Genomic DNA, 72,089 nt, shown 5'->3' with positions numbered 1-72,089 from the left:
AGTTATATATATATATATATATATATATATATCATATATATATATGATGCTGAAAATTCAAGCATTGATCACAGAGAAAAGAAAATAAATGAACATTTTTTATACAAAAATATTCACATTAGGAAAAACAGCTGTTTAAATAGTAAAATATTTCACAAATATTACTGTTGTTTGCGTATTTCTGAATTTCCCAAAACACAAATGCAGGCTTGGTGAGCAGAACTGGTAGTGTATATATTTAAAAAAATTATATCTCGAAAAGTTTATATCTAGAAAATGTTCAAGAGAAAAAGTCTGAATTGTGAGATGCTGTTAAAACACTTATCACGCCACAGTTTACCCAGGTGAGATGCTTGTTAGGGAAAACCGAAATAATAACCAATAAAAGCAATCATCAAAACAGTCTCAGCGCTGCCTTAGTATTAAATTACCAGCAAAAATCATTCTGAAATATATTGGTTATGTATTGTCTCGTGCCTGTAGGGTTGCCAGGCGTTACTGATGTAAAATCCGCTTTTGGAAAGCAACCGTCCTCTCAGAGCCTGGGATGGGCTCTGTTAGCTCAGCTCCACACCCACGCCCTCACTTCCACCACCCCACGCTCCACCCACTCTGCTCTTGCGCCTGGATAGGGTCACCGGAAAAACCACATCCATCCCCTCCAGGAGGCGTGTGTCAGAGTGTGAGGGGCGGGGTTATGGGATCATAAACCGCAGGACACGGGGGCCCTCCCACTGATTGACACCAGCAGCCGCAGCATCAACCTGCATTCGGTTTGGTGTAAACTGATTTAACTTCATTTAAGGGCCATCAGCAGCAGATCTTTATTCCACAATAAAAAGCTCTTATGAATTGAAACATGGCGTCGAAGTTTATAAATGATAAATGGATGATTTTAGTATTGTACCCATCAAAGCTCTCTGGGTGTCCAACAGTGATGAAGACTTGCTATGGACTGGACAGGACACCTCCGTCCCGCAGAGAAATATAGGAAGGAAATGAACTTTGCTATAGGTGTTTCTCAAGTGCATCGAGCCACAGGACTCAGTGTACGATACCTGGAAAGAGAAGTGGAAGTGACCACGCAACCAATCAGATCGTGAGCCTCAGGGGTCACATGACAGTTTTAGCAAAACCACAGACATTAAAAGTACACATTCAAATTGAGAAATGTATTTTTTTTTACATCAATAAATAAAAAAAAGAAAATGTGGTATGGTATATATATATATATATATATAATTATATACAAACCACACACACATACATACATTTATAATCATATATAATTTTACACATTTATAAAAAAGTATGCAAATATATATAATGATATATAATAATAAATACTGAAAATATAAAATACTTTTATATTTAGTATATTTATTGGTATAATATATATACATATACTATAAAATAAAATTGTATACATTTTGGTTACATTTATATACATATTTTATAATTATATATATATGTAATATATAACAATATATAACAATAAAAAAAAAAAGTGGAAAATATATTATATTTAACTATTATATTATAATTGTATTGTAATAGAATTAGGTAATATCTATATATATACACTACACACTATTAAAATAAAAAGTACATTTTTGTTACATTTATATACATATTTCTATAATATGTAATATATAACTATATATTTAGAAATTCAGAAATTACATTTATTATATTATTAATGTTATTAAATTGTATTATTATAATTATATTATATTGTAAAATTATAATTAATTATATGTTAATACTGTAAAATTTAAATCACAAAATGTTATGTATATACACATATTTCTATAATATGTAATATATAACAATATATACTATATATATATTTTAAACTTTCATTAAATATAAAATCAATTATAAATGATAAAAAGTAATAAAAATTATACAATGTATAATTATATTATATATATAGATATATATATATAGATATATATATATATATATATATATATCATCTCACAGAAAAATGTAAAATGTAATCTATGCACTGACATTTTGCCCACAAACACACAGAGACTCTCACCGATACTGCCTCATCAAAGTGACTGAGGAGTTTCTGAACTCTGAGACGAGCGTCAGGGTCAGGAAGAGCGTCGCCCTGCAGGGATTCTGGGATACGCACATCCAGCTGCGACCCTCACAGACACAAGAAGAAATGCAACGAGGCTCTGGATTTAAAAGGAAAAATTGTTTCAGAGCATGTTTTATAAACTTTATAAAATTATATTATGATGAGAAACACTCTGTTCACTGTTGCACTGATGGAATAATTCACAAATAAACCCCTAAGCAATGTGCATTAAGAAAGTCCACAGAGCCTGTTTCCATGCAAGTATAACAGGGACATTTCTGTTCCACAAATCAAAGTGCAGGGCACAACAGGTACTCATTTGTAATTCAGTCAGTGATCATATATTCAATACCATCACCTTATTTAAGCAACAATTAACAACCTCATAGGACCTGTCTAACGAAGGTTATTGGCTTGATTCCAGCATTATGAGAGTCTCCCAGAAATACTCAAATCCAGAACCTTCTTAAAGGACCCCTTCATATTCATCAACCCCTCTGCAGAAGAAGAGATGTGACTTTAATGAAGCTTAAAATCTACGTTTCCAAAAAAAACAATTCTTAAAGAAGAAGTAGAAGAAAAAGAATGCATTGTTTCTATCCATATGTTTTAACTTCAAAATGCATTTTTATTTTTATCTTTTTATATATATATAAAACAATGATTTGGTGCATGATTTACTCCTGAAATTCTCTCAGACCCCCCTACACAGTAAATTTGATGAACAATTACAAAGAGAAAGTAACACGTTGAATTAAATGTGAACTTTTAAAGTAGAAAGGCCGGAAAAAATAAATAACATACTCCAAAAATCTTTGTATTTAATATTTATTTGACTCATTTGGGTGTCATTTTACTAAAGTTAATAAATAAAATAACTAGTATTATTACCATTGTGAATGCTACATATAATTTCAATATTAAAATAATAATCATCATTATCATTATTTTTATTAACTTATAATCAATTGGATTTTAGGATGAACATCTAAAAGTTGATACTGAAATGAAACTCTAAGTCATCAGAAGTTTAAAAATAATAATAATGTATTAAAATAATAATGTAATGTATAATAATAATAATGTCTAGATGCATTTTAATTAATTAATAATCAAATACAGCAAAAACTAACAACCGGTACACATTTCCAGTCTTATTATGTCATAAGCATAGTTCATGTAAACATTAAAACACCCATATGTACAAACAAACTAACTAATATTAAATGAAGAAGACATCAATATTTAAATCAAAAAAATTTATAATTCGATTACAAAGAGATTTTAAAAAACTATTTTAACATTAATAAAAATTTAATTGTAAATGCATGAAAGGAATAATTAAAATCAGGTCACACTCATTTTCAAGTGCAATTTCTATTTATGTATGACTTTTTTTCCCCTCAATAGATTTGCTGCTTATTAATAGTTAGTAAGGTATAGTTTGTTAAGTTTTATATAAAATATGGTCATGCAGAATAAGTATTAATATGTGCTTTATAAGTACATAAAATCAGGCAATATGCAAGTAATATGCATGCTAATTAGCAACAAGTCAATCAGTCCATAAACTAAAAGTGTTGTATTTTAATAAAAAACAGATTTCTCTAAAAAAGCTTCTTTCCAAAAACATTTTTTACAGTATTTTGAAATACAATTTCCCTGTATCTTACATCTTTTTGCATTATTTTTCCATTAAATCATTTAAATGACTATTTAGTGTGTTTTATTTCACCTGCTCTTCCTGAGTTGATGGAGGTCTGGTTATTTTCTGCAGATCAGACATGTCTTTAGACGTCCGGTCGGTGTGCTCCGTGAGTTCAGCTTTCATCTTCCTTTGGTAGTTTCAGTTTAAATGCATTTACTCAGTTAAACATTTACAGCACAGCAGTTCAAAGAGGATCACACAATCATGTAAATAAGTCACCAAAAATACCTTTATTAGTCTGTTACAATACACATCCACAATGTGCAAAAGCCAATGTACACAATCATATAATAAGCACTGAGTGTGTTTGACTCCGTGTTTAGTGTTTGGGAGGATTTCTGTAGACTTGATGTGTTGTTCATCTTGCGGTTTTCTCGGGACACTGGATTTTGTAGCCCACTCGATACGCCTGCAGATACACACGCGCCTGATTTATCCTGCAACCACAGGAAACACATCAAGTTATCAGAAAAATGAGAGTCAAGACATTTTTAATGCTAGAAAAGATTTCTATTTAAAATAAATGCTGTTCTTTTGAACTTTCTATTCATCTGTGAATCCTGAAAAATTAAAAGTGTCCCAGTTTCCACAAAAATATTGTGCGGCACAACTGTTTTCAACATTGATAATAATTATAAATGTTTTTTGAGCAGAAGATCAGCATATAAGAATGATTTCTGAAGATCATGTGACACTGAAGACTGGAGTAATGAATGCTGAAAATACAGCTGCACATCACAGAAATAAATTACAGTTTATTATATATTTACATAGAAGACAGCTTGTTTTAAATTGTAATAATATGTCACAATTTTTTCTGTATTTTGATCAAATAAAGGCAGCCTTGGGGAGCAGAAGAGCCTCAAAAATTTATTGAAAATTAATAGGGCTTGAGATAAAAATGGCATTAAAATGAACAAAAAATACCAAGAAATTCAAGATATGGGGCCAAAAATTAATCTAAATTAAAATACAAATTACAAGGATCTAAATTTGAAGTGAAACGTGAACGTGTGATTACAGCATTACATTCAGATCTGCTCACACTGCTTCAAAGATTATATTTTTCACATGTTTTGGCAGCATTATTACTGATCACAAGGTTTAAATGAAACATAATGTAACATTTTGTCATACTGTGACAGATTCTGTTGATTTGTGTGTGTGTGTGTGTGTGTGTGTGTGTGACCTGTATTTAGTACAGAGCTGGACTCCCAGCGGTCCGCAGCGGTCCACGTAACTCGCCCGAAAGCCTTTTTCGCACGGGCGCGGGCCCCATACTGACCACCGTCGTCACGACCGGGACACGTGCTGAAGGAGAGGAGGATTACAAACATGAGGACCGTGTGTGTGGTGTGTGTGTGTGGTGGGAGAGTAAGTAAGTGTATGTGTGTGGTGTGTGTGTGTGTGTGTGTGTGTGTGTGTGTGTGTGTGTTGTGTGTGTGAGTGTAAGGAAGTGTATGTGTGTATGTGTGTGTGTTGTGTGTGTGTGTGTGTTGTGTGTGTGTTGTGTGTGTGTGAGTGTGTGTGTGTGTTGTGAGAGTGTGTGTGTGTGTGTGTGAGTGTTGTGCGTGCGTGCGAGACTAAGGTAAGAGTATGTGTGAGTGTGTGTGTCCGTGTGTGTGTGTGTGTGTGTTTGTCTGTGTGTGTGTGTGTGTGTGTGTGTGTGTGAGTGTGTGTGTGTGCCTGAGACTAAGTAAGAGTATGTGTGAGTGTGTGTGTCCGTATGTGTGAGTGTGTGTGTCCGTGTGTGTGAGTGTGTGCGTGAGAGATTAAGTGTATGTTTGTGTGTGTGTGTGTGTGTGTGTGTGTGTGTGAGAGAGAGTTGAGTAGTGCATTGTGTGTGTGTGTGTGTGTGTGTGTGTGTGTGTGTTTGTCTGTGTGTGTGTGTGTGTGTGTGGTGTGTGTGTGTGTGTGTGTGTGAGTGTGTGTGTGTGTGAGACTAAGTAAGAGTATGTGTGTGTGTGTGTGTATGTATACATATGTGTGAGTGTGTGCGTGAGAGATTAAGTGTATGTTTGTGTGTGAGTGTGTGTGTGTGTGTGTGTGTGAGTGTGTGTGTGTGTGTGTGTGTGTGTGTGTGTGTGTGTGTGTGTGTGTGTGTGTGTGTGTGTGTGTTTGTCTGTGTGTGTGTGTGTTTGTGAGAGAGAGTAAGTAAGTGTATGTGTGTGTGTGTCTGTGTCTGTGTGTGTTTGTGAGAGAGGTGTGTTAAGTGCATGTGTGTGTGTGTGTGTGTGTGTGTGTGTGTGTGTGTGTGTGTGTGTGTGTGTGTGTGTGTGTGTGTGTGAGTGTGTGTGTGTGTGTGTCTGTGTCTGTGTGTGTTTGTGAGAGAGAGTAAGTAAGTGTATGTGTGAGTGTGTGCGTTTTTGTGTGAGTGTGTGTGTTCTCTTACAGTTTCTCACAGCGTATGCCGCTCGTCCCCGTCATACACACACAGGTGTTCAGAGGCCCGCAGGCGCCACCATGCTGACAGGGAGGAACACACGGCGTAGTGACGGCCTACACACACACACACACACACACACACAATTACATGAACACAAACTACACAGAATAATACTCAGTGAACTTAAACACAAACACACGATGAACAAAGGAAAATCGCTGCAGACTGAAAAACTGAACAGAAGAATCACTGCAGATGATGTCAACAAATGGTGGACTGAGTGAATGATGTCATGATGATGGATTATGATGATGATGATGTCACACAGTGAGTTGAATGCTGAATGATGTCATGCTGATGAGGTGAATGATGTCACATGCCTGTCTCACAGAGGCTTCCAGTAAAAATCCATCCACACACCGGCATCTGTTGAGTCCCACACACACACCACCGTTTTCTACACGCCGACACACACCTGACGGTTTCTGAGGAGGAAAACACACACACACACACACACACACACACACACACACACACAAACACACACACACACACACACACACACACACACACAGGCCAATCTGTGTTTGTGATCATAAAAATCATCATTAAAATGTGTATTTTAAAGTCTCTTCTGTTCATATTATTCTAATATAATATTATATTATATTCATAATCAAAAATCCATTAAAAAGTAACACATTACCTTCATATTTCTACGTGAATATCTGTTAAAATGTAATGTATTTCTGTGATGCGCAGCTGTATTTTCAGCATCATTACTCCAGTCTTCAGTGTCACATGATCTTCAGAATCATTCTGATATGATGATTTGCTGCTCAAGAAACATTTCTGATTATTATCAATGTTGAAAACAGTTGCTGATTTTGAGATATTTCTGTGGAAAACTATGAAGAACAAACATTTATTTGAAATCTTGTGTAATGTCTTCACGATCACTTTTGATGAAACTAAATGAATCCTTATTAAATAAAGGTATTAAAAATCTTACTGACCCCAAACTTTAGAACAGTAGTGTATATATTACTATATATTATTATTTACATAAGCAAATAAAAATAAAAATGATCTTTTAAATCATATAATAATTTTTTATTTAAATGTACGTTTCTTGGTTGGTTTATTTATTAATATTAGTTTAATTTAAAAAACAAAATCAGTCTATTTTAGTCCTCATTTAAACAGCAAACTCATGAACGTGTGTGTGTGTGACCTACTTAGTTGTACCTACTTAACCATATTTTGGGGACAGATTTGTACCCTGAAGTAAGCTAAACCTAAAAAATCTCCAAAAACTTCCTTTTTGAGAGACAACCTCATTTGTAAAAAACAGTTGTATAAAAATAAAGAGAATATTTGTACTTTTTTTTTTTTTTTTTTTGAATTTTAAAAATGCAGAAAGTTTTCTCTTAGGGTTATTGTCTAGGTTAGGTAAGGATTTATAATTAGCAGTATATAAAAGCAATAGCCATGTATGGAGTGTCCCCATATGGATATCAAAGGTAAAACAGAAAAGTGTGTATTTGTTGACCTCTCTGGACAGCGAGCTCCTGTCCATCCGTCTGAGCAGCTGCAGGTGTTGATGTCCACACACTTCCCTCCATTCACACACGGAGGAGAACACAGAGCTGCAAACACACACACACACACACCTTCAGTACACATCTACAGAAAACAATGTTTCAGATCACACACACACTCACGGGTGAGACACTGCGCTCCGCTGTAGTCGGAGGGACACTGGCAGGTGTTTGGAGCGACACACCGTCCACCGTTCGCACACGGCAGCTCACACACGGCTGAAACACACACATCAATCATCAGCATCAGTGTGTGTGTGTGTGTGTGTGTGTGTGTGTGTGTGTGTGAGATGCGGTCAGTGTTACCTGTGTGGCAGCCGTCCCCTGTCCAGCCCGGACGACACAGACAGACGTTCCACCGCATACAGGACCCTCCATGAGCGCAGGGTGGAGAACACATGGCTGAGACACACCACAATAAATACATAAACGCATACACATGCATGCATGAAAAACAGAGGCACAATTAAACAAAAATTAAAAATAAAACAATAATATCATAAAAAAAGATTTTTTAAATTGATCAAAAGTGACAGTTAAGACATTTATAGTGTAACAAAAGATTTTTATTTCAATTTCAAAACTTTCTATCCATCTGTGAATCCTGAAAAATAAAATGCATCACAGTTTACACAAAAAAAAATCATCATATTAGAATGATTTCTGAAGATCATGTGACACTGAAGACTGGAGTAATGATGCTGAAAATTCAGCTGCGCATCACAGAAATAAATGATAATTTAACAGCTATTCATATAGAAAAGAGTTATTTAAAATCACAATACTATTTCATAATTTTCACTGCATTTTTGATCAAATAAATGCAGCCTTGATGAAAATAAGAAATTTCTTCATGGGGAAGGCAATTCCAGAATGTTTCACACATTTTTCAAATATTATTATAAAAACTCAATACTAAAAACATCATAAAAAATAGTTCAATCCAAGAAGAAAACAGGATTATTTTATGTTCAGTGGGGAATAATTCATTATTCCACCATGTTATACATTCATTATTATAAACTGTAAGCCATTTTACATCGTATGTACAGAGTACTTTAAAAATGAATGCCCTGCTATTTGGGATAAAACTGTCTGTCAAATGTGTTAAAAAGTGTTAAAAAGTTCTGCATTAAAACTCAATCACACGACACATTACCCGAGCATCCTGGTCCAGGATATCCTGCAGGACAGTCGCAGGTGTTCGGAGCGACACACACTCCAGAGTTCAGACAGGCAGGTTCACACAGCGCTGGAAAATGATTTACGGCCATGAGGAGGGTGTTCTGGATGATCTAGTGTCATTGTGTCAGTGTGTGTGAAAACAGCCTTGACTCACGATGGCATTTCAGTCGGGTCGTCTTTACGCAACTCAAAGCCTGAGCGACAGCTGCAAATTAAAACCGCCAGCGTGATTCACACACACCTGCTCACAGCCGCCGTTAAAACTCACACACACTCGTCCCACATCTGCAGACAGAGACAGAGAAAGAAGTTACTCAGTATTTGAAAATAATAATAATAATTATTATTATTATTCAAAATATTGTTCTTATTTTATTAAATTAAAAACTTCTCTTTTGTTGATAATCAATATACAGATATAAAGTCACACCAAACATTTTTTTTCCAGATTTATGCAATTCATGTGGATCATATATATATATATATATATATATATCCCTGTGATATTGGATAATATGAACCAGTCAATAGTTTTTTTGTGTTTTACCAATGCAGGTTCTTTGGTCTGCACTGAGCTCCCATCCTGCTCTGCAGCTGCAATGGGATGTGACCCTCAGCACCAACGAGCAGGTGTGATCACATCCACCGTTCCTCAAGGCACATGAGGTCACATCTGTCAAAAGAGAGATGCACACATATGCATGCCTTAAATTAATGGAAAATGTATACATTAAAAAACATGTACAATGCATGCATTAGACAGGTAGAAAAAAATGCATGCATGGAAAGGATAAAAATGGCATCATGCAATAGATAGAAAATGTACCCGAGCAAAAAGATAGAAAGTGCATGGATGCAAAGGATAGAAAACGCATGCACGCAACAGATAGAAAATCAGCAGCCATGTGTAACAGATAGAAAAAGCATCCATGCAAGGATAGAAAAATGCATGCATGCAACAGATAGAAAATGCATCCATGCAAAAGATAGAAAATGCATGCATGCAACAGATAGAAAATGCATCCATGCAACAGATAGAAAAAGCATCCATGCAAATGATAGAAAAGGCTGCATCCATGCAACAGATATAAAAATGCATGGATGCAACAGACAAAAAATGCATCCATGCAACAGATAGAAAATGCATGGATGCAACAGACAGAAAATGATTCCATGCAAAAGGATAGAAAATGCATGCATGTAACAGATAGAAAATGAATGCATGCAACAGATAGAAAAAAATGCATCCATGCAAAGGATAGAAAATGCACGCATGCAACAGATATAAAAAGCATCAATGCAAAGGATAGAAAATGCATGCATGCAACAGATTAGAAAATGCATCCATGCAAATCAGATAGAAAAATGCATGCATGCAATAGATAGAAAATGCATCCATGTAAAACATAGAAAATGCATCCAGGCAAGGATAGAAAATGCATCCATGCAACGGAATTAGAAAATGCATGCATGCAACAGATAGAAAATGCATGCATGCAACAGATAGAAAATGCATCCATGCAACAGATAGAAAATGCATCCATGCAACAGATAGAAAATGCATGCATGCAACAGATAGAAAATGCATCCATGCAACAGATAGAAAATGCATCCATGCAAAGGATAGAAAAGGCAAGCATGCAACAGATAGAAAATGCATGCATGCAACAGATAGAAATGCATCCATGCAACAGATAGAAACTGCAAGCATGCAAAAGGATAGAAAATGCAAGCATGCAACAGATACAAATTTCATGCAAAGGATGGAAAACAGGATTTTCTTACATTTTTTTTTTTTTTTGAATTTAAAGTTACGTTATTAATATGATTCATGCAAAACAATAAAAACATACTTTACAACACACACACACAATCACACGTGTTATATTACGTAACTGACTGCAGGTGGGTGTTGCGGTGGTCCAGCAGCAGGGGGAAGGACAGTGACATTCGTGACCACCTGGTGTGTTTGTGCACTCGTGAGAACAGCCTCCGTTCTGTAGTTTACACTCGTCTAATGTCTATAAAACACACACACAGAGCTGTGAATGAGAGAAAATCCACTCTAGAACAGAAAAATAGACTCTTAACTGGCCAAAATTTGAGCCGGAAAGCGCACTGACCCACACAGCTGCGTCCATCGATGTGCAGCTGATATCGCGCGCGACACGAAGCAGAGAAATGAACCGCGCTGTGTTTGTGCAGGTCTGTTCACACGTGTCATTACTGCTCACACACTCGTCCACATCTACACAAAGACACACACGTGCAACCATTATTTATTTCACTACGGCACTATTTACTTCACTGCCCTGTTTATCCAAAAAATATGTTTTAAATGTTTTGGTAATACAAAATATACAGGTAGACGTCATGTTAATAAATGACATTAAATCAAATAAAAATTAAAATGATTTAAATGCTACTGAAGTGCAGAATTTCAGTTAAACTGAATCTAAGCGACTGAAGTGAACTGAGTTGCATTATACTGAATTCAATTCAGTTAAACTAAACTGAACTGAATGGAACTAAACTGAATTAATATGAACTGTAGCTGAACTGAAATGAAGAAAACATGAACAAAATTCAACCAAAACAGAAATTAATTGCATTGAAACAATGTAAAAAAAAGAAAAATGAATGAACCTGAATATATATGGAAAAACGTACAATTCACACTGAAGTAAATCACACCGAAGTGAATCACACACCAAAGTGATTCACACACAGAAGTGAATCACACCGAAGTAAATCACACCGAAGTGAATCACAGTGAAGTGAATCAGACTGAAGTGAATCACACCGAAGTGAATCACACTGAAGTGAATCACACTGAAGTGATATACACTGAAGTACAGTAAATCATATTGAAGTCAATGAACAGTGAAGTCAATCACACCGAAGTGAATCACACCGAAGTCAATCACACCACGGAACTGAATCACATTGAAGTGAATCACACTGAAGTAAATCACAGTGAAGTGAATCACACTGAAGTGAGTGTGGTGTATTGTGTGAGTGTGTACCTGTGCAGTTGTGCAGATCTGCAGTGATTGTGTATCCAGGGGCTGCAGACGCAGACTGTACGTCCCGGCTGATTCATGCAGTCGTGTTCACAGAGTCTGTTTTATCCTGAGTGCATTCATCCACATCTGAGCAAACCACAGACAGACGAGCATCAACATCATCATCATCATCATCATCATCATCATCATCATCATCACAGCATTCAGACTGCATGGATGGGGATCTCAGACTGACCGTAGCAGGAGTGTCCGTCTCCGCTTATCCCTGAAGACACTGGCAGAAATACGAGCCGATGATGTTCCCACAGCGAGCGTTAACATCACAGCCATGATCCCCGGACAAAACACTCGCTTATGTCTGACACGCACACATCAGTAATTGACTCATTTTAGCATCACTAAGACACTATTATAGTTTTTTTATTGTAGTTACTATAGTTCACTATTGTAGTTTATTCATTTTATTTTATTTTAGCTTTTTTCAATATTTTATTTCATGTATGTTTCATTTATGCTATTTCAAGTTACTTTTTTTTGTAGTTAACTATAATGATATAGAGAAGATATCTGAAGTGGCTTTGTGAATACCATGGTAAAGACAGTATTTTGTTTGTAAAAGGTGGCATTATAGCAAGGATTCCCAGATGTTTTTGTCAGGGCTCGATATCCTTTGACTTAAAATAATTTTAGTTTAAATCTTTTTATTATTGCTTTTCAACATATATACAGTACACACACAAATGCATATATATTATAAAAATTGCATATTCACATTTTCATATATTTAAATAAATCACATTAACATGTTCCAAGTTCTCTGATGTTGGTAAATGGTCACAAATAAAAAAAATAATTTTAATAATTCTAATAATGAACTATGCATTAGATGTAAGTGTGTGCGTGTGTATGTCACTCACCTGTGCAGTGTGTGCCGTTGCCACGGTAAACCGCGCTGACACACACACCTGTTAACTGCCCAGTGTGTTCTCACACTCGCCTTCGGCCGACACACACACATGCTGCTCCTCCACACACTCGTCCACATCGTGAGAACAACATCATCATCTGTTCACTGCATCTCTCTTCAGGTGAATTACACACTCTGTGATTTCTCTTTATTATAACATCTGGTGCTGTGTAGCTCGAGTCTAGGTTCAGACACAGAGCGAATGATAAAGCTACGATCACAGACAGACAGACTCGTACCCACACACGCGGCTCTGTGCTCTCTGAATCCAGCCTGACACACACACGTGTAGCTGCCGTCTGTATTCACACACACGTTACCCAGCTCCCTCCGGCAGCTGTCTTCGAAATTACACTCGTCAACATCTGCAGAGACACAGAAGAGCGTTCAAACATTCTCCTGACTCACCTGTCGCGCGCAGAGGAACTGACAGATACTCAACAAGTAAGGGTGAATTTAAGGGTGAATTTTCATTTCATGTCAACTTAAAAACTGAAATAAACAGAAAATATATAAAAATACAATAACTACGTAATCATTTTAGTTTATTTGGATGTAATAAAATAACTAAAACAAAAACTACACTTTTTTTTTTACATATTAAAAAAAAAGAAAGAGACAAAAACACACTACAAAATAAAACATTCAACTAAACTAAAAACAGAAAATATAAAAATAAAAACTAATTCAAAATTATTACTAAAATAATGTAAACATGCAGTCATGATGAATAATAAAAAATAAAAAAAAATCACAATAAGATCTATAATATGCATTTAGAAAACCGGGTGAATTTTCACTTCATGCTGACTTTAAAACTAAAATGAAAACAGAAAATACAAAAAAATAATCAAATAAATGAAAATAAAATAAAACAAAATCATTTAAATAATTTAACTGATTTTATTTCAGCTAGTTGCCATGGAAACATTTTTCAAATGAAAACAGAAAATTTAAAAATATAAATAATTTCAAAATTATTAATAAAAACAAAACAATTTTTTTTTACCATATACACTGATAAATAATAATAATATCATCACAATAAGATCTATAATACACTTTTATAGATCTATAATACACTTGAATTTTCATTTCAGATGTCAACAGAAAATATAAAAATGTATAAAATAAGATCAAATATAAAGAAAGCCTTTAAATACTTTTATTTCAGCAAGCTGCCAAGAAAACATTCCTCATTTTCATAGATTAACTAGATGTACTAAAATAACGAAAACCAAAACTTTAATAAAAAACATACAGACATACTGAGAAAAAGAAAAACGAATAAAAATGACAAAATTACTAAAACTTTCACAAACATGAAAACATAAAAACTAACAAAAAATAAAAACATGCACAAATTAAAAATAATAAAGAAAATAAAAAAAACTCATTCAAAACATTAATACAAAAAACTAAATTATACTAATATAACTCTGGTTGGATGACTAATCAATCAGTTTGACCATCCCTAAATGAAACACACACACACACACACACAGAGTGGACGTACCGACACAGTTGTGTCCGTGGAGCGCCAGCACGAATCCCGCCGGACACGAGCAGGTGAAAGATCCCGGTGTGTTTGTACACAAGGCTCCACTTCCACACACGCCTGCAGACCCGTAACTGCAGCTAACACACACTCATCTACATCTACAACACACACACAACACACACAATAACTAACTATTTATCACAGCCACATTCACAGTGTTTTAAACTCATAAACAGCTGAAAACGAAGAAGACGGCTTATGTAACAGGAATAGTTCACCCAAAAATGAAAATTGCTTGCAAATGTACTCATTCTTAGGGCATCCCAGATGTAGATGAGTTTGTTTCTTCATCAGATTTGGAGAAATGTAGCATTGCATCAGTGATTCAGCAATGGATGCTCTGCAGTGAATGGGTGCCGTCAGAATAAGAGTTGTATTTTAGCCGGCCCAGATGTTAACTGATGGACTGGAGTGCTGTGGATTATTATTGTGATGATTTTATCAGCTGTTTAGACTCTCATTCTGACGGCACCCATTCACTTGCAGTAAACGAGTGATGCAATGCTACATTTCTCCAAATCTTACGAAGAAACAAACTCATCCACATCTTCAATGCTCTGAGTTTTTGAGTAATGTTCATTTTTGAGTGTATTGTATCTGCTGAAGAATCTCGCTGAGAAAGTTAAAAAGTTTGTCCGTTGACATGTTTAAGTGTTTTCACAGGAGCTTGTGTTTATATCATGTACTTGCATTCGAGTTTCTCATGCACACCTTTACATCCTTCCGCACTCATCAGGTAACCACGGAAACAGCTGCACAGGTAGGATCCAGGTGTTGTTTGTGCAGTTTGGCATGGTAACCGCAAGGCCCCGGGTCGACCCTGGCGACACTCATCAACATCTGAAAGATAGGAAAAGTATATTTACCATAATAATGTATTGTTTATTAATTAATATTCATAATAATACAACACTTTTCAGTGAAGGTATACTGCTGAAGATCTCAGACTTTAATTAAAGACTTTATTTACAGGTTTGTCTGTTCTTGTGAGGGTCAAATGTACTAATATAGGAAGAAGACATTCTCATAAGTGTGTGTGTGTGTGTGTGTGTGTGTGTGTGTGTGTGTGTGTGTGTGTGTGTGTGTGTGTGTGTGTGTGTTTTGACCTGTTAATGAAGGTTTTGTGTGTCGTATCGCTCAAGTTGCCGATGGGGAATGTAACTTCAGTCTAAATACAAACACACATTAGAGTTAAATAAAGTAAAACTAAAGCATATACCAATTGTATGTTACTTGAAATAAAATAATTTAGTTAATAAAATATTAACTAAACTTAACCTAAATATATATTTAATTTTTTTATTTTATTTTAATTCAGCTATTTGCCAAGACCACATTTTGCATTTTCATTTAGTTTTTCTTGTTATACTAAAATAACTAAAACATGAAAACTAAATAAAAATACAAAAAAAAAAAACAAAAAAAAAGAAAAAAAAAAACAAAAAAAAAAAAAAAAAATTAACAAAACATTAAAAAAAATTAAAATGAAAACAGAAGATCTAAAAATAAATAAATGAATAAATAGCCTACTCAAAATATTAATAAAAACCAAATATTTCAATTTTATTTCAATTATCATTATTGTAATGCAGGGAAAATAAATGATTGATAAAAATGTTAATTATTTATAAATAAAATATTACAATAATTGATATAATAAAACATTTAGCAAATTGTAAAGAATATTTTAAGTGTATTTTAATATTTTAAAAGCAAGATTTTTGTGTCCTTTTCATTACTGTAATAATATAGAATTATGGATGTAAATGTGCTTAGTTGTCATGAAGACAATGAAATAGTGTATTAAAAGGTTATTATAAATGCATTATTTGGGTAAGTGTTGTAAAAAATAACAATATAATGTATATAAAAGAGGTGAGATCCACCATGAATCTAACCTGGTCTGTGGTCTGTTGTGTGTCGCTGTATTTCAGAACTTCATTCTCTTCTTGTTCAGCGCTGAGAGTCACAAACAACATGAGAAACACTGACAGAAACCGCCTGACTGACATCCTGCAGAAGAACATCATCAGAACCATCAAACATCGGAAGAAATGCAGCACAGCAGAGTCTGAAGAGCCCATAAAACACACTTCAAAGGGAACAACAGAGTTCAGACAAAGAGCTCCATAAAACTCTGCAGGCTTGGGGGTCGAGCTGATGTCAAGCCCAGACATGAAGCAGACAGTCATCATCCTTCTTTAGCAACACACACACACACACACACACACACACACACACTCACAGAGAGAGAGACACTCTCCCATACACACACACAACCTCTAAACGTTATATATATATGTGTGTATATTTGTATATTTGTCATAAAAACACAGCTCTGACTCTTTGGAAGTCGTGCAAACACTTTAGGACACAAATAGTTGAGTAATTAAAAACACAGCTTACTTACACATACGTTCTGTTACATTGCATCACAAAGCTGCGGCATACATTACAGCTGCACTCATGAAATGACTCGCGCAGCATAAAGAAACGCAAGCATCGACAAACAATACAGCAAAGCAGGCCACAAAAGAAAGATTCAAAATAATCTCTGTGTATTTAAATTATAAATGATTCCACTTAAAAACACACCTGAAATTGCGGAGATCTCGCGCAGCGCAAGGATCGCAGCGTGCAGATGTTGGATCTCTGAACGACTCTTTGACTGACTCGGGAATCACGACTCCCGAATGAATCCTGAAGGACTCGTTCGAATTAAAACGCCGGCTTCCGTTTAAATAATGTTGTAGTTTTAACGTTTACGCTGCTATTCTAAGGCACAAAAACACAACGGACATTTCTTAATGACTGAGTGACATAATATTTGTTCTTTTACTGATTCGTTCATTTGAATCACATACACGCGAGAATCCCGAGTCACTCCAGCTGAGTGAAATTGATTCCACATCCTGCAGTTTAACTCTTTCCTGTCCGTTCAGGGACAAACTATCAGAACAATAGACATTTATATGGTGCAACAAGAACAAAGTATTGTAATGTGTTAAAGAAAAAAAAAAATAAAAAAAAAAGAAAGAAAGAAAGAAAGACTTTTTAAATGTTAAATGAGTCCTTTAAAGCATCAGTCTCTTAAAAACAACTCTGCAATCACGATACCATCAATTTATAAATGACTGTAAATAGCAACAGTTCCTTTATGATACATAGTTTTCTATTTTGGTGTTTTATACTGTTCAAATGTTCTTTCTACATCTAAACAATGTTTAAATCTAATACATGTAAAAGCAATGAAATGAATATTATCAATCCATCTTAATAGCAATCTATTTTAATATATACTTAATGTGTACAATCTTAATATTTATCCATTAAATATCTATCTACCTATCTATCTTAATATCAATCTTTATGATAGATCTTGAGAACGAGAGCTTCTCTCAGATGCAGCTGTAAGAAATGCATTATGCTGTGCTGAAATGTGCCAAGAAGCTCGTAAAGATCTTAATTACACCTCAAACAGCGCTTTACCTCCGGTGTGGCTCGCCAAAAACACCAGCAATGGATCTCAGGATCACAAACACATAAAAGCGCTCTTAAACAGTGCCAACGTTGGCTGTGATTCTCATTTGTATCATAAACATGTTTAACAAGATGCATGAATATCAAAGACAGAGACCGAGACAAACAAATACATCTGAGCTGTTTTATTAACTGATGTTCATCCCGTTTTCATGTGTGTGTGTGTGTGTGTGTGTGTGTTAGATCTTGTTGAACGCCGCAACATCCACACTCTGAACCTGCAACACAAAACACACACGTCAAGCTTTACGTGACATTTGAAGACTGAAGCGCTCAGTTTATGGGGACGTTACTCACGTAGTCCTCAAACTTGGTGATCTCCTCCTCCAGGAAGTCTGTTCCCACCTTGTCGTCCTCCACCACGCAGTTGATCTGCAGTTTCTTGATGCCGTAACCCACGGGAACCAGTTTGGAGGCTCCCCACAGCAGCCCGTCCACCTGCACCGACCGCACACACTCCTCCAGCTTCGCCATATCCGTCTCGTCGTCCCACTGCGAACGCCGGGAACAAAAACATTAAAAACCTTGAGAAGCGTGGCCTGAAAGATTGAAGCAATTTAAGGTAATTCAGTCTATCAGACTAATGGATAGACTGCCATGCGGTTGCTAGGGTATTATGAATGGATGCTTAGTGGTTGCTAGGGGTGTTAAAGTGCTGTTTGGAAGTTCTGAGTTGTTGCTAGGTGGTTGCTAGGACATTGTAAGATGGTTACTTGGTGTTCTGTGTTGCTGTTGGTTTATAAGGGGTGTCCTGGGTGGTTGCTAGGGGGTTACGGATGGTTGCTAGGACATTGTAAGATGGTTACTTGGTGTTCTGTGTTGCTGTTGGGTTTATAAGGGGTGTCCTGGGTGGTTGCTAGGGGGTTACGGATGGTTGCTCGGGACATTGTAAGATGGTTTCTTGGTGTTCTGTGTTGCTGTTGGTTTATAAGGGGTGTCCCTGGGTGGTTGCTAGGGGGTTACGGATGGTTGCGAGGACATTGTAAGATGGTTACTTGGTGTTCTGTGTTGCTGTTGGTTTATAAGGGGTGTCCTGGGTGGTTGCTAGGGGGTTATGGTGGTTGCTAGGACATTGTAAGATGGTTACTTGGTGTTCTGTGTTGCCTGGTTGGTTTATAAGGGGCGTCCTGGGTGGTTGCTAGGGGGTTACGGATGGTTGCTAGGACATTGTAAGATGGTTACTTGGTGTTCTGTGTTGCTGTTGGTTTATAACGAGTTCTGAACATTTGCTAGGGTGTCCTGGGGGATTGCTAGGGGGATATGGATGGTTGCTAGGGTATTGTAGATGTTTGCTAGGCAACTGCTAAGTTGTTCTGGGTGGTTGTTAGGGTGTTGCTAGGGGTTTGCTAGACAGTTGCTGGTGTATTCTGGATGTTGCTAGGGAATGTTCTGGGGGTTGTTGCTAGAGAACTGCAAGATGGTTACTGGGTATTCTGTGTTGCTGTTAGAAAGTTGTTATGTGGTTGGTAGGGTGTTGTGAATGTTTGTTAAGGCTTTGCAATGCAATTGCTAGTGTGTCCTGGGTGGCTGCTTTACTACTATGTTCTCCAATAATTGCTAGAAGGTTGCTAAGGTGTTTTATGTGGTTGCTAGGTGTTACTGGGTGTTCTGGGAGGTTTGGTTGGGCATTGCTGGGGGTTCTGATGGTTGCTAGTTTCAAGATGTACTTTCGTGGTTTAAATTAAAATTAAAAATATCGGCAACTAACCAAAATAAGTAACAAAGAACTAAAACTGAAAAAGATAAAACTAAATGAAAAAAGTAAATAAAAGATTAAACTAAAATTAAAAATTACAACTTTTTGGTTGCTAGGGTAGTCCAGGTAGCTATTAGGTTGTTTCTATGTGCGGTTGCTAGGGTAGTCCAGGTAGCTATTTGGTTGTTTCTATGTGGGTTGCTATGGTGGTTACTAGGATGTTCTAGGTAGCAGCTAAGTTGTTTCTATGTGGTTGCTAGGGTGTTCCAGGTAGCAGATTGGTGTGTTTCTATGTGGTTGCTAGGGTAGTCCAGGTAGCTATTTGGTTGTTCCTATGTGGTTGCTATGTGGTTACTAGGATGTTCTAGGTAGCAGCTAAGTTGTTTCTATGTGGTTGCTAGTGTGTTCCAGGTAGCAGATTGGTTGTTTTCTATGTGGTTGCTAGGGTAGTCCAGGTAGCTATTTGGTTGTTTCTATGTGGTTGCTATGTGGTTACTAGGATGTTCTAGGTAGCAGCTAAGTTGTTTCTATGTGGTTGCTAGGGTGTTCCAGGTAGCAGATTGGTTGTTTCTATGTGGTTGCTAGGGTAGTCCAGGTAGCTATTTGGTTGTTCCTATGTGGTTGCTATGTGGTTACTAGGATGTTCTAGGTAGCAGCTAAGTTGTTTCTATGTGGTTGCTAGTGTGTTCCAGGTAGCAGATTGGTTGTTTCTATGTGGTTGCTAGGGTAGTCCAGGTAGCTATTTGGTTGTTCCTATGTGGTTGCTATGTGGTTACTAGGATGTTCTAGGTAGCAGCTAAGTTTGTTTCTATGTGGTTGCTAGGGTGTTCCAGGTAGCAGATTGGTTTTTCTATGTGGTTGCTAGGGTAGTCCAGGTAGCTATTTGGTTGTTTCTATGTGGTTGCCAGTATGGTGGTTCCTATGGATGTTTACTAGGTAGCAGCTAAGTTGTTTCTATGTGGTGCTGCTAGGGTGTTCCAGGTAGCAGATATTTGGTTGTTTCTATGTGGTTGCTAGGGTGTTCGAGTCCAGGTAGCTATTTGGTTGTTCCTATGTGGTTGCTAGGGTGTCCAGGTAGCTACCTAGGATGGTTCTAGGGTAGCAGCTAAGTTGTTTCTATGTGGTTGCTAGTGTGTTCCAGGTAGCAGATTGGTTGTTTCTATGTGGTTGCTAGGGTAGTCCAGGTAGCTATTTGGTTGTTCTATCTGGTTACTATGATGTTTTAGGTAGCAGCTAGGTTGTTTCTATGTGGTTGCTAGGGTAGTCCAGGTAGCTATTAGGTTGTTTCTATGTGGTTGCTAGGGTAGTCCAGGTAGCTATTAGATTGTTTCCATGTGGTTGCTAGGGTAGTCCAGGTAGCTATTTGGTTGTTTCTATGTGGTTGCTATGTGGTTACTAGGATGTTCTAGGTAGCAGCTAAGTTGTTTCTATGTGGTTGCTAGGGCGTTCCAGGTAGCAGATTGGTTGTTTCTATGTGGTTGCTAGGGTAGTCCAGGTAGCTATTTGGTTGTTTCTATGTGGTTGCTATGTGGTTACTAGGATGTTCTAGGTAGCAGCTAAGTTGTCTCTATGTGGTTGCTAGGGTGTTCCAGGAAGCAGATTGGTTGTTTCTATGTGGTTGCTAGGGTAGTCCAGGTAGCTATTTGGTTGTTTCTATGTGGTTGCTATGATGTTTTAGGTAGCAGCTAGGTTGTTTCTATGTGGTTGCTAGGGTGTTTCGGGTAGCAGCTAGGTTGTTTCTATGAGGTTGCTATGCAGTTACTAGGGTGCTCAGGATGGTTGCCTGTTTTTATGGGCAAAAAAGACAATTCAGTTTAAAAAAAAAAACATTTAAACATACTTCCATGTCATGTGTCAACAAAATAAAAATACTTACCGGTTTGACGTCTAACAGGATGGATGATTTAGCGATGAGGGCAGGTTTTTTGGCCTTTTTGGCAGCGTATTCCTGCAGCCGCTGCTCCTTCAGTCTCTCGGCCTCCTCGTCCACCTCTTCATCACTGCCGAACAGGTCGATGTCATCCTCATCTTCCTCCTCCTGTTTTGCTGGAGCGGGCGGGGCTTTCTGGGGAGCGGCGGGACTGGTTCCGTTAACGGTTGGCGTTGTCGACCGCTTCTCTAGCGCTGACACGCGACTCTCCACCTTACTGAGAGCAGAACGCAGCTCCTCCACCACTGAGAAACACAACGAGAACAATTAAGCAAGTGCTTGCAGAAGATTAGGCAAAATGTAAATAAATGACAGCTCGTATGCAAATATTATGACATCACCACCTCCAGATGTCCAAGTAAATATTATGTTTTATTTCATATGAATATAAATATAATGCATGGGATTAAGAGACATAAAGACAGAATAGATGCTTAATGCATGCAAACAATGTTATTATCGTTAACCAAAACTAAAATTAAAAATAAATAAAATTATTTTTTAAATATAAAAAAGTAATAAAAAAACTAAAATATCAGATTAAAAGAAAAATATACGAAATAAATAAATTATGCAATGTAATTACGTTGAAGCACTAAAATTAATTTGAAATAAAAAACTAAACTAGACCAAAACTGAAATAAAAACAAATTAAACCTAATCAGTAATATTTAAAAAGAACAAACTAAGAAAAAAGAAAATTACAAAAAACTAAACTAAAATTAAAAGGAAAACTGAAAATAAAAGCTAACATTAACATTAACAATAACTATGATAATATATAAATAAAAAACTATAGTAGTAAAAAAATATAATATATAAAAAAAATATATAGTAAAAGTTTCTAAAACGTACAATAAAATTAAATTGGAAACTGAAAATAAACTGCAAACTATAACAGTATGTAATTAACAATAATAGTAATAAGTTAAATGGTAATATAAAATCTATATAAAAGCACTTAGTAATAAAATAAATAAAATATAAATAGAAAATAGAAAATAAAATGACATTAAAAAGAGAAAATAAAAGGTAATTCAAAAAATTTAGACTAAGTACAATAGTATATAAATAAACAATAATAGTACTACTAAAATAAATTAATAAAAAGCATGTAAAAGCACATAGCAAAACTACTAAAAATTAAACAAATTAAAATGAAAACTGAAAATAAAAGCCAATTCAAAACGTTAATAAAAACGATAGTATCATATAAATAAAAAATAATAGTAATAATAATAAAAAAATAGTATCGAATAACACAGTAAAATGACCAAATATTAAACTAAAATTAAAATGAAAAAAAAAAAAGCTAATTCAAAATACTAACAAACCCTACAATAGTATATAAATATTACACTGCATGCAAACATTAAAGATGTTATTTAATTTTAAAAAATGTACATCATTTATTTTTATTTACAAATTGGATTAGTAATGTCCTGTTGAAATCAGAAGAGTGAACAGTTTTCTAGTCTTTTGAGGCTAATGAAATCTTCTTTTCTAAACATTGTCCATTCATTCTTCCTCGAAATGACCAAAAGCATCATAAATGGAAGCAGAATGTGAATTAGGATTGTCACATTCTTTCCGATTTCCATCCCGACGCAAATGCAAAACTATGAGAATCTCTGAACACACACACCTTTGTGTAGACTCTGGTTCTCCAGTTCCAGGTTCTTCATGCGATCCGTGAGCTCCCCGTAATCAGCAGCGCTGCCTCCGCCGCTCTAAACACACACACACACACACACACACACACACACACACACACACACACACACACACGCACACACACCAGAGTTCCCATCAGCCCCTGCTCAGATACACAACTGCACAATGAGAGAATCAGGTCCACACACAAACACTACTACAGTCTATTACAACACTATTTTAATGTATCACATGACACACAACATAGATTTCGCTATTTTGTCAGAACATGCAACGGTGGTTTAGACATGTTTTGTTTTTATAATTCTAGTTGGTAAGTTTAATTCGTTTCAGTTAATTTGTTCCCTCCATGATCCATCAAAATTCAATAATTCATTTGTGCCCTCAATCAAATGTTCAAAGATGTTTCTGTAAGTTTGTAGGTAAACATTGTTTGTTTATGATTGGTATATTGGTGCAGTGATTTCCAAACTTTGTTGTTGTTTTTTGTTAGCCAAACATTTTGTAAGTTTAAGATAATATTTTAATAATTTATCAACACATTCATGTTTATTGGTCACGTGATGTGCAATTAAATTAAAAGTTCTATTTTTTGTGTGTGTTTTATTTTTAATGTTTGCATTTTAAAATGTATTTTTTTTATTTTAATGTTACATTCTTATGAATAAATTAATAGGTAAACAAATCAAATGTTTTGTTATAATATTTCTTAATTTATATTTTAAAATTTTGGTGTTTTATTTTGATTGTTTTTATTTTAATATTATGTCTTTAGATTTTTATAATTAAATTAATTATTAGATTTTCATTAACTCTATATTGGTGTGTATACGCTAAAAAGTAAAAAATAAATAAATAAATAAATAAATACATGCATACAAAAATAACTATAACTATACTATTTTTTTCATGATTATTTTAACTTGACTTTATATTTTAAAATATTATTTGGTTAAAATGACTTATCACTGGAAAAAAAAACATCTTAGAAACACCTAGAGTTATTATAGTTCAAATAAAACCATAAAAATTGTTATTCTTTATCCGTTAAATAAATGTTAACTGAAATAAAATAAAATATTTAAAAATGTTTCAGCAAACATTTCTCATTTTAATGATGTACCGAAATAAAAATGTATTAAAAAAATCTAACAAAAAGGAAAAAAAAGAAAACTAAATTACTGAAACTAACTAAAATTCTAACAGAAAATATATATATAAAAAATGTCTAAATACTAATAAAAACTATTGTAGTATCCAAATGACACAAAAATAACAAACCTCACAACGATACAAACACAGTGTCTTCTCTCGTTTCACAGCAGAAACATTAACAAAAATCCACACAGAAATGCATGCATCACAGATATCTTCTGAAACTCTCTACAACACATGCACACATGCACACGCGTCACGCACTGGCCAACTCGGCGTGAGCTGCTTTGGTGTGTGTCTGTGTCACACACACACTTACAGGAGACGAGCGGTGGGAGGAGTTTGATATTTTAGGGGCGGAGCCTCTACTTGGCTGCAAGGTTGTCTTCAGCTACAGAAGAGATCATTTATGAGGAAAGTGCAGATGAAGGAAGAGAACAGATGATTTAAGAGAGAAGAGCTGGGACTGGGACCTAGTGTGCTGCCTACATAGACAGCATATCAGAGATACACTCACGACGCAAAGCCCGATCCAAAAGGCAGGCGGTTGTTACAGAAGACAGTAGACAGCAAGACAGATCACTAGGTTGAGCTGCACGATTAATCGAAACAAAACCACTCACAAACCAGACTTTGTCAACAAATCAAAAGCTTTATGGGCTTTTGGAAAAAAAAATTAAAGACAGGCAAAATTTGTACTGTAATTGAGTTGAAGTGTACAATAAAGTTATTATTATTACTATTATTAATAATATTATTATTATTGTTGTCTTAAATGCTCCATTTTTATTTTACAGTGAAATTACAAAAGTTACATTTCTTATTTTAATATTTTTACCTCGTAAAAAAAACTATAATATGATGCAACCATAATAAATTGTGTAATAAACCGTGCAACCATTCAAACATGCAACAAACCTAGAGGTTTATCTTATTTATTTATTTTTAATTGCATTTTAAATCACAATTGTGATTCAAACATGGTTTAACGGCAAAATAAAGCTCCAAAAATAAAGCCAGTCATCATTTTTATTGTAATTTTACAGTTGTACTGTAAAATAAAATGATCGTCATCATTATATTATATTATATATTTTTTTTTTTTCTTAAACACTAATTGTTTTAAATAACATTTCTTGTTTTAACATTATTATTACATTTCTAATTAAGACAGTAAAATAACATTTTACTATAATTTTACAGTTCAGTCCTGTAAAATAAAATTATCATCATTATATTATTTCTTAAATACTAATTTTTTATTGTACAGTGAAATCATATTTTTCATTTTAATATTTTTTATTTAATGACAACAACATTTATTATTATTATTATTATTATTATTATTATTTATATTTCTAATTAAGACTGCAATTTTAGTTAAAATTATCGCTGTATTATTTTTTTAAATACTCATTTATTTTACAGTGAAATAATATTATTTTAATATTTTTTATTTTGTTACAACATTATTATTATTATAGTTATGCTAATATATATTAAAAAATGTATTCAAATTATGCAAAACCCAACAAACCTGTAGCTTTTCAAAAAAAAACAAACAAGTAAATTAAACAGCATTTATATCTTTCCCGTAAATCGTGCAGCCCCAGAAAGATCCATACTGCACTGTTCAAAGAGTAATGGTAGGTTTTTAGCTCGACTCACCCCAGCGAGAGATTTCTGGATGTTTTCTCGTGCTCTAGCGATGTCCTGAAGGATGCTGTTAGCTCCAGTGTCCTGAGACGAGAGACAGAGAACAGTGCTATTAGCACATATGCTGTACATACTGATGGAATAGTTTGAATAGTACATTTATTACTTGTTTGGGCTGTGTGGGTCCGTTCATCCGCTCGTAAAATTGCCGTTCCGCTTCATCATAACGTGGCTTATCGAACCAGATCCTCTCCTGCGCCAAACACTCCGCTGAAGTCATCCTGTAAAACACACGAGAGCTCTAACAACCTCACTACACAATAAAACAAACATCTTAAACATTCACATTTCGGAAATGTGCTGCTACAGACCTGTGATGTGATTTTATAGCTATATGGCTTTGATGAGAATGAAGGATGTCTGAGACTAAACTACAGCACGCAACAGTGTTGGGGAGTGAATTTTAATGCTAATGGTTATTATTATTTAGTAAGTAAAACTAAAATCATGAAGAAAAACATGGATAATGGTTAACTTATTTTAGTTAGTTGCCAAGGCAACATTTCTCATTTTAATTAAGTTTAACTTGGTGTACTAAAATAGCAAATCTAAATCATAAATAAAAATTAAAAAAATAAATAATAAAGATTATTTAAAACTATATGGACATATAAAACACACACATACACACACATAAAAAAATAAAAATAAAAAAGTACTTATACTTCCAAATGAAGAAAAAAAAAAAAAAAAAAAAAAGAAAAAATTTTCTGCCAAAGTAACAGCTCAATGGTTTAACACTTGAAAATGAAAAAAAAAGAATTATCATTATATTTTTTCTAAAAATCCTATTTTTTTTACAGTGAAACAACATTTCTTTTAATATTTTATAGACTAAACACAAAATTATTATTATTATTTTCATCATTATTCATTTTATTCATTAATTTTATTTCAGCTACTTGCAAAAGCACCATTGCTCATTTGCATTTAGTTTAACTTGATGTACTAAAATAACAAAAAAAAAAAAAAAAATTTCTAAAACTATGCAAACATTAAAAAACAATAAAACTGATAAAAATGACAAAAAAAAAAATTAAAAACACATGAAAATAAAAGCTCAGTGGTTTAACATTTCAAAACGAAAATAAAATAAATTCAAAATTAATAAACTATAATAGTACTAAAATAACAGTGCTAAGTAACTCCCCAAAACGGTTGCGTGAACATTACACTATAAATAATACACGCATATTAATGCAACCATGCAAAAATGATAAACACATCAAAAATGGCATCAACCAAACAAATGAAGAAACCCAAACGATGGTGACAAATGACTCTTCCAAGCCAACACAATGGACAAACACAGCAAGAATGAATATATAAAAAGAGACCAAAGAAAAACAAAAGAGAATGTCATGAGAAAAATATGTGATGACATGAAGATGGTGCACAGAAGAAGCAGGAAAGGTTGTTAACATTTTGTATGTAAATGCAATTAGTGAGATTGATGGTTACCTGAGAGTGAAAGTCATTTTAAAGTGATTCTGTCATTCACTGACCTTTATGTCATTCCAAACCCATTTGACTCACTTCTCGCCATGAAACACATAAGTTGGCAATGCGTAGGATTGTCATGAAAACAAAAGCCATGCAAGGTTTGGAACAACATGATTGTTAAAATGACGGAACTTTAATTTGTTGGTGACCTAACTAATTAACTACAGTGTGTGAGGGAAGTGTATTTTCTCGAGTATCGAGTCATACTTCTTCAGCTTCTGGCTAGAAGTGTTTATAGTTGTTTTGACGGATCTCGTCGCAGCTCCTTCATAGAAACGAGTCTCCGCCTCCACATAGCGACCGCGATCTAGCCACACCCTCTCGCTGTCGGCATGCAGGAAATAGAAGCGCGCCGCTCCCTGATTGGTGGTGATGTCATCGGAATCACGCCGATCGCAAACCACAGGTTTTTTTGGCGTGTTATTCCGCCGTTTGGAGTTGGACTCATCGCCGCTGGTTTCCGGGTTCCTCGGTGGCGAGCTCCGGCCATACAAGTTCTGATAGAAAGTCGCCTCGGCTTTATCAAAAAGAGGTTTTTGTAGCCACACCCCCATTGGAGGCGGAGGCAAGGAAGGGAGGCCGTTGATTGGTCTGGAAGCCGGTGTGGGCGGAGTCGGGGTTTGCGATTGGTAGCCCTCGTCGCAGCTGGCGGGCTGCAGTTGGAGAGATCTCGGTTGGTTGGGAACGCGGCCCACAAACTTGCTCTCGGCTGGGTCAAAGTTGGGTTTATTCACCCACACAGCTTGAACGACGTGATGACAAGCCTCTTGCTCTCCATGCCGGCAGGTTTCTTGCTTGTTTCTTGCGGAAGAACTCGCAGGAGCGGTAGTGCCGTTTTGCTGCTGCAACAGTCGTACGTAGTAAAGACTCTCTGCTCTGTCGTACGCGACGCGGTCGAACCACACCGTCGTACACTCCGATCGCAAACCCTCCAGCGTCGCGCTGGACAAACACCCCTCGGTACCTGCGGTGCTTCGGCCCGCCTGCCGTTCGGAAGAACTGGACTGATTCGAAGAAGAACTCCTGTGGCTTCTGTTGCGCATTTTCTTGCGTCCAGAAATACAGAGGTAGAGGAGGATTGATAAATAAACGAAAAAGAGGAAAAGGAGAGTGACAGGGAACTGGAGAATTAGTCACACAGCAGTAGGTTAACGTTAAACATGAAGTGTGTAAACTGTATGTTGCGAATTAAACAATTTAACAATTTAACGATTTAAATTGACATGGCAACTTAAAAGTGATGCAAGATGATGAAAAAAGTATGTATTACTATAATGTATTACTATAGACGGATTCGTAAAAAATATAAAATAGGCTACATCACAGCTTTAATGGACGTAGACAATGAATTTAGAGACTTTTTAGAGAGCTTTTTAGCATGCTATATTCATAGTCCGATGAATACTGTTTACACTTTACAAAAAACGAAATTGCTAAATAAAATGGGTATTTTTATGGAAGCTTTTTTCCATCACCTAATAAAAATATTAATTGCATGCATTAAGGTAATTGCAACTTTTTATCTCATAATTCAGACTTTTTTCACAGAATTGCAAATTAGCATGTCCCAATTCACTTTTTCACACAATTGCGAGTTTATATTTCACAATTGCAAGTTATAAACTCACACAATATATGTATATATATCATACAATTCTGATTTTTTTTATAATTATGAGTTATTATACCTGCTTATTGCGAGATGTAAAATGCAATTCAGAGAAGAAAAAAAAATGTACGAACTGCTATATTATAAACTTGCGATTTTGAGACAAACTCGCAATTCTAAGAAAAAAGTCTGAATTGTGCGTTACGACCTCGCAATTACCTTTTTTTTCTGTGGTGTAAATAAGTTTCCATATGAGAAACATGTTTGGAGACAGTCATTATTTTTACTATATGATTTAAGCGGCTCTTACACAAGACTGTTTTCAGATAAAAACAGAAAACTTTATATCCGTTCAATTGCCAACGACAACAGCAATTTGGGGGGGCTGCAATCACAATCCTTTAAAAACGGATTTTAAATTGTACGTTTTTTTTGTAAACAATATCGTTTTTGTCTCTACGTAAATTACGAAATCGCAAATTTGTGAAAACGGTGATGTCATGCGCATATGTATAATGCGCTCAGTCTATAGAAATACAAATATACGCAGACGTGCAGTGTTTCTTTACAACGTGACATCGCCACCTACTGGCCTGGCATGCATAATACAGCGTTTTTAGTTGTTTATGAGGATCCATGTGAACGGGGATCATTTTGGCAATGTTGTCATCTGTACGCAAAACTTTTCAAAAACGCAAAGGAAAAACATTTCTGTTTTTACTACATCGTAGTCATGTAAACATGCCTTTAGTAAAGCAAAAAATTACACACTTCAGCTTTAAAGTCGGACGCAATCACACATAAAACATTCTATGATTGCATTTAAACATGAAATACACTGAGCTTTACAATGACATCAGGCAGAAAACAGATAAAAAGGAAAAGTAAAAGTGGGATGGAGAAAAGGAAGGACAATCAAATTCAGAATGGACAAAACACACACAAATCCATATTGGGTCGAATAACATGAACCACATCCAAACTTTGTCTAAACTCACCTTCAACAAACAGGAAAAGCGGTCAAATAAACAGAATGTAGGACGTTCTTCACATCCAAACGAAGGCAAGCAATAAACCATAAAGTGTGATTAAGAAAAGTATTTATGTTTAGAGGACTTCACTCGTACATGCTCTCGAAAAGATGTACTGTGGTGAAAACATGGTACAGTGATGGTATCAGATAGCAATACCATGGTAGTGAATAATTACCATAGTATACACTACCAGTCAAAAGTTTTTGTATAGTAAGATTTTTTATATTTTTTAAAGAATTCTCTTCTGCTCACCAAGCCTGCATTTATTTGATCAGAAATACAGCAAAAGCAGTAATATTGTGAAATATTTTTACTATTTGAAATAACTGCTTTCTATTTGAACATATTTTAAAATGCAATTTATTCCTGTGATCTCAAAGCCGATTTTTAGCATCATTACTCCAGTCTTCAGTGTCACATATTATTAATATTTAAAACAGTTAAGTACATTTTTTCATGATTCTTTGATGAATAGAAAGATCTAAAGATCAGCATTTATCTGAAATAAACAGCTTATGTAACATTATACACTCTACCATTCAAAAGCTTGGAGTCAGTATAATTTTTTTTTAATAGAAATTATAGAAATTTATACTTTTATTTAGCAAGGATGCTTTAAATTGATCAAAAGTGAGGATAAAGACATTTACAATGTTATAAAAGATTCTATTTCAGATAAATGCTGTTCTTCTAAACTTTCCATTCATCCAAGAAACCTGAAAAAATTATATTTTGAGCAGCAAATCAGCATATTAGAATGATTTCTGAAGATCATGTGACACTGAAGACTGGAGTAATGGAGTAATGATGCTGTATTCTAAATCAAATAAATGCAGGCTTGGAAAGCAGAAGAGAATTTTAAAAAACATTAAATATCTTACAATTCAAAAACTTTTGGCTGGTAGTAATATCGGTGCCGATATTATACATTAAGTAATTTTCAAAACCGATTTGCCGATAAAATAATTTAAAGAAAGTTTTTGTCAGAGCCCTTGTTATTCTTACTTTTGACATTCATTTTAATTTTTTACACCAGACATATTGGTTTAAAATATCGGTATCGGCCCTGAAAAACACATATCTAGTATTATCATGGTGCCATATGCACAATAGTATTTTTTCTGTTACTACTTTTATGATTAAGATCACTTAATGTACATGAACATTTACCAGCTAAACTAATGTGACTAAAATAGGTTAATAAAAGACTAAAAATAGTTCACTATTATTATTTTTTAATAGTTATAATTATTATTTTTTAACCTTTATTTGTATAAAACTTTATAAAATACTGATTGTGTCAAAGCAGCTTTAAGGTGTCAAGCAGGAAAATAGTTTGTCAATAAGAGGACAATAACAAAGCTAAATTCAGTTCATTGATGATTCAGCTGTTCGCTTTTCCATTAGATGATGGTTTCTAGTGAACACCACTGTTAGGATAAGCACATCTGAATGTGCAATTAGAAGAAAAAACGTGGATTTTAAAGCGTAAATCACTCATTTTGTTGATTCAGAAAATAAATAGGTGTTATCCAGAGATCAAAAAATCAATAAATCTGTGCAAACCTCCGGTTTACCACGAGATCTTCGGATTTAACAAGAGAATGCGTCATTATTCAAGATCATCTGGACTTCCTGCACATGGAGGTGTCGGGCCCATCAAACAACACAATGGATATTATACAAGTTAATCGTATTTACATTGTGACAGTGACTGTAACAAAGGCACGAGCTTTTTGTCATGTAACGATCACGTATTGATCATTCTTACCTTAATAAATAAACATTGGAAAGACGTCTAACCGGCTTTTGAGCGCGATAAACACCCAGCCCAGTATTCTTTATTCATATAAACCAAGAAAAACAATAAATGAGTACCGTAAACCACCTCATTCCCCCACAGATATACTCACTTTAAGCGCTTTAGATTGTGTTTGAATGAATCGCTGCTGCTCCCGCGCGTTCACGGAACAGAAGGAGCGAGCGAGAGCAGCGCGAACCATTCGCGTTCACGAGCGGGGGGGGGGGGGGGGGGGGTGTCACTGCCTTAAAACCGCCACAAAACCGCCAAACATTACACTGATGCGGCTTAAATGTCTTTAAGTCAGTTTCGTATTCGTATGCATGTACACATAACACACAACTGCGCCACAGAAGAGCGGTTTAAATGATAATGTTGTCGCGACATTTTTCCACATGGTACATTCTGTCACCGGTTCCCAGCGCGACTGCGCCTGTGACGTCATCACACGACGGGAAAAGCCCTTTTACATTCAGTCATTTAACAGATGCTTTTATCCAAAGCGACTTACAAATGAGTACAACAGAAGCAATCAAAACCAACTTAAGTGCAATAATATATAGTGCTGTCTGTGACATGTCTTTTTAATAATAAATAAAGAGAAAAACAAGTAAATAGAACAGAAAAAGATAATAAAACAAATCAAAAGAATATATTTTTCTTTTAAATAAAAATAAAACAAGTCAAAAGAATAGAAAATGCTATTGTTAGAGGGTCATTTTATGTATATATATACATATATATATATATATATATATAATAAATAAAAAGAAAACAAGAAGACTGAATAGAAAAAGAATAGAAAATGCTAGTGTTAGAGGGTATTTTTATATAATAAATAAAAGAAAACAATACATACATATACATATATATAATTTTATTTAGTTATTCTTTACTTTTTTTTAGTGTAAAACCTTTTAGAGAAACTACTGGTGCTGAAAATACTTTGAAAGATACAAATATCTTATTTTTTGTGATAAATTCTTCAGATACAATCTTCATATCCTGCATTAATTTATGTTTATTAATCTAGAATGTTATCACTGTATTGAAACATTTAAGGGTTTAAGGGACACCAGTGCACTTACTGTATTGTTGTGAAACAATTAAATTGTATTTCTTTGATTTCTTTCCTAAATATTTTAATAAATACAGTGTGCACAGTGTCATTAAATAAGGCTTTAAAAACTTCTAAGAGCTCACATAACAAAATGAATCTCATATAATCTCAATATATTTCACCTGCAGAACATAAACTGAAAACATCTAGCACATTCATTTTGTGTAAAAAGGTCCCCATTTCAGAGCGGCTTTGGTTTCCGAATTCTGAAATTAATGTTTTTATTCAGCAAGGAAGTGTTAAATTGATAAAACATGATAATCAAGACTTTTTCTTTACAAAAGATTTCTATTTTGAATAAATGCTGTTCTTTTCAGAATCTACTTTTAGGTTACTCTTGACCTATAACTGGTTTCTCACACTGATTCAAACAGGACAAGTTTGTACCATATTGATATAAAAATGCAAAGAAAAAGAAAATATGTCCCATTCGTTGTTATTTACGACATGAAGTGCATTAAACATTAGGCTTCATTATTAAGGTTTCCCAAACTGGGATTCATAAACTTCATAAAGTGAGTTTAATAAAAAGCTTTTTTATTTTAATGGCTGCAACATATATAAACAACATAAATATCCAAATACCACTAGAACAGTGTTATATATTCTGCTGACTTGTGTACTTACATTATCTCAAATGTTTCGAAGAATGTTAAAATCCAGAGAAATAAGCCGTTTTAACTATTTTATTGATAAACATGCTCTTCTTTGCCTGCTTATATGAGATACACTGACACCTGCTGGACTGAACACATTATGCATAAAGCAGTATGCAAAAAATTACATTCACTAGCATACAAGTCAAACTTTTAGACACGCAGGATTGCATTTATGGAATAAAACCTTTTGATGTACGTGCGAAAATTAGCTTTCTTGATACAGTGTCCCAATATATGAATTTTATTACAGAGCTAAAAGTTTATTTATTAGTTTACTTTGTTTTATTTTTTACTTTTACAGCAGTGAAAAGCATTAAGTTTAATATTTAATCTAGAAGAAGATTATTCCAATATATTTAGCTCACTAAAATCATTTCTAGTTATATTTGTGTTATTACAGAGTTCTACCTTTTATTCTAAAAGGTAGAAAGTATTAATGAAAAGAAAACGTGTCAAAGCTTTTGATTGGTTAATAAATAACATAATGAGGGAAATTTCTTCAGGCTTCAAATTCTGTCAGTAAAGATACCGAGACGGCGCCCGATGGCTAAGTTAAAGTAGTTAAATCGTAGTACTATTATAGTTAAGCTTCACACCTCAAAGAAAGTCTAAAGTTGTCTAAAAAATTATAATTATTTAGGAAAAGTATTATAGAGCTTAATATAGACATGTAACATGATTCGTAAACCGCATAATATTACCAACATTCTGCAAAAAGGAGGAGACATTAAACATTATTCAAAATACTAATTTATTTTTTAAATATACAGTATAGGAAATAAACCCAGAACATAGTTTCCTTAGTGACGGACCAGTAGAATTGAATTTTGTTTGCATTATTGAAACATTATTTTCCTGTTTAACACTGTGAAGCTTCATTGACATTACCTGTGTTGTATAAAGGGCTTTATAAACAAATGTGACATGACCAGTAATCAACGAAAATGTACAGCACTGGTCACAGAATAGAAATGAACACGAAAAGAGAGCTAAAAACGAATGATTTAGACTTTTAAAAAATGATTTTAAACATTTTATGTTTAAAAAAAAAATGTTTTCATCTAAAAAAAAAAAAAAAAAAAAAAAAAAAAATTTGTTGAAAGTGTTCGATCACTATGGCTTCGGTTGTTCAAGCTCTCCACAGCCAATCAGATGAGAAGATCTTCATTTACGGGCGGTGTCATAATTGGCCGCAAACCAATCACACGTCTCCTTGACGGCTGGAAAAAAGAACAGCTTCAATAAAGATTCTTCTTTTTACTACTATTGGAAAAACATTGGTTAAATGCTGCATCTCTTGTGCTGATCACCTTGTTTGAACGGCGTGAACTTGAAGTCTGGCAGGTATTTGCGTAGTTTGGCGTTACTGGCGGTTTTCTTGATCTGACCGTCTGATTTACTAGTGTCATACTGAGAGAGTTTAGTTAAGGTTCAGTCTGTGTATGAGTGTTCTGAGGGTTAGTTCATTCTGTCATTCATGGACTACTTTTATGATGCTTATGGTGCTTTTCATAGCTCTACACCTCAAGAACAATCTACAATATATCTTGTGTTCCACAGAAGAAGGATTGCCATCTTGCCGCCTTTATATATATATATATATATATATATATATATATATATATATATTGTATTAACATTTTATTGACTAAAAATGCGTTAAGTGGCGATTTCTTTAAGACTGCAAGGGAAGCTCGGCTTCCCTTATAATGTCACAAAATTAATGGTCAAATATGTACTATTGTATTAACATTTTATTGACTAAAAATGCGTTAGAAAACGTTAATCTCAAAGACGAGTTCGTTCAGAATCAGTTACATACAGCAGGTCGGCTGACTCGATTTCCTTCTCATACATTCCCGCAGCGTCACAGTGCATTTCCCCTATTGAAGCCCAGCGTCCATTGACTTCAATGGGGCTGCTTTGAACGGTTTTTTTTCAGCGCTTCGAAACTAGACGGTCATTCGATAAACGCTGCGATTATGTCCCGCCGACGGACGCACAGCGTCTCTGGGGGTGAATGGGGAGTGGGCTGGCCCGGACTCCGAGCTTCTGCGTGATGATTGGAGGGTCTGTCGAAAGACTGCACCTCCTTTTGACTGACAGCGATTCTGTACTATAAGGAATCACTGAAGCTATTCGCGCTCAGTCCGGATTTCTCAAGTTCAGTCGAAATAAAAACTGCTGCAACCTATTTCTTTGATATTTGCTTGGCGAAATTGCTTGATTTTCATCATACATTTCACACAATTATACACCACATTCCTTGTTTCAGTTTTACAGAGTTTAATTTTTTTTTTAGATCGTTCATTCATTCATTCCTTCATTCATTCATATAACGTTAGTAGGCTAGGCTAGCGTCGTGGGTGAAACTGCGCACAATGGCAGACGGTGCTAATATTGTCGACCTGATTTTGGCGAAGCCATTTGAAAGTGTTCCTTACGAGGAAAAACTTAGAATTAAACAGCAGGGCAGATCAACACCTAAGATTGATTAGTGCAAAAGATAGGGAAAAATAACAGGTCTTTCCAGCTCTCCTGGTATGACAAAGTTAGCTGGCTGAACTGGAAGTGCTGCTGTGACAAATAAAAAATGTACTGCTGGCCATGCCTCTTGATGAAATGTACTGCTGGCAATTGAGAGGGAATGAACACTCAAAAAAAAAAAAAAAACAAGTCACTTGAAAAGACTCCTAGTTGGTACGACAGGGTCACAGACCATTTTCTTGAAAAGGAACGTAGGGCAGAATTTACTTTTTTAAATAAATAGACAATTTTATGATGTAGGCCGAAAATGAGCTTCCCCTCTCTGACAGACCAGTAGCCGCCACTGACACACACACATATATATATATATATATAAACTCCAGACACTTTTTGTGTGAAAGGATACAATCACTTCCCCTTTGAACCCGAATCCTTCAACCACAGCGTCCACAGCATCCTTTACAGTCAACTCATCCTCCTCCCCGACTAGACAAAAAAGACACGAAGAAAAAGAGATCAACCGATGAGCTCTGATGAAACAGACCCAAACACACGTGATGTCAAAATACGTCTGGAGTACCTGACAGAATGATGGGCTCCACCTCGTCGTACTCCCTCAGAACCCACAGAAACAGACGAGCCAGATCCAGAGAATAGATGAACTGCCGCAGAGCGCGACCCGAGCCCCAGACATGCAGAGGTTTACCTTCCTCTACACAACAAACACCTGTCATTTACCCTGTGAACATGTGGGACGCTCTCAGGGGCACAATTCCCGGGGGGACGCTTTTTAAAAATTTCCCCCTTTAGCCTAATGCTTTATTTTTGACTCATCACGAAAGTTTATCACATGCACTTGTTTTTAAGTTTTGCCAATTTAAGCATTCAAAAGATTTAAAAGCGTTCAAGCGCAAGAAATCACGAAAGAAAACTAAATTCGGTTCTTGAGCGATGGTTTCTGTGCACCATTACAAAACTGAGATCACTTTTATTTTCCTGCTTGAATGGCCAAATACACTCAAAATTAAGTAAGAACTGCCTTCATTGTGTATATGAGTACTTTTTAAACATTGCCAACATATTTTAACAACACCGTGATAATATGTGACGCTGGAGCACAAAACCAGTCTTAAGGGTTAATTTTTCAAAACTGAGATTTATACATCATCTGAAAACTTAATAAATAATCTTTCCATTGATGTATGGTTTGTTAGGACGACAATATTTGTCTGAGATACAACTATTTGAAAATCTGGAATCTGAGGGAGCAAAAAAATCTAAATATTGAGAAAATCATCTTTAAAGTTGTTCAAATGAAGTTCTTAGCAATGCATATTAATAATCAAAAATTAAGTTTTAATATATTTACGGTAGGAAATTTACTAAACATCTTCATGGAACATGATCTTTACTTAATATCCCTAATGATTTTTGGCATAAAAGAAAAATCTATAATTTTGACCTATACAATGTATTTTTGTCTATTGCTACAAATATACCCCAGAGACTTAAGACTGCTTTTGTGCTCCAGGCTCACATATTGATAACCATTTGTTACCATTTGTTTACTTGTCTTTATATAACACCATTAATTAAAATGCAAATAAAAATTTTCATTCTTAAATTATGTTAATAATTTCATGAAAATATTAAGTTCTTTGTGTTGTTTTAATTTTGATACTCCATTGCATATTAAAACTTGTGCCCCTGGATGCATACAGAACGTCTGCGAGATGTCTGTTTTACATACATTCTAAATCATAAACATCTTACAGACATCTTCTAAACGTCTATTTGACATCTGACAGGAAACTAGGGGTGGTTGTGAGTTAAATGAGTTTTCTCACTCTTGGCCAGGTACGTCTTGTGGATCAACCCCGGCATCACGTGACCGTCCTCAATGTTGTAGTTATCATGGGCTCCAAACATGTTGGTGGGGATGACGGCTGTGTATTTCCGACCGTACTGCTGAAATAACGCCCTAATGGACAAACACACACACTTAGAAAAATAAACCTCATGAAATAACATGACATCCTGAAACCCAAATAAAGTGTATTCGGAGTCTCACAAAGCCAATCCAGAACTAAATAAAAATTCTATTTTTCTTAGGCCAAGTGAGGCCTGTACATTAAGATTTCTACAGTTCACTGAAACGATTTAAACTGTGGCTGTCATAAAGACTTGTTCATTACAGATTTATTCAGGGTTGCCAACTTTCACGCTTTTGGCGTGAAACACACGCGTTCAGACTCTGTCTCACGCCAAAGTGTCAACCCTGCTTGTGATTTGAAACAAAGTCTCTAATTTTACTTACAATGTGACCATACAACTATTTTTTTATTTTCAAAAGTATGTGAAATATTTAAAGTTCGCGGCATAGAATCTTTAAAATGCGTCAGAGAGTTTTACACACTGGTCTGTTATTGTGAAGACATTTCCACGCCCCGAAACATGATGCTGAAATGAAACGAACTGTGATTGGTTGTTTGACATGTCAGTCAGACGGCCTCATGGGCGGGCCTTGGCTAATGAAAGCTGCCATGAATTCCAGACCTTCATCTTTCACCTTCACCTTCAGTTGCCGTTTACGAATACCATAGGAATGAAAGAGAAGTGCCTTAAGCTGAATCTCACAAAATTCAGTGACTTCTCTTACGGCATTTTTTGTACAAACTCCAAAATTTTTTTGGATACTCCAGTGAAGCCTCTGCTCCATTGACATCCATTAAAAAAACGTCCTCTGGTCTCCTTTCCCATGTAGTCCTACTGTCAAACTGGAAGCGTTAGCATTAGCCATTACGCTTTTTTGGCTAAAGGGTGCAGGCTTGCCTTCCAGTGGCTTTGGCATAACTTAACATTTTTTGTAAAACTAAAATAACCGGAAGCGGATGATATCAGAAGTTTTGCATATTCACATTAAAATGTGCAGAACGATGTGGTGTTAGAATATAACGGCCAACTGTTCAACAACAAACCAATAATACTGCCACTAATAAACTGACCCTTACGAGAAAAAAAAGTTTATTCAAGTGTGCTATTAGTATACTTCTTTAAAACTAAAAATAGGAAAGTATGCTTTTAGTTAACTTTTTATGTACTTCTCAGAAATGGGCTTTATGTACTCCTCAGAAATATACTTAAAATGACATTTAAGTATACTTGACTTATACTTACAAAAAGTCTAAATATACTTGAACTTTACTTAAGTATACTTAATAAAATAAACTTGAAGTATACTACTTTTTGGTAAGGGGAATTCCGCTTTCATATGCTTTGGACACTCACAGAAACTTTTACGCAGTATGGGAAAAATCTAAAATGTCAAACATTGGTGGGAAATGTGTAAATTTGAGTAACAAATATACTGTTTTAACCGTTTTACACCATTGAGAACAAAACCAGTCATAAGGGTAATTTTTTTTAAAATTGAGATTTATACATGAGAATCTGAATAAATAAGCTTTCTGTTGATGTATGGTTTGTTATGATCGGACAATATTTGTCTGAGATACAACTATTTGAAAATCTGGAATCTGAGGGAGCAAAAAAATCGAAATATTGAGAAAATCATCTTTAAAGTTGTTCAAATGAAGTTCTTAGCAATGCATATTACTAATCAACAATTAAGTTTTGATATATTTACCGTAGGAAACTTACAAAATATCTTCATGGAACATGATCTTTACTCAATATTCTAATGATTTTTGGCATAAAAGAAAAATCGATAATTTTGGCTATTGCTACAAATATACCCCAGTGACTTAAGACTGCTTTTGTGCTCCAGGGTCACAATATATAAACAACTGATGTGCAAGAGTGTAATTTAGAGTGTAATAAAGAGTAATTTAAACAGGTCACTTGAATGTATAATGTGAAATCTAGAAACCAGAGTTCCCAGTCTCATGGTCTGGCACGGCCCCAGGACAAATGTCAAGCTACACCCATGCAGACAAAGCCAAAATGCTTCTAAAAGTAACCTTCATTCTCCCAAAGCAAAATTTCGTAATAGCAATGCAATCCAGACATGTTCTCATGAGCTACTCCCAAGAACAGCTAATGATCTGTGAACTTTGACACTAAGAGAGCAGAACTGACCTGTTGTGGACGTCAATCATGCGTTTGGCGTAAGCATAACCGTAATTAGAGTCATGGGGAGCACCGTTGTGCATCTGACACACACACACAGAGAGAGAGAGAAACACGTCACCACCAAGTTAGAGAAACACATATTACACAATTCAACAGACATCCGCTGGCTAAAATTGCTCATAATCATGCATTTTTTCTGTTGCTTAAGAATGAGTGCATCTATACTACGTCCTCATAGTCTCAACATGACTGGACAGGTTTGATCTGAGCCTTCTAAAGGAATGTCAAGTGCATGCACAACAACTGCATATTAAAGTGTGTGTGTGCTTTACCATGGTCTCATCTATAGGATAGGTGGTTTTATCTGGAAAAACACACGTAGACAGACAGGAAACGACCTTCACCACGCCGAACTCATGAGACATGTTCAGCACATTGTCATTGATGTGCACATTATTCCTCTGAAAACAGAGAAAATAGTCAGTATACCGCTAAATAATTCAACCGTGATATTTCCAACCTTATGTGACTTAATGTTAATAATTACCCAGAAGTCCAGGTTCTGTCTCATGTTTCTATAGAGTCCGCCCACCATTGCGGCTAAATGAATGACGTGCGTCGGACGATGTTTCTCGAAGGCTGCTCTCGTCTCTTCAGCGCTCCTGAAGCAGCACGTGTGAATATATTTATCATGCATGGGACACAAACTACGGTGCATTCTGGAATGCTTTTAAACACTAGTGACGCAATGTATTAAAAGCGTTCTACAATCCTGAGAAACACAAATTCAGTCAAGTGAAAATTATACGCATATTGCACGAGGTTTCTATAACATGCACTTAGAATATAAAGCATGTTATATAATATACTGTATGTGTGATGATGTGATATGTTAATGATTGTTTGTGTGACGTCTGATGGGTGTTTCTTACACAAGATTGGCTTCTTTGGATGACAGGAATATCCATTTTTCTCCTTCTCTCCCTCCACCCTCTTTCACCACCCGTTCTATCGCTCGCCCCACCAGCCCACTGCCGCCCGTCACCAACACTCGCATCGGCCCGACTGACCCGTCCATCTGACAGAGAGAGAGAGAGAGACAGAGAGAGAGAGAGAGATGGGGTTTAATGAACACTTCAGGGGTTAAAATACATTTGAAACAAGAATTATGGTAAATAATCAAGTATTTATCTGTCTATGGTGATTGCTTTAAGTGTAATAGTATTGATGCAACATATTTACAAATATCCAACAAAAAACAGCACAGCACAATATTATACTGGAGCACAAAAGCAGTCTTAAGTCTCTGGGGTATATTTGTAGCAATAGCCAACAATACACTGTATGGGTCAAAATTATAGATTTTTCTTTTATGCCAAAAATCATTAGGATGTTAAGTAAAGATCATGTTCCATGAAGATATTCTGTAAATGTCCTACCGTAATTATATCCAAAATGTATTATCATTAGTAATATGCATTGCTAAGAACTTCATTTGGACAACTTTAAAGGCGATTTTCTCAATATTTAGATTTTTTTTTTTTTGCACCCTCAGATTCCAGATTTTCAAATAGTTGTATCTCAGACAAAATATTGTCCTACTAACAAACCACACATCAATGGAAAGCATATTTATCCAGTGATGTATAAAACCTTATTTTTTTAGAAAATAGACCCATATGACTGGTTTTGTGGTCCAGGGTCTCAAATGTGATCCGAGTACCAGTTCTTATTTCTCTTCCAGCTCACAATGAACTACATACAAGTGGAACTGGTAACAACCAGTTTAACCACTGACACGTCCTGTCAACATATAGGAACCACATGAGGTGCCAACTTGTGCATTATGACCAAAAAAACACAAGAAACACGCAGACAAACACGCTGGATTTATACACCTCACATATTTTAAAATGATTAATCACTTCCATCAATCAAAGCATGAGAAAAAGTCAGACAAGGCCATAATGCATGAATAAAAATCCACAGTGCATACTTGAACACTCAGTGAATGAAGTCTTTTTGAGCAAATTAAGATTAATAGGTCATTTTCTGTGGTTCTAAGCAACGTCGCATCAGATTGTGTAGTAGCTTCATTCAAATGTTAAAGAAACTGACAAAACCGTTACCTTCTCTCTGGTGTTTCTGTAGTGCAGTCAGGTGTTTCCTTGTTTATCAGCAGTACTAAATCTTAAGGCCCTCCGCTCACTGGCTTGTGAGAAAGACAGATGAGAAATGATCATGTCAAGATGTGCTCCACAACATTTTAAAGGTTGTGATTAGAAGGGGTTGGAAAGCACAAGAACTCTTATCTTGCAGGCACTCGAGAGTGAGAAGCATCCTCTTGCTAAAAAAATTTTATCAGTTAACTGTTTACACAAGAATTTGTGGTTTCAGTTCAACGTAGCGTAGACAGTTTTGCAATTTTAGACCTTCTGTCTAAGCTGAAAGAAATAAAGTTCTTTACCGGCAGTTTTAGTTGATGGTTAAAGTTTATGATTCAGATTCTTCCAAAGAGAAGATCCCATCCAAAGACATCCAGTTTGGTATCCAAAACCAGTTAACATTGCATTTTGTCGTAACCTGTCTTCTGTGAGCCACAAGGCAGACATAGGAAGTTGTGTAAGAGCAGAATGCAGGAAGCGATGGGTTGAAAAAAAAAACGGCATGGTTTATTGAATAGCTGTTTCAATACTCATGCTTACATTCACAAATGTTATTATACCCAAACAGAAGCAATAGAGAAATAACTGCTTTACAATAAATGATTATACTGTGTGATTGATTCAATTAAAAATGATTAAATGATTATAAATTAATTACAAAAGCACGAAACAAGACAAATGTAAAGCTTGAACTCTCACATTAAAAATTCTTAGATCCTTAAAAAAGAAAAAAATAATTAAATTCAGAGCTTCTTTTTTGTAAATCTCACTTTTCTTCATGACATTGTTTTGAATAAACCACAATATAAACGTATGATGCTGGGAATGAAATGAAAACAGCATGATTTGGGAACATAGAAAACATAGAAAAAGCACATTAAACATCATTCTTTTAAATATGAGTGAGTGTATTGTTAAAATGTACAGTACATATCATTAGAAAACAAACCCAGAAAATGCCCTGTTTGACAGACCGGAAAAAACAGCAGGAAATGTACAGCACCACTCACAGTACAGAGCACGAATAAAACGTGTGAAAATCAAAACCCTAACCCTGTTTGATTGTGTGTGTCTTGTGTTTTTAATATGGTTAAAGAATTCATCACTCAAGACTACTGATGACCATTTTCTCATTAAAACTGCGGTGTAACAAAGACTACGTCACAAACATGTAACCAACCCCATCAACTTGCGGGGTGTGACTTAATATCAGTTCAAAGGCTTCTATTTACACGTTTTTGCAGCGTTGAGTAATGCAGCCAATCACAGACTTGGCCAATCAGTGGTGTTTAAGTTAGTCATAATCCACACAATGCCGGAGTTCAGCTCAAGAGTTCTGCACACTCGCGAATTCTCTCATTTAACAAAGTATAAACGTGATGTGATTAACAGATTCACTGTGCTGTGTAAAGCTTCATTGTTTATAACAGAACCTTGTGAGATCGCGATGAACTAAGACAGGTGACTGCTTTTCAGTTATTTTAAAGGGAGCGCACTTTGAATGCTGTAATTGAGTGAAAATGAAGCAGGTCCGAGATGGTGCGATTGAGTGGAGGCGGGGACTAATAAGCATATTCATGGTTTGGCGCATACTCAATGAGGTAAGGGTGTAGAGTTACATTCAAGCCATTTTTAAGACAAAGAAATGATTTACATCAAAGTATCAAAGATGAGTTTTAAGGGATGAAATTAGTAGGCCTCGATGGCAGTGTCCAATGATTTTGTCTTCGTAAAAATGATTAAGGGTTATTGAAAGTGTACAATCAGTCATTGTTTGGTTTCCAGTGTTGAATGGTGTTCAAGCTCGCCACAGCCAATCGGATGAGAAGATCTTCATTTACGGGCGGTGTCATAATTGGCCGCAAACCAATCACACGTCTCCTTGACGGCTGGAAAAAAGAACAGCTTCAATAAAGACTTGTTTGTGGTCGCCACTTTTTACTACTATTGGAAAAACATTGGTTAAATGCTGCATCTCTTGTGCTGATCACCTTGTTTGAACGGCGTGAACTTGAAGTCTGGCAGGTATTTGCGTAGTTTGGCGTTATTGGCGGTTTTCTTGATCTGACCGTCTGATTTACTAGTGTCATACTGAGAGCACTTAGTTAAGGTTCAGAGGGTTAGTTCATTCTGTCATTCATGCACTACTTTTATGATGCTTATGCTGCTTTTCATAGCTCTACTGCAAGGTATCTTATCTCGTGTTCCACAGAAGAAAGACTGCAACTCTGTCAGCTGTAAAAAAAAAAAAAAAAAAAAACTCCAGACACTGTTTGTGTGAAAGGATACAATCACTTCCCCTTTGAACCCGAATCCTTCAACCACAGCGTCCACAGCATCCTTTACAGTCAACTCATCCTCCTCCCCGACTAGACAAAAAGACACGAAGAAAAAGAGATCAACCGATGAGCTCTGATGAAACAGACCCAACACACGTGATGTCAAACACGTCTGGAGTACCTGACAGAATGATGGGCTCCACCTCGTCGTACTCCCTCAGAACCCACAGAAACAGACGAGCCAGATCCAGAGAATAGATGAACTGCCGCAGAGCGCGACCCGAGCCCCAGACATGCAGAGGTTTACCTTCCTCTACACAACAAACACCCGTCATTTACCCTGTGAACATGTGGGAGGCTCTGAATGTGATTGTGAGTTAAATGAGTTTTCTCACTCTTGGCCAGGTATGTCTTGTGGATCAACCCCGGCATCACGTGACCGTCCTCAATGTTGAAGTTATCATGGGCTCCAAACATGTTGGTGGGGATGACGGCTGTGTATTTCAAACCGTACTGCTGAAATAACGCCCTAATGGACAAACACACAAAATATTTATATTTTTAGCATTCGAGAGTTTAAATTATTTGTATTTTGCATTTTTTCTGATTTAATTCATTATAAGCTTTTTATCAACTCACAAACCCACTGCATTTCTATCATTAAACCAAATAAACATAAACCCCCCTCTAATAATATTTAATTTATTTATTTTTTTATTTTTTTATAAATGCAACATATTTTTCTTTCCCTTTGCTTTTTTAAAAAAATCTCTTATATATATATATATATATATATATATATATATATATATATATATATATATATATTATATATATATGGAATGTTTAATTGTAATTTTAAAACAAGTTTGATTCAAAAGTAATCTAAAAGTAGTCGGATTACATTACCTAAAACAATTAACTTAGATTACGTTACTAACTAATTTTCATGATGTAATCTGTAATCAGTAACGGTAATCTACACACAAAGACCAAAGCTTACTGCGAATGTTCAATGAAATTTTATTCACACATCAACTGAAAAAAAGCACAGACTAGCTATTTAGGCAAATAGGACGACAAAATAAAAATTGTAAGTAATTTAATACACTTTAAATGATTTAAAACCAATAAATAATCATAATTGGCCAGATCCTGTTTGCGTGTTCAGTCTGCTTTTGTGGTATTTACTCATTTAAATATTTCGGCAGGTGGTGTATATTAATCGCAAGTTACCAAAACTGTTCACATATCTTTGTTTTTCTTCTTGTTAGAGGTGATCTAAATATTCACAGCTTAAAAAAAGATAGAAAATGAAAGGCCTGTGCTGCAATTCTAAGGATGTTTTGCCCTCCGGGGATGTTACTGTGAATGTAAAACTAACAACAAATAAACAAAAATAAACTTGCCTCATTAAATATTAACATGCTTTGCACAGTCATAGAAACTGTATGTGCTGTATTCAGTTTGTATGTACTATAACAGATCACATTTTTACTTGAAAATGTGATCTTTTAAGCATCACACATAACAGATACCCTTATATCTTAAATAACTGAAAATGTCTCAACTAGCAGAATACAAGAAGCAGAATTGTTTCAGGATACCAAGCAATACCAAGTACACGTAAGCCGCGTTTTAGTTTGTAGCTTCACCAAACATTAATTAACCATAGCAGATCACATATTGATTTAGAGCAGGTGTTGTCAAATCAAACAAGCACTAATACAACATAACACGACGGTTTTTTATTAAAGCTGAATAGGACATCCAGGATCTGATCACGTTGCAATGATGATGCAATGTTTTCCAACGCAATTTGAAAACGCTGGGATATTAAACCGATAGAAACTGGATTCCAGGTATGATGGTTGGGTTTAGCCGATGAGTAAAGACCAATCGGGGACAGTTTTACAGCATGAGCATGCTTGGATCGATCATTAACAGCTCTTTTGTTTACCAATCGCCATAAAATAGAAGTGCACAACTGAAAGATCAGCACCCATCCACCAGGATCTCATTATTTATTCCTTCATAAATTCGTTGGGTGTTAAATACATCTACAAAAGATGCCAGGCCAGGACTTCTTCTAGACACGTACTGGATACCATCCTGATTAAACCTGGCAAATCCAACCCAAAAATAAGAAAATAAAAAATGCAAGATCCACTGAATCCGGCAAAATGCATTTAATGTTTACATAGTCTAATAATGGAAAATAAACTTGCTACTTAGTATAAAATGTGATTTTTACTTACAAGCACGTTATTCAGTTCATTATATTTGTGACCCAAGCACAAAAGCAGTCTTAAGTGACTGGGGTATATTTGTAGCAATAGCCAACAATAAAAAAAAAAAAGATTTTTTTTATGCCAAAAATCATTAGGATATTAAGTAAAGATCATGTTCCATGAAGATATTTTGTTAATTTCCTACCGTAAATATATCAAAATGTAATTTTTGATTAGTAATATGCATTGCTTAGACCTTCATTTGAACAACTTTAAAGATGATTTTCTCAATATTTCGATTTTTTTTGCTCCCTCAGATTCCAGATTTTCAAATAGTTGCATCTCGACCAAATATTGTCCTCCTAACAAACCATACATCAATGGTTTCATCAATTATTCAGCTTTCATATAGTAAACTGAATCGGTCCTGTAGAGTAAATTACATTGAATCAAATTGAGTGCCGAGTCGAGAGAGTCGGTAACCATGACCAAAGCTTATTAACCTTTTAAAACATTATCAACCAACATGATGGCAATTAGGCAATCCAAGTAGTGTAAACCAATATTTGCATAGTATAAATCTCTCTCACACTTGTTACGCAAATCTATCACACCTACTGTCCTGCAGCAAAGCAATTATCTGATGGTCACCCGAGTAACTGATGACTAGACTATCTGAACAGGTTGCATGCATGAATGTATAATGTGAAACCTAGAAACCTGAATAACCAGTATCACAGTCTGGCACCAACAGCCCAAAACTACACCCATGCACACAAAACCATGATGGTTCTAAAATTAGGCTTCTTTTCCCTTTTTTGAAATGCAATCATTCCAGTTTTCATGATATACTCCCAAGAACAGCTCATGATCTGTGAACTTTGACACTAAGAGAGCAGAACTGACCTGTTGTGGACGTCAATCATGCGTTTGGCGTAAGCATAACCGTAATTAGAGTCATGGGGGGCACCGTTGTGCATCTGACACACACACACAGAGAGAGAGAAACACATGGGTATTTAACACACTTCATGCAAACAGGCTCATGAAACCAATCAGACATCCACTACATTACATCTCTCACATCATGCCTTTTAAATCACGATTAGATCCAACTGTTCAACAATTCTTCACTCTCTCTGCTCTTTAGGGATGATTGTATCAGACTTCCTCATGACCTCACCCTGACAGGGCGGGACGGGACAAGTTTCTGAATGGCGAACAGGCATTTTTGACAAGTTGATACAGGCTGTCATGTTTCCTAATGTTCTTAAACATATCTCAGAGTTTCTGACATGTCAGCATTCATTGAAACTAAACTCATACTGTATCCAACATACACCATTTAAAGCATACGTGTGTGTGCTTTACCATGGTCTCATCTATAGGGTAGGTGGTTTTATCTGGAAAAACACACGTAGACAGACAGGAAACGACCTTCACCACGCCGAACTCATGAGACATGTTCAGCACATTGTCATTGATGTGCACATTATTCCTCTGAAAACAAAGAGCAAATAACCAGTATACCGCTAAATAATTCAACCGTGATATTTCCAACCTTATGAGACTTAATGTTAATAATTACCCAGAAGTCCAGGTTCTGTCTCATGTTTCTATAGAGTCCGCCCACCATTGCAGCTAAATGAATGACGTGCGTCGGACGATGTTTCTTGAAGGCTGCTCTCGTCTCTTCAGCGCTCCTGAAGCAGCACGTGTAAATATATTTATCATGCATGGGACACAATTGAAAACACTTATGTTGGAGCTTCTTCTTTGTCTTAATTCCAGCTCTGCCTCTTCTGGATATTCATTAACCAACATCATGAGTTAAAGTGTTTAAATACTAGTCAAGAACGAACATTTATGCGTGACAGAACTACAGTCTGCACTACAGTGTGAAGCACATGGATTAATATAAAGCTGTTGTTTATATAGAAACAACATAATATGTTACATATTTACACAGATACTTAAATAGTTTGACAGGCATATGTTGACTGACTCTATCAATCTTCATGGGAGTGGGCGGAGCTCTTTTGGCATGGTTTGTTGCTTGCTATTCTCTGATTGGTGGAAAATTCTTATTGCATGACGTTTTTTATAACATGCATTATATCTAAAGCACATGTTATACAATATGTGTGATGGCATATGTTTGTGATGTCTGATGAGGAGCACTTACACAAGATTGGCCTCTTTGGATGACAGGAATATCCATTTTTCTCCTTCTCTCCCTCCACCCTCTTTCACCACCCGTTCTATCGCTCGCCCCACCAGCCCACTGCCGCCCGTCACCAACACTCGCATCGGCCCAACTGAACCGTCCATCTGACAGAGAGAGAGACAGAGAGATGGGGTTTAATGAACACTTCAGGCGTTAAAATGCATTTGAAACAGGGACTACTGTAATAATCATATATCTATCTAAACTTCAACAGGGCCTCCCTTCTAACACAACGTATATGATTGATGCGCCAAAACCATCCAATTTCGATTCCATAGCAGCTTAATATGTAAAAAGTTTACCAGCAATTATTTATGCAAACAACTAAAATCAATAGAATAAGAACGAAGAAGCAAATTACAAGAAATGGTGGCAAATAGATAAAATAGAACAAATATACAAATGAAATAAACGGGGAACTACTTTTCAAATAGGCACATTAGTAAGCTAGTATTCAATACTATACAGAAACTGACAAATGGCAGCTGGTGCATTTTAGGCTGCTATCACTTTAAGACCGGATCCAGTATTCATACACACATAGGATTAACTGATTCAATTCTCCTGAGCAGCAGATAAAGGGTTCGCAGCAGATAAAGCTGTTCTAAAAATAATTGTTAACCATGGTTTCAAGAGGCTTATTGCTTTTCTAAAAGGGTTACTACCTGGACAGGTAAAGAGAGAGAGAGAGAAAGAGAGAGAGAGAGAGAGAGAGAGAGAGAATTGTAAAAGGTATTGATAACAAATAAATAATTATTTTGCCAAGCAATGAAGTTGTGGTGCAATATTTTGGCAAAATTTTGCGGGTCAAGTGTTGTGATGAACATGACTAAGAATAAAGGCAGGGGAACATTTTCCATCCTCAAACTCCCAAAGGAGCGGATTCCAATTAAAAATGAAGTCTTTTTATTTTTTTTAATATTTTTAAGAACACTTAAAGTTAAATTTGATACATATTCCAAAAACAACAACAACAACAAAAAAGTTTTGTTTTCTTTTTTCTTGAGTATGTAACTATTGTGCAGTTCTTAAAGATTTGAGACTCTTCAGACTAGGGATAAGCCGGTATCAAATTTTCCTGTTGCAATTAATTGCTCATGCTTTTATCACGGTAAAAGGTATTGTCACAGTATTGAAATTTATTATAAAAAAGTGCTTAAAATATAGTATAATATAGTATAATAGGTTAAATAACCTTTTTTCTAATAACAAAAATAACTGAACATTTAAATAAAATAAAGCAATACAGAAAAATATATAAAGTTAAAAGTTTTGCACAGATTAAAGTGTAAAAGAACTATAAAGACCAATAGGTATCACTTTACAATCTCATTAATCATGAGCAATAGCTACATTTGCTACAGAAGTTATTAATCTTTGTTAAAAAAAAAAAATTGTGTTAGTTCATGTTATCTCATTAAATAATACAGTTGCAACTTTACATTTTAACAACATGTTATTAAATATTGGAATACCTAAGATTAATGAATGTTCAGATGAATTTTTCATTGGCAGTTTATGTTAACCAATGAATTAACTAATGTTAAAAATGAAGCCCTGATGCAAAGTGTGAATTAACAATAAAAATATAAAGACTTTCAAACTATATCTATGGCAAGTTGTAGTTTAGATTAAAATAGCCTATTAAGTCTTAATACTTAAGTATTTGGCACTGTGATGAACATCATAGCAAATAGGCAAATCTGAATGGCTGTTTAAAATTATTTAAATATGTTTTAGAAAGTAGCAGCTGCTTTATTTATGGGGTTTCAGGGTAAGGACTGCATTTTCTGCAGTTTAAGCGCCATCTGCTGTCAGAGAGTGAATGTGCTTTCATGCAGCGCGTCTCTCACGTGTTCCCCCATGTGCTTCTCATGCGTGCTTGTTTACATCAGAGCACACACATTTCTTTCAAGCAGCATACAGCGGCGTTGTGCATTTTGACCAGTTGATGGGAATAGTATTCTTAAAATGTATTCCAAATTCTGAATAATTTGTAATATATAATTATTCGCGGTATTTATAAGTGCCCATGATAACAATATTGTGCATATTCATTACCGTGATATATCGCATTACCGAATACCAAGCACATGTCTATTCAGGTGATTGAGTGAGAGGGCGGGAAAACAGATGCCAATGGATTCAGACCGTTTTGCATACCTGTCTGGCCGGTTCATTAAATAGAAAGGACTGACTCAGATGAATTATCATTAATGGCATCGTGGCTGGTTCAATTGACAGAATATGGGACACGCATAACAGAAATATCAAGGAAAATGTTTCGACTGAAATTAGCCTACTGGATTTAAGGCGGGAAATTTCCCCGTTGTAACAACAACCTCGCCTTTATTTCAACAATGTTTAGAAAGAATGATTGCCTAGCAACACGGAGACACAGTTGCAAGCATCCCAGATAGCACACTTACATCTGCAAGATGTCTCTGTTAAAGATCCCTTCATCCGGAAAACATCTGCTGTGCACAAACATCTGATAGACACTTTACAACATCTTCTAAACGTCTATTTGACATTCAATTCAATTTCAATTCAAGTTTATTTGTATAGCGGTTTTTACGATACAAATCATTGCAAAGCAACTTCACAGAAAATTAAGTTTCTACATTATTTAGTAGTAGCTTATCAGTGATGACTGTCATTTTATGTGCATACAGCAGAAATGTTCGGAAAAATCAATAAAAGACGTAAACAAATTAACACTATTAACAGCAATTATGCAATCAAACTTATAGCAAAATGTGGTAGTTCTGTATGTTGTTTCAGGGTTAGCATCATCAGAGGTCCTCTGAGGGGTTGGCATCATCTCTTCTCAGGTGTTCTGGATCCAGACTGAAGCTTGTGTAAATCCTAGTTACCACGGGATGTAAATATACATCTATCGTCATAGACATATTGCAGATGAGCAAACGCTCTAAAAATACGTCTTGCAGACGTCAGTGATAGGCGTCTGTGATGTACGTGTGCCAACAATGCATACCTGGCACGGTATTACTGATTTAACAAGGTCACAGGTGTGTGTTTTACACGGTACTGAAGGCGTCTCAGTCATGATCATCAGGTCACGCTCGTTCATCCACCATCGCTCTTACGTGTCAATAACAATGCATAATCATCACCCAGGATACAAGCCTATTCCCGACGCCCACAACTCGCTCTGAACCCCCCCTGGTGACTTTCCGTTCAAAACAAAACCATGGAAATGGCGTATTTGTTTTTGTAAACATACCATGATGATCACTGTATCGACATCTAACAGATTATATTTTCATTAAGTAACACGTTATTTTCTAAGTGTGTATATGATCTTAGTTAAAGCAGATCTTCTTTCTCTTCCTCTCTAGAGCTCACAATGAAAACCGACAGTTGAACCGGTAAAGCAAGTTTAACCACTGACACACCCTGTAAGTCAACACGAGGACACATCACCGATGAAGTATCGACTTCTGCATATGACCAAAAAACACGAGAAATATAAAAACAAAAACAAACTCGTGCGGGATTTATGTGCATCACATGCCTCATAATTATTTACATCAATGCAAAAGGCGCACAGACTTTAAAAGGACAGTTCACCCAAATTTATTTTATTTATTTTTATTTTTTTAATTTGCTTGCCCCGATGTTGATTTAATGCCTCAATCAAAAAAATCCACATAATCTGAAATAACAAAAATAACAATAAAAAAAATAAAAATAATCTCAAACCCCAAATAATAATAATCTCTTCCATACAATGCCAGCGAATAGCCGTCTTTTAAAAAAGACGCAAATGATCAGAGAGTTGTCTAATATATATATTTCAAGTTGTCTGGGGGTATACGATAGTGTTTGGTGAAATAGAAACAGAAATTAAATGTATCATAAATGATTTGCGCGTTCACGAGACTCAGTGGACTCGCCCAGGTAAAGCACACAAGTTGTGAGAAATCAAGATAAATATAAAAACTCGACATGAAATACAACGGCTGGAAATCTAATACAAAGAATGAACTCAAATAAAGTTCACGTTATTATATTGTATGCGGTCAACTGCAACTGCTAGGGTCTAAACCAAACAAACTTGTCACATTAGATGAAAAATCGATACTTTAAATCTGTTAATATATGATGAAACCCATAAGTTACCTGCTCTCAGGTGTGAGGTCTCTGGCTCGCTGCATCTCGCTCTGCGGAAATATGAAAAAACTTTTCCTTCAGGAATAGAAATGCTCTCAGCTCACTGGCTTATAGATACACACACCTACATTTGCGATATCCCGATTCGCAAAGGAAAAACATCCGGGTAATACATCACCTTGAAATTAGAAGAAAACATGGTTACGCTTTACAATAAACTTTCATTAGTTAACATGAACAATACTGCATTTATTAATCTAGTTATTAATTTAAACATTTACTAATGCATTATTATTAAAATCAGAAGTTGTTTGTAAACATTAATGCAATGTGAACCAACATGAACTAGCAATGAACAACTGTAGCCTACTTTTTATTAATGTTAACAAAGATTAATACTGTAATATTTTTCATGATAGTTAATACACTGTTAACAAATGACACCTTATAGTAAAGAGTTACCGAGGAAAAAAATCGCATTAGCACATATTTTAATTGTATTAAAATCTGCAAACATTAAATTCAATACAACAAATATACCATTATGTATTTCAGTTTTTTTCGTTTATTCTTCCATTTTGCTCTCTAGAAAAATAATACAGATTATGCATTTTTTCTTCCCTGTAGGTTTTGTAAATCTCTCTTACATTTAGTCATTTAACAGACGCTTTTATCCAAAGCAACCTTACAAATGAAAATACACTTCCTTATGAATCTGAATAAGATAAGCAAGCAGTTTTGAAATTCTCCACAAGATGAACTTATAATGCTGAAAAATTAATTAAAAAATCGCTGATTTTCTATATAGCGTGTTACGGGAACCCTTTTAAATATTGTTAAAACCCTTCATTGTTTCGAATACAAGTGTATTATTAAATTATACAGTAACGTTACATATTATTAGAAAATAGACCCAGAACAAACCCTTGACTGACAGACCAGTAAAACAGAAAGTGAACAGCACCAACCACAGTAGAGTTCAAATAAAACCATGTGATCATCCATCATTTTGCGACTATTTTGTTCATAATGTTTTTTATTAAAAATCAACTCTCTGTAATTGTTGTCATTTTCAAAGCGTGGCCAATCCTTCACTAACACATGAAAAGATTCCAGAGTGATCGTATTTTTATTAAAATTCGCCTCTTTACTAACGTAAAAAAAAAAAAAATAAAATAAAAACTTAGGGAGGGAATTTAATAAACGGTATCTTGTCAGACTTATTTTCATATAAAAGCAACAGAATTGAAATGACATCCAATGTATTTCGAACCAAGCACGTGAATTACGTGATCCACTATGACAAAACCAGTCGACATTTACCCGCCCCCTAAAACATGACGTTACACGATGTTATTGGTCGCTTTAGGTGTCAGTCAAACGGACTCTTCCCGAGTAGGTGGTCCTACACATAGATATATATACGTAGATTCCTCATATTAGCGACTGTTTCTATGGGCCGCTATACGTAAGCCTTCCGCCATATTGTAACGGTCAACTTGACGTCGTCCACCATAGTATTAACCACTAACCATTAACCGATTATTCGAAAGATGCCACAATCCTGCACAGAACGGCTCAAGGGCTCTGTGAGAACCTACAGTATGGTGGATGAAGTCAAGTTGACCGTTCCAAGATGGCGGCCGCATCTACGTGCCTGGAACCGTTTAATGGGGAATCCATACATATCTATGGCCCTTTAATGACGTCTAGTTGACCGTTCCAAGATGGCGGCCGCATCTACGTGCCTGGAACCGTTGAATGGGGAATCTATACATATCTATGGTCATTTAGCCCAAACCAGTCAGTTAAAGGTCTGGCCAAGAAACGAAGCTTTTCGAAACTCTGAATCAAATGAACCAATTCCTTCGTAAAACGATTCACTGATTCGAAACGCCACAGGCTGGCGACATTTGCTGGTCAAACGGTGTAAATACAACGAAAACTCAGGCCAAACATGAATAACACCTTTAACAAACGAACTGCAAATGCTTTCATGAAAGTGAAAAAATAATAACAAATAATCAAATACCATTAAATGTGAAGGTTCTGTAAAATCTGTTTATTAATTTGTGTTATTAATTATTAGAAACGATTAAGCATCATTTTCCTTTTCGCCTTATACACACGCACAATTGATTAAATGAACTAGAAATGAATCTACATCATAAAACTGACCCAAAGTCAACTATTAGAAACTCCTTCATTGGTTCAGGAGATCACCATCTAGCAGCGTGTACCCTGATAGCACACGTACATCACAGAGACGTCTATAAAACGTCAATAGGACGTTTCCTATCAGTTGTCAAATAGATGTTCAGAAAATGTTGTAAAACTGACATCTTAAAGACGTCTATCAGATGTGTGTGCACTGCAGATGCCTTCCAGATGAAGCGATCTTTAACAGACATCTCACAGATGTACCTGTGCTATCTGGGTAATGTTTCGAAACCAAAGCTTGAAACAGTATGACGTCACGAAGCCTCGTTTGCTGAAACCACGTGACTTGGCAGGTTCAATACATGCTTCGCGAAGCAGCGTTTTGCTGACAACAGATTTATATCCACCTTATATCTAAATTTAATGCGTCTGGCTTCCGGGGTCATCCGCTTCCAGCTATTTTTAGCTGTACAAAGCAGCTCGTTTTGCTGCCTGTTATTGCAAACTGACGAGTCTTCATATTATTTTAATGTATTATCTTAATTATGAACACACTGGTTTGTAATGCAAACAGTTTTACTGTCTCGTTATTTCCCTACAGCGGCTAATGAACCGGAAGTCGCAGCTTTTGCGATTTCATAACAGCACTACTTACTAAGTTCTTACATCCATGCATTGTCAAAATTAAAAATTTCAAATACTTACCAACGCAGGGTTTTGTTTTATTTTCGGGTCTTAATTTTAAACCTTGGTTGAGATACTATGGATGTTCCCGCACGTAGCTGCTAGATGGCGCTGTCTGAAGAAGTTTATGCATCTAATAAATGCATTTGAAAACGCAGCATTGTGCAGATTTAGTAATTGCATTCCTGTAAAAATGAATATATTTAAAAAAAAAAACTTTAAATAAACATGAAAAGAGGGCTTAGACGGCAGTGTTCCATGAGTTTGTCTTTGTAAAAATGATCAAGTGTTCAAGTTCGGTTTCCCGCTTCGAACAGTGTTCAAGCTCCACACAGCCAATCAGATGTGAAGATCTTCATTTACGGGCGGAGTCATAATTGGCCACAAACCAATCACACGTCTCCTTGATGGCTGGAAAAAAAAGCAAAGCTTCTATAAAGATTCTTCTTTTTACTACTATTGGGAAAACATTGGTTAAATGCTGCATCTCTTGTGCTGATCACCTTGTTTGAACGGCGTGAACTTGAAGTCTGGCAGGTATTTGCGTAGTTTGGCGTTACTGGCGGTTTTCTTGAACTGACCGTCTGCTTTACTAGTGTCATACTGAGAGAGTTTAGTTAAGGTTCAGCTGTTTAGAGAGTTAGTTCACCCAAAAAAGGAACATTCTGTCATTCAAGGTCTACTGTTGTGATGCTTATGGTGTTTATTGTTTGGTTGCGTGTGAAAGGATACAATCACGTCACCTTTGAACCCCAACGCTTCCACCACGGCATCCGCAGCAAACTTTATGGACAACTCATCCTCCTCTCCCACTAGAGAGAAACAAACAAGGTATCTCAGCTTCTCAGAGGCACACATTTAAGTAAACACTGTCATTATTCACCTACAGTGTGGTGCGACATTCATTGATTGATTGTGAAACTGCAAGCCTGTGGATTAGGTTTTGAATGTGAAGTGCTCACATTTATTCAATTAAATCATCGCCTTTTTGAAATGTAATAATCTATGGAAGCTCATTTCCACCACGAAATAAAACGACACATAATTCTGACTTTTTGAATTTTGACACAAGAAGGTGCCGTCTTGCAACTTTTTATCAGAATTCTGAGTTTACATCTTGCAAATTTGACAATTTTTTCTCTGAAATCCGAGTTTGTTTCACAATGTTTGACTTTTTTTCTCAGACCTCTGAGTTTGTGACATGCAATTTGACTTTTTTTCTCTTAATTCTTAACCTCTTGCAATTTTGACTAACTCTTAATTCAAAAAATCAAGTAAATTCTGGCTTTTTCTCACAATTCTGATTTTATTTTATTTTTTTCTTGAAATTGAGAGTTTATATCTCAATTCTGACTCTTAGTCTTAGTTTATATATTGCAATTCTAAAAAGAAAAAAAAGGTCAAATAAAAAGTTTTTATTTATTTAATCAGTTTTTATCCCTTGGCAGAAACAAGCTTCCATAATCACATTAGGCCATAACAATTCCCGTTTTCTGTCCCCAAATTAAAGCCCTCTAAACATGACTTTTTATAACCTTAAATCAAACTGAATATTTAAAGACCTGCAGGAACACTGTGTCAAACACGTCTGGAGTACCTGACAGAATGATGGGCTCCACCTCGTCGTACTCCCTCAGAACCCACAGAAACAGACGAGCCAGATCCAGAGAATAGATGAACTGCCGCAGAGCGCGACCCGAGCCCCAGACCTGCAGAGGTTTACCTTCCTCTATAATACACACAAACACATCAAACCGGTTTACCGTGTGAACAGAACTTCAATGAGGCTCTAGATCCTCCCAGAAAGTTACATGCGTCTCACTCTTGGCCAGGTACGTCTTGTGGATCAACCCCGGCAGGACGTGTCCGTCCTCAATGTTGAAGTTATCATGGGGTCCAAATACATTTGTGGGGATGACGGCTGTGTATTGCACACCATACTGCTGAAAATACGCCCTGATGGACAAACACACACACAGACTAGTTTTTAAACCAATGAAGGATATAAACATTTACCCTAAAATCGAGTAATAATAAAATATAATATTTTTTTATGACAATAATGCACATTCATCCCAAATGTGTTAATGTCTGTAGAGCAATACTACTGTTAAATAAAGAAAGACCTTGTTGGGTGCAAAAAAAAAATAAAAAATTGCAACCTTTATAAACTAACCTTGAGAAACATAATATAAAAATATGAAACTGCATGCTTTTATGAGCATCTTTACCTGTGATGGGTTTAATATGCAGACGTTCTTTGTAGTTTAGTGCTGTTTATGAATTAACGAATCAGGCCAGAGACTAAATGATCCACTTCACTGTTCCGGTTAGTAGTTTAAAAATCTGTTATCTACATTGTGATTATTTTATATACAGAAAGATCATACCATTAAATGGGTCGTGAACTGCCTTGTTTATTTTTGTGCTGTCCTCTAAGGTCCACTTACAATGTAATCATGATTTTTACATTAAAAAACCTAATTTCATATTTTCTGTTCTGTTTGATTAGTGTTGGAGCTGAACTCTGCAGGAACAGGGTTGAAGACATTCATCATAAAATTGTCATTATGAACTGAAAAGCTTTCATGTCACCTCTGAGCCTCATTAAACAGTCTGTAAATATTCCCAAATGCCACTTTTGTGCTCTTGTGTGCCACCTCTCTATCTGATTGGTAACTTCTGCTTCCTGATTGTGTCTTGAGATACTAATTGAATGTATTGTTGTAATTAAAAAAAAAAGGTTTATAAATATAATTACACAAAGTGCCTTTGATCTTGATATCTAAAAAAAAAAAAAAAAAAAAAAAATAAAGTTTAATGTTATAGATTATAAAGGTTTTTATATTAAATTAAATCAATTTTAATTTAATTTAAAAATTTAAATAAATTTGAAAGGTCATCTAAAAGTTACCCCAACTTAGAGTTCCTCCAGTGAATTTTGGCCATTTCCACCACTGACACTAACCATAGTATAACCACGGTACTTTTTAGTAGTTAGTAGTAGTAGTTTCCAGGGAAAACTATCAGTTATTAATGTAAACAACTATTTTACAGTCTTAATTGTTTACATTTTTTATAATGCATCATCTTCTCATTGATCCACCAGTTTTAACAGCTTAAACATGGGTTGATTTTCCCATTGGTCCGATCAAAACAGCAACTCGCACCAGCAGGAGGCGCTTTTGAAGCTGCAGAAATACAGCCGTTTCCTTGGTAACAGCAGAACACAACTTGGAAACCTGCAGCGCTCATGTTTATTTAAAGCAACACTATGAAGTTTTTCAACCTTAAAATAATGTCTCAATTATGAACACCTCTTAGCCTCCTAGCCGCTAGAACCACACTCTGTAAGTTTCGTGTTCGGGTCGGTTCACACAGCCACGCCAGTGGAAGAGTGCGACCTGCTTAACGGCATACCTTAAATATTTTACTCGTAGCCTGGGTGGAGTTAGCCAACAGCTAACTATAAGACGATCTAATATGCAAATCTCAAAACCAACGCCACGGCGCAGAACCAGCAAAGAAACCAAAAAGGGATTTGTCGGAAGAAGTGAAGAAAAGAAAGAGAGATTGAATCGGACACGAACACGAACACGAATCAATATCAGACAGTCTACTTCACGTCTGAACGGTTATTCAAATAAAGAGGCTCTGTTACTTTACAGCCTTATAAACTTATGACAATGTGCGATGTTTATGCTATTATTGACATTATGGCTACATGGTTATGCGGAAAACATTTTATTCTATTATACAAATTACACCCTTTGCAAACAATGCTACATTCGAACTATGCAAACAAAAAAAAGACTTTTTATGGCCTTAAATTTGATGCAACTAAATTTAAGATTTTTTTAAGGACCCGCGGAAAACCCTGAATAAAGAGATCATATAATCAACACTTTTCACCATTAGATCATCTTGACAGCTGTTATAGATAAAACACAGTAAGAGAGTTCCACATGTAATGCTCATTTCTTATGCAAAGCTGTTAGCCAATCACAGCAGTGGGCGTTTACATTGAGTCTCACAGCAGACACGCCCCTTCCAACTGAGCGTTCAAACCAGAGGCTAAATTAAGAGTTGAAAACGTCCATTTATTTATAAATTATGCCCATTTTTGATAAAAAAAAAAAAAAGAACCTATTGTAATGAAATCCACCATTGAGAATAATGATAAGCGCCCCCCCCCCCCCCCCACCCCCCCCCCCCCCCCCAAAAAAAAAACAAAACAAAAAAAAAAAAAACTCATGACCAATGAACTTTAACACTGACCGGTTCTGGACATCAATCATGCGTTTGGCGTAAGCATAACCAAAATTAGACTCATGAGGCGGACCGTTGTGAATCTGAAACAGAATGAGAGAGAAACACAGCTCAGCATCTCTTTCAAATCAAAACACCTGAAACTGATGATCTTGTTCAAATAAACTGGATCTACTTGATTTCTAATGTTTGAGTTTTGAAAGTTACAGTCGAATTCAGAGAATGAATAATTAAAGAAATTTTGCCCTTTAAGAGAACACTACACACAAACCATCCCAATATCTGCCTATTAAAATGTATGTATGTGTGTGTGTGTGTGTGTGTGTGTGTGTGTGTGTGTGTGTACCATGGTCTCATCTATAGGGTAGGTGGTTTTATCTGGAAAGATACACGTGGAAAGACACGAAACGACCTTCACCACGCCGAACTCATGAGCCGCCTGCAGCACGTTGTCATTGATGTGCACATTATTCCTCTGAAAACAACACACAAATATGGTTGATATGCAGTTTAATCTTTCAACACTAATACAGTACAGGTCAAAAGTTTGGAAACATTACTATTTTTAATGTTTTTGAATTCTAATATTCTGATTTATTATGAGTGTTGGAAACAGTTCTGCTGTCTAATATATTTGATGAATAAAAGGGTTAAAAAGAACTGCATTTATTCAAAATAAAAAAAAATTCTAATAATATATATTCTAATAATATATTTTCTTTACTATCACTTTTTATCAATTTAACACATCCTTGCTGAATAAAAGTATTGATTTTATTTTAAAAAAGAAAGAAAAAAAAAAATTACTGACCCCAAATTACTGACCAGTAGTGTATATTGTTATTACAAAATATTTATATTTTAAAAAAATAGCTTCTTTTTTTTTCTTTTTTTTACTTTTTATTCATCAAAGTATCCTAAAAAAGTATCACATGTTCTGAAAAAATATTAAGCAGCAGAACTGTTTCCAACTTTGATAATGAATCATCATATTAGAATGATTTCTAAAGGATCATGTGATAATGATCCTAAAAATTCAGCTTTGCATCACAGAAATAAATGATAATTTAAAGTATAATAAATTTAAAAACAATTATTTTAAATTGTAATAATATATCACAATATTACATTTTTTTTCTGTATTTTTGATCAAATAAATGCAGGCTTGATGAGCAGAAGAAACTTCTTTCAAAACATTAAAAATAGTAATGTTTCCAAACTTTTGACCTGTACTGTATATGTCCAGCGTTTTTATATTTCCATCGTTTTTTCATGTTAATAATTACCCAGAAGTCCAGGTTCTGTCTCATGTTTCTGAAGAGCCCGCCCACCATTGCAGCTAAATGAATGACGTGCGTCGGACGATGTTTCTCGAAGGCTGCTCTCGTCTCTTCAGCGCTCCTAAAGCAGCACGTGTAAATATATTTATCATGCATGGGACACAAATAGACAATAAGCAATAAAAAAGATTTCTGTAATTCTACGAAACACAAATGCAGTCAAGTGTGTCCAAACTTTGGACTGATGGCTGTACTATACATACGGCGATATTGAGATTTTTCCTTTTTTGTGTGTCTGCAATACGCAAACAAGCACAGGGCAAGAATCCCACCCGTCGCAAAAAGTCCATGACTTCTCTTTTCTTCTTTTTTTTGTAAAAAATCTATAGGGTTACTAGCAACAAGTTCCTAATCAAATATTAGTCTCATTTAATGGTGCATCTGAAGCGGTTTTCAATCAAAATATTAAAGATAATAAAAATTAGATTCATCAGTAATCAAAGCATCAACAGTAAATATGCTCAATCACATCCAGAATAAAAGGTTTTGTTTACATAGTACATGTATGTACTGTGTATATTGATTATGTATATATAAATACACACACACATGCATGTATATATTTAAGAAAAATATTTTACGTTTATATATTAAATATATTTATATATAATATGCATTTTATAAATATAAATATATACATGTAAATATTTTTTTTTTGAATATATACCGCATGTGTATTTATATATACATAATAAATATACACAGTACACACACATATATATTACGTAAACAAAAACGATTTTGGATGTGATTAATCGTTTGACGGCACTACTTGTTATTACTATTATATTATTACTCTTATTAATTGGTTTTAAAATATCAGGGCAGTTTTATATAATATTGGGACAGTTTAGAGATCCGTTCATGTTAGGTATTCATTCTGGGTTGCTAAACACCCAAATACGTAATAAATAATGTAATAATGATTGACATTTAGAACTACAGTGAACTACGCTTATAATAAACAGAAAGTTGGTGTAAAGTTACAGTTATCGTTCTTGGTGTCAACAGGTCATTATTGTTATTACTTGCATAACATTCGCTTATAAAATATAAAGTACATGCTTTATAATATGTGATAATAGTTAATGTTTGTGTTTTGTAACTGCTGAGTGTCTGTCCAGGAGGTCTTACAGAAGATTGGCCTCTTTGGAAGACAGGAATATCCATTCTTCTCCCTCTCTCGCTCCGCTCTCCATTTTCACCACCCGTTCTATCGCTCGCCCCACCAGCCCACTGCCGCCCGTCACCAACACTCGCATCGGCCCGACTGAACCGTCCATCTGGAAGACAGAAAGAGAAGGTCAGATGATCATTTCAGGGGGTATATATATATATATATATATATATATATATATATATATATATATATATATATATATATACACAGTGGCTACGGAAAGTATTCAGACACCTTCCAACAAGACACTGACCCTAAGCACACAGCTAAAATAACGAAGGAGTGGCTTCACAACAACTCCGTGACTGTTCTTGAATGGCCCAGAGAGCCCTGACTTAAACCCAATTAAGCATCTCTAGAGAGACCTGAAAATGGCTGTCCACCAACGTTTACCATCCAACCTGACAGAAGTGGAGAGGATCTGCGAGGAGGAATGGCAGAGGATCCCCCAAATCCAGGTGTGAAAAACTTGTTGCATCTTTCCCAAAAAGACTCATGGCTGTATTAGATCAAAAGGTGCTTCTACTAAACACTGAGCAAAGGGTCTGAATACTTACGACCATGTGATATTTCAGTTTTTCTTTTTTAATAAATCTGCAAAAATGTCAACAATTCTGTGTTTTTCTGTCAATATGGGGTGCTGTGTGTACATTAATGAGAAAAAAAAATAACTTAAATGATTTTAGCAAATGGCTGCAGTATAACAAAGAGTGAAAAATTTAAGGGGGTCTGAATAGTTTCTGTACCCACTGTGTATATATGTGTGTGTGTATTATCTATGCACTCATTCATCTATGCATCCACTCTTACTGTGGTGATACCATGGTATACACATTCACATGATTATACCATCATTGTAAAGTCCATATAAACAACATGGCATTACCATGGTTCTCCATAATATACATAATGTCACTTCTTTGTTACTCTATTCTCTTTTTAAAGCAGTTGTCATCTGATGAATTCGTGTATGAATTCTGTTCGTAATCGATGAAATCGAGGATTTACCTACTCTCTGGTGTCACTGCAGTTAAAGTCCGTTTCTTGTGAACTCAGGTCACTCGGTGGCCATATTTTCATCGCATGTTTTGCTCATGCAAAATCAACTCCTATCTGCTTGCATGTGGGAATACCGAAATGCCAATAACTGTTTGCTAAGTTAATTTAAATAACATATTTCTAATCAGGAATACAACCCGACATGCGCTGTCCCATGTATTGCTTCCTATGTTCAAATAGCGGTATAGACGTAAGTTTCGGTTGGTCCGGTAAGTGCGCATGCGCACAGTCGGCCGCGTGCCGCCATCTTGTGGTTATTCCCAGGGGGCAAGGAAGTCGACCGGAAGTTGAAGTCGGCCGCGTGCCGCCATCTTGTAGCAGAACTTCACTTGCGTTAGCATCCCATTGACTCCCATTCATTTTTGCGTCACTTTGACAGCGAATAACTTTACATCTGAGGCGTTTAAAGACTCCATTTGTCCATTATTTATTTCTAAAGCTACACGACAATGTATAAAGGGCTCCATTACCTTCTATGTTACATTATGGCCCCGTAGAAACAGTTTTTGTAAAAATAGGCTAACGATTGCGTCATAACCACTCGACTCTCTGTCGCACAGTAGAGAAATTACCGTACAGACAGGAGGAGAAGCTCGCAGGCAATCGGGGAGACGTCAAGAGATATGGCGTACTGGCGTTACATTTTAAAATACTATACAAAATAATTAATCAGAATACTCACTCCTGCTCACTCACGCCAAAGAACTCCCCGCTCAAGCTCGCCGTCTCTGCAAGATTAACGATGGCAGTTTGCACGCACAGCTACTAGAAGATTTACATCTGTCAGACAGGTTGCTGACGTCATCAAGCTTAGTTTGAGTCTGCGCGTCAGAAACGGAAGTGCTAAAAAAATCGCTAAAAAATGGGCTTCACTTGTCTCAATTGAGTTCCAATGGGGTCGCTGTGTCCATTTCTTTTACTGTCTATCAATTTTCCTATGGAAACGGGGGTTTTAAATGCAGCTGCAGGGTACGCGATGAGTTAACCAATCCGTGATTGGCTCTTACATGTAGAAGGCGGGACGTGTATCCCACATTCACAGTAAAACGCGTGTCTCTGCATACAGACTGTACAGAGATGTTATTATGTAAGGACATCCCATCCTCCCCGGCTCCACCTCTGGAGTATAACGGTAGTAATGTGGATCACGTGTGCCTTTTAAACCAATCACATTACAGCTCTGGCGTCTTTCAGAGTTTTTTTTACGACCGTCAGTGAGTGTCTACAATTACTTATTCCCTCCTTTAATTTCATATATTTATAATTTTAGTTTATTATTACAGCTGATCATGCTAGTTCATGCTTACTGTTCTATTTTCTATTTGTGTAAGGCTACACAAATTTTCATTTCCAAGGATACACATTATGAAATGTTATATATGTGTGTGTATTAAATTAATAATTAATGTTATTAATAACTCATTAATGAAGGTCAAAGTATTACTTTCACGATTTCATCATTTTAATTATAAAATACAGTACTTTTTCATTTTGAATTTGAGAATACACATTATCAGTGCCACATTAAGACCTCACTGGACCCCAGTTTTAAAAATTAATAAATAAAACAAATAAATACATAAAAAATAGCTACACTATTGGAGTCAGTGGGGTGTATGTAGTCAATGTAATTAATATGTAAAAGTTAATACATTTTAAATTGTTATTGTAAGTAAATTATTAAATCAAAACAAAATTAACGTCTCCCTCAATCTCATCTGCGTTCATATAAGTTATCCTAATACTCATTTAAACCTCACTATTAACATTTTTACATAACATTTATTTTATCTCACAATTCTGACTTTTTTTTTTTTTTTTATCCCAAATGCAAGTTTATATATCCTAATTCGGACTTTATAACTCGACTTAACTCAAAAATAGTGAGTTTGTCAATTCTGAGGGGGGAAAAAAGCCAGAAAAGCCGAGGGGAAAAGAGAGAGTGACGAATTGTGACAAGTTATAATCTCGGAGCTACGAGAATAAAGTCAGAATTTTAAAATATAAAATCAAATTTACCTTTTTTTAATTGTTTTCTTACTTGGCTCCATAGACTGCCACTTGAAAACCGTTATTTTCTGCCGTTAGATAGGCTCCGCCCACAGAAATACGTCATCCCTGTTTCGGATCTTTAACGTTGTGCTTATCGCAGGGTGACAAGCTCTTGTAATATGCGGAGAACATTTTGAAAATGACATCTAATCAATATCTGTAATCTTTTTAAACCGTACTATTTTGTACCGTATCCGTAATTCTTTATCCGTAAAGGCTATCTCTTATATAATCTTTAAAAATCACAACAACAACATACACACCACACATGGAAATAATTAAAATGTAAAACACTTCCCCGTTTCCAGAAAACAAGACCCCATCCCTGGGATCTAGGGAAAGGAATAAGCCGTGTCGGATCGATATCTTCAAAGAAAGCACGCGCTCCTCTTCGCTTTATCCCCGTCCAGTCTAGTGAGTGAGTGATACCATCTCTATGGATGCTGGTTAGCAGTGAGTTCAGTTGTAACGTTTGCTTTAGCATAATTTATTTTCAAGATCTGAGGTAAAATGTCTATTGTTGCTTTGCTTACACTATGGCTATAAAGATCACTAATATTCAAACTCACATAAGACACCTTTAACACTGAATAAATCACATAATCATTACCTGAGATTATCACTGTCATTTTTTTTGTATGTTGTTCCTTCCGCGACGTCGCAGAAAATAAAAAGCATTTCTAAAATAGAATTCCGTGTCGCTATTGTCACGTGTCACGTGTCGCTGTCGCGGGTGGTAAGGACAAAAACTACATGGAAATACTTTTTATCGCGTCACGTCTGTTTGGGACACACGGTGTTACAGTTTGATCCCCCAAAAAATCTAAGTATAAAAATATTAATGCTGACAGATTTAATAACTGAATCTGCAATTAGGGAAAGTGGAGAGAACAGATCCAGTCTGGAGATGAGAAGGAACAGTTGATTTGCATGGCAGACATGGAGATCCAGATTTTTTTTTTTTTTTTGTTCATATGTTTTTTAATATTCAACAAGCAAAGTTTTTCTGTATCTAAATGCAAAAATTGTCATAATTATTTGAATAAAAAAAATCTGAATATTTGTCTTGTGACCATCTTTTGATTATTTTAACAAAAGCAACAATAATATAATAATTGTAATAATAATTTATATATATATATATATATATATATATATATATATATATATATATATATATATATATATATATATATATATATATATATATATATATATATTTTTTTTTAATATGTAGGTCAGTGGCCCTTGGCTTGGTATCGTTGGCAGAATTCGGCCCTCAGTGAAAACTAATTGAGGAACCCTGCTCTACACACTCTTCACCCACGACTGTGTAGCCTCCAAGAATAACATCAGTATCATCAAATTTGCTGATGATACGGCAGTCATTGGCCTGATATCAAAAGGAGATGAGACAGCATATAGAAAAGAAGTGGCAAGTGGCATGACTTAGTGGCATGGTGTCAGGACAACAATCTCTCACTAAGATTGTTGTCTAACTCTCCTCTAAGGAGGAGAAAGGAGCAGCACTCAGCATTGTATATATCAGCAGGATGGAGGTGGATGGTGAGTGTGATTTCATCAAGTACAACATGTTCCTGGATCAACATCCTTGTTGATCCTGGAACAACATTCCAATCACAAAATATATACAACTTTACATAAAATACACGCTCAAACCGCTGCCATTGTAATACCTCAATACACAATCTTGTTTATCAGCTATCTTTTCCCACTGATTTTAGGAATAAGTGAAAGTTGTGACATTTGTCAAGTATGGTGACCCATACTCGAAATTGGTGCTCTGCATTTAACCCATCCAAGTGCACAGACACAGCAGTGAGAAGTGAACACACACCCGGAGAGTTAGCAGTTTCAGATTGTGTTTACATTACTGAAGATCTGACCTGGTCTTAACACTACAGAGCTGGTCAAGAAATCACATCAACGTCTGCACTTCTTGAAGAAGCTGAGGAAATTTGGCGTGTCACAACAAATACTCAACAACTTCTACAGGTGTGCAGTCGAGAGTATTCTCACCAGCTCCATCCTCGTCTGGTTTGGCGGCTGCACAGTACAGTTTAGGAAGCACTGGACAGCATTTACCAGATCAGATCTATTAAAAGAGCTATGAACATCATCAGAGACATTAGTCACCCCCAGCACACCCTTTGCACACTCCTTCATTAAGGCAAACGGTAAAGGAGTTTTAAATCTAGAGCATCAAGACTGAGAGGCAACTTTTACCCTCAGGCCATCAGGCTAATAAATGGCTGTCATCCATTGCCTCTTCCCACAATACTTTAAAATGGACTTTGAGTATAACACACAGTCATTTGGACTTTGTACATGCATATTTGACTGTTTACATCTCACTGGTCACTTTATACACTAATATAAACTCACACTTATTCACATGCACTAGCACTTGTAACTTCATATGTCTTTTGTGATTATTTGTATGTCTCTGGCTGCTAGAGGTTTCACAGAGTAAGAATTTCATTGTATAGTGTAACTGTGTTTCCTGTACATATCACAATAAACTCTTGATTGATTGTATTTATAATTTTTTTTATTGTGTTAAATTCTGTATTTGCTTGCCTTTTTTAATGTTCACTTATAATGTATGCTTATGAGAATAGTATAAAATAACACTGGGATGTGAGTAATTAACCTTTTTTAAATTTGACATGTAAAAAAACAAATCGAAACTTATAAAAAGCCGGGGTTTGATAATGTCTAATACATTCACATGCAAAACCTAAAAAAAAAAGAGAGAGAAAAAAACTAGACTAGAGCTATAGGCTAAACATATATATAAAACACAGCCCATACGGGCATCTAGTGGTTAAACCATGGCATTACATATGAATATTATTTTTCTTCCTATCAATGGCAATGCCTTTAATTTACCTCTTTGCACTTGACTTTAAAAACCTTTTCTCCATTTTAACCCTAAATACTACACTAATTGTAATATAAATACTAAGCATATTAGAAGATATTATATTTTAAATATTGCACATTATTTAGTACCAAAAATTTCCTTAAAATATGAACTAAATAGAACTGAATTAAATAACGTACAATTAGCCTATTTAATTGATTAAAAGTTACTGTTTTGTCACATCTGACTGACCAGGAGTATGAGAACATATTAATGCGGTCTCTTAATCGCTCCCCAGAATAAAATGCTATTGTAAATCATATACAGCGTAGTTACCAATACACAAGCAATGCATGTTATATGTTAATAATTACTGCAAATTACTGCAAATACAGTTAAAACCTGCTGTCTGTCCAGATCGTTCCCAATTAAACCCATTCAAACATACTGACAGCACAGAGTTGTTTGGAAATATTGAGAGCTCCATGAACCACGTGACCACATGGTGGCGAGCTCAAAGCATGTCACAATGCTCTTTCAATGGATCTGCTTCATTGAAATCTTATTGTATTACTGTTAAAAGCTCTCTGTATTATGCGGAGTCGAATATTATGAGAGAGAGCTGGACTGAGCGAGTGTGATAACCTGCATCTGATACAGCATTCATTCTTCAGCTCAATCTCATATTCACAATAAAACATTAATCTGAATGTCCGCTGAGGAAAGTGATATCTTTGTCGTACTGTTCTTTCATCGGTTAAGGGTGATTGCCGATGACAGCCTGCACTGCATTTGTTAAATGCGTCTTGTTGTAGAAAGTAAAAATAACTTCCTTGTTTACAACAATGTTTCAGTCTGTTTCAATATAAAAGTCTTTACTGCTGACTCATTAAAACAGTCTCTTGTCCCCATCTAATTGCGGAATGTAACTAAAATCACCATCACGAACACACACTGTTTACCAATAGGCCTACTAAATACTACTATTTATATAAAATATTATTTATTGAATAATAATATATAATAAACAACAGCAGCCATCATAAAAGTTGCTAGGCAATTCAGTCAAAAGTACAAAGGCAAGCGCTCTAATATATAGCCTATCATTGAAGTTACATATAAAGTGATGAGATTTTGCTCTCAGCCAAAACTATTTCCTCTAGAACAAATAATAGATTAATGAGACCAAAGACTGCCCGTTAGATTTACCCAAAACGATTCATATCTCATGTTAAAGGGATACTCCTCCCCAAAATGAAAATTTTGTCATTAATCACTTACCTCCATGTCGTTCCAAACCCATAAAACCTCTGATCGTCTTCGGAACACAATTTAAGATATTTTGGATGAAAACCGGGAGGCTTGAGACTGTCCCATAGACTGCCAAGTAAATAACAGTGTCAAGGTCCATAAAAGGTATGCAAGACATTGTCAGAATACTCCATCTGCCATCAGACGTGCAATCTGGGTTATATGAAGCGACGGAAACACTTTTTGTAACTAAAGAAAACAGAAATAACGACTTTATTCAATAATTCCTTTGTCAACGGTCTCCTCTGTGTCTCTCCATATCACCGTATTCTCTTCTGTGTCCTCCGCGCCACAAGGATGCACTGCTTTCTTTCAAATCAAAGCTAAATACACATAGAAACAGTGCATACTTGTGGTGCGGATGATCTTTATTAACAAACTGCATATATGAAGTCTAAACGAGTACATACTCGCCTTAAAACTTTTAAAAGATATTCCGTAACACAAAAACAGTATTATTTTTAAAATTATAATGAATTTGTTGTTCCAGACGGGTGTGTAAAGGTGGGCTTTAGTGGAGCTTCTGGCCTGACGGTGGAAACACAGCGTGATTTTTCAATGCTTTGAACACTAACATGCACAGAAAGACATTCATAACTGGGAGATTTACAAATAATGACTGAGATTACAGTCAATTGTCATTCACACTCTGTACATCATATAACAATATACATTTAAAATAAAATAAAATAAAAACACTGTGGAAGAAAAAAATATATAAAAACAGAAGTAGGGAGTAGGATGTTTTCACATTATGAAACCAAATTCCCCTAATAAAGTACAAAAATCTTGCTTTGGGACTTTTCATCCCTCCTAACTTCTCTGAACACATCACAAATTCCTCTTTAAAACATCACTAATTGTGGAGGAGTTGGAAAAAATGTACATTTATGAATGTAAAATTTCAGCAAAAGCAACAAATTATTACATAGGATATCTTTTTATCCTTAAATAAAAAAAAAAAAATTAATTTCCCATGAGAGGATCAGTCTTACAGGTGATCTTTGGTGTATCCAAAATAAATCATCACACAATAATTTTACCAAAAAACACAGAAAAAAAAAAAAAAAAAAAACAGCTGTTCATTGGCACAACTGGCACATATTAGAGTCCCCAACATTAAATCTTACTCTTAAAAATTATTTTGCAGGATAAATGTGGTTCACAATTTTAAAATGCACTTCTTTGCATTAAATTTCCAATAACCTTTAGTTTTTGAAGATTTCTTATTTTGTTCTAAGATTAAATTGATCACACTATGATCTGTTGAGGGGGCACCTGAAATACTACATTCAGCTGCATAACTTGAAAGAGTATCATTTGGTTTGAACCATGAAAAGTGTCTGAAAGTGGGGTTTAATTTTCTCCATATATCAGTTAATTAATTTGATAAACAGAAGTCTTTAGTTCTTATGAGAACTACTAAATTCAGAAGGATGTCTATCCATAAATTTGTCTTTTGTCATGTTAAAATCGCCACCAATTAAAGCATATCCTGGAGGATATCTAGCTTTGAGGTCATTTATGACATCTGTTACTGTCTCCAGAAGATCCTTATTCTGT

The 72,089-nt window shown here is 35.4% G+C and overlaps 4 protein-coding genes and 2 long non-coding RNA genes across 16 annotated transcripts; all 6 read right to left on the bottom strand.

The window, feature by feature from the left end:
* Positions 1–7,748: 7,748 nt before the first annotated feature.
* Positions 7,749–9,139, bottom strand: LOC122140479. Its single transcript, XR_006157160.1, has 5 exons — positions 9,130–9,139; positions 8,950–9,042; positions 8,097–8,192; positions 7,914–8,009; positions 7,749–7,838 (listed from the first exon to the last, which is right to left on the bottom strand). It is a non-coding gene; the product is annotated as an uncharacterized LOC122140479 (long non-coding RNA).
* Positions 9,140–18,179: 9,040 nt separating this feature from the next.
* LOC109113526 (elongation factor 1-delta) lies at positions 18,180–32,394 on the bottom strand. 8 transcript variants are annotated; one of them, XM_042744599.1, is made up of 10 exons: positions 32,300–32,383; positions 30,351–30,397; positions 27,951–28,789; positions 26,347–26,461; positions 26,193–26,264; positions 24,844–24,915; positions 23,341–23,425; positions 21,642–21,940; positions 18,367–18,561; positions 18,180–18,287 (listed from the first exon to the last, which is right to left on the bottom strand). In XM_042744599.1, exons 3-10 carry the CDS (start codon positions 28,784–28,786, stop codon positions 18,249–18,251), a joined length of 1,713 nt encoding a protein of 570 aa, XP_042600533.1. In that variant the 5' UTR covers positions 28,787–28,789; positions 30,351–30,397; positions 32,300–32,383; the 3' UTR covers positions 18,180–18,248. The 8 variants fall into 8 exon arrangements, with proteins under 8 accessions (XP_042600533.1, XP_042600535.1, XP_042600536.1 ...); XM_042744601.1 differs by having other exon boundaries at positions 27,954–28,789; XM_042744602.1 differs by lacking the exon at positions 24,844–24,915 and having other exon boundaries at positions 32,300–32,382.
* Positions 32,395–34,698: 2,304 nt separating this feature from the next.
* Positions 34,699–43,171, bottom strand: LOC109113532 (GDP-L-fucose synthase-like). 3 transcript variants are annotated; one of them, XM_042744610.1, is made up of 11 exons: positions 43,013–43,171; positions 42,675–42,757; positions 41,478–41,623; positions 41,093–41,207; positions 40,878–41,006; positions 40,552–40,625; positions 38,301–38,434; positions 37,034–37,165; positions 36,860–36,939; positions 35,277–35,376; positions 34,699–35,186 (listed from the first exon to the last, which is right to left on the bottom strand). In XM_042744610.1, the coding sequence occupies exons 3-11, from the start codon at positions 41,621–41,623 to the stop codon at positions 35,131–35,133; spliced, it is 966 nt and encodes a 321-aa protein (XP_042600544.1). In that variant the 5' UTR covers positions 42,675–42,757; positions 43,013–43,171; the 3' UTR covers positions 34,699–35,130. The 3 variants fall into 3 exon arrangements, with proteins under 3 accessions (XP_042600544.1, XP_042600543.1, XP_042600545.1); XM_042744609.1 differs by having other exon boundaries at positions 42,675–42,753; XM_042744611.1 differs by lacking the exon at positions 43,013–43,171 and having other exon boundaries at positions 42,675–43,003.
* Positions 43,172–43,597: 426 nt separating this feature from the next.
* LOC122134082 (GDP-L-fucose synthase-like) lies at positions 43,598–49,566 on the bottom strand. The gene is made up of 9 exons (XM_042744608.1): positions 49,406–49,566; positions 48,809–48,923; positions 48,592–48,720; positions 48,127–48,200; positions 45,385–45,518; positions 45,171–45,302; positions 45,000–45,079; positions 44,702–44,801; positions 43,598–44,599 (listed from the first exon to the last, which is right to left on the bottom strand). The coding sequence occupies exons 1-9, from the start codon at positions 49,549–49,551 to the stop codon at positions 44,544–44,546; spliced, it is 966 nt and encodes a 321-aa protein (XP_042600542.1). The 5' UTR covers positions 49,552–49,566; the 3' UTR covers positions 43,598–44,543.
* Positions 49,567–55,625: 6,059 nt separating this feature from the next.
* LOC122140478 (GDP-L-fucose synthase-like) lies at positions 55,626–64,469 on the bottom strand. 2 transcript variants are annotated; one of them, XM_042744606.1, is made up of 10 exons: positions 64,226–64,469; positions 63,172–63,320; positions 61,984–62,098; positions 61,044–61,172; positions 60,707–60,780; positions 58,251–58,384; positions 58,026–58,157; positions 57,161–57,240; positions 56,932–57,031; positions 55,626–56,839 (listed from the first exon to the last, which is right to left on the bottom strand). In XM_042744606.1, exons 2-10 carry the CDS (start codon positions 63,318–63,320, stop codon positions 56,784–56,786), a joined length of 969 nt encoding a protein of 322 aa, XP_042600540.1. In that variant the 5' UTR covers positions 64,226–64,469; the 3' UTR covers positions 55,626–56,783. The 2 variants fall into 2 exon arrangements, with proteins under 2 accessions (XP_042600540.1, XP_042600541.1); XM_042744607.1 differs by having other exon boundaries at positions 64,230–64,469.
* A 1,059-nt stretch (positions 64,470–65,528) lies between these two features.
* On the bottom strand, positions 65,529–67,068 carry LOC122140480. Its single transcript, XR_006157161.1, has 2 exons — positions 66,939–67,068; positions 65,529–66,771 (listed from the first exon to the last, which is right to left on the bottom strand). It is a non-coding gene; the product is annotated as an uncharacterized LOC122140480 (long non-coding RNA).
* Positions 67,069–72,089: the final 5,021 nt, after the last annotated feature.

This window comes from Cyprinus carpio, chromosome B18, assembly GCF_018340385.1.
Source record: "Cyprinus carpio isolate SPL01 chromosome B18, ASM1834038v1, whole genome shotgun sequence".
Lineage (NCBI taxonomy): Eukaryota > Metazoa > Chordata > Actinopteri > Cypriniformes > Cyprinidae > Cyprinus > Cyprinus carpio.
This window is presented reverse-complemented; position numbering and strand designations above follow the sequence as displayed.

Excerpts from the sequence above, each read along its gene's own strand:
- LOC109113526 (XM_042744599.1), bottom strand. The coding sequence starts at position 28,786 with ATGCGCAACAGAAGCCACAGGAGTTCTTCTTCGAATCAGTCCAGTTCT. Across the intron at positions 18,562-21,641 it reads TCCTGTTAGACGTCAAACCG|TGGGACGACGAGACGGATAT; the intron begins GTAAGTATTTTT and ends CGGCGTTCGCAG. Across the intron at positions 18,288-18,366 it reads TCACCAAGTTTGAGGACTAC|GTTCAGAGTGTGGATGTTGC; the intron begins GTGAGTAACGTC and ends TTTGTGTTGCAG.
- LOC109113532 (XM_042744610.1), bottom strand. The coding sequence starts at position 41,623 with ATGGACGGGTCAGTCGGGCCGATGCGAGTGTTGGTGACGGGCGGCAGT. Across the intron at positions 41,208-41,477 it reads TCCAAAGAAGCCAATCTTGT|GAGCGCTGAAGAGACGAGAG; the intron begins GTAAGAAACACC and ends GTGCTGCTTCAG. Across the intron at positions 38,435-40,551 it reads ATGATTGACGTCCACAACAG|GGCGTTATTTCAGCAGTACG; the intron begins GTCAGTTCTGCT and ends TTTGTCCATTAG.
- LOC122134082 (XM_042744608.1), bottom strand. The coding sequence starts at position 49,551 with ATGGACGGTTCAGTTGGGCCGATGCGAGTGTTGGTGACGGGCGGCAGT. Across the intron at positions 48,924-49,405 it reads TCCAAAGAGGCCAATCTTGT|GAGCGCTGAAGAGACGAGAG; the intron begins GTAAGTGCTCCT and ends GTGCTGCTTCAG. Across the intron at positions 48,721-48,808 it reads GACAGAACCTGGACTTCTGG|AGGAATAATGTGCACATCAA; the intron begins GTAATTATTAAC and ends CTTTGTTTTCAG.
- LOC122140478 (XM_042744606.1), bottom strand. The coding sequence starts at position 63,320 with ATGGACGGTTCAGTCGGGCCGATGCGAGTGTTGGTGACGGGCGGCAGT. Across the intron at positions 60,781-61,043 it reads ACCCTATAGATGAGACCATG|ATTCACAACGGTCCGCCTCA; the intron begins GTACACACACAC and ends ATTCTGTTTCAG. Across the intron at positions 57,241-58,025 it reads GGAGCCCATCATTCTGTCAG|TGGGAGAGGAGGATGAGTTG; the intron begins GTACTCCAGACG and ends GTTTCTCTCTAG.